This window comes from Serpula lacrymans, assembly GCF_000218685.1.
Source record: "Serpula lacrymans var. lacrymans S7.9 unplaced genomic scaffold SERLAscaffold_6, whole genome shotgun sequence".
Lineage (NCBI taxonomy): Eukaryota > Fungi > Basidiomycota > Agaricomycetes > Boletales > Serpulaceae > Serpula > Serpula lacrymans.
The window spans coordinates 792,590-860,526 of NW_006763295.1; the positions used below are offsets into that span (position 1 = coordinate 792,590).

At 46.3% G+C, this 67,937-nt stretch overlaps 19 protein-coding genes across 19 annotated transcripts; 11 read left to right on the top strand and 8 right to left on the bottom strand.

Annotated features, from left to right (window-relative positions):
• Positions 1-522: 522 nt before the first annotated feature.
• SERLADRAFT_437100 (uncharacterized protein) lies at positions 523-2,735 on the top strand (the record flags this gene model as incomplete). The annotated part of the gene is made up of 10 exons (XM_007317409.1): positions 523-546; positions 597-941; positions 994-1,210; positions 1,276-1,382; positions 1,433-1,467; positions 1,522-1,754; positions 1,808-1,817; positions 1,876-1,900; positions 1,954-1,980; positions 2,037-2,735. 10 exons carry the CDS (start codon positions 523-525, stop codon positions 2,733-2,735), a joined length of 1,722 nt encoding a protein of 573 aa, XP_007317471.1.
• Positions 2,736-3,689: 954 nt separating this feature from the next.
• SERLADRAFT_448325 (uncharacterized protein) lies at positions 3,690-5,966 on the top strand (the record flags this gene model as incomplete). The annotated part of the gene is made up of 8 exons (XM_007317410.1): positions 3,690-4,279; positions 4,343-4,357; positions 4,420-4,721; positions 4,784-5,167; positions 5,232-5,444; positions 5,502-5,540; positions 5,596-5,699; positions 5,760-5,966. 8 exons carry the CDS (start codon positions 3,955-3,957, stop codon positions 5,866-5,868), a joined length of 1,491 nt encoding a protein of 496 aa, XP_007317472.1.
• Positions 5,967-6,064: 98 nt separating this feature from the next.
• SERLADRAFT_465368 (uncharacterized protein) lies at positions 6,065-8,581 on the top strand (the record flags this gene model as incomplete). The annotated part of the gene is made up of 4 exons (XM_007317411.1): positions 6,065-6,235; positions 6,295-6,571; positions 6,622-7,252; positions 7,305-8,581. 4 exons carry the CDS (start codon positions 6,172-6,174, stop codon positions 7,335-7,337), a joined length of 1,005 nt encoding a protein of 334 aa, XP_007317473.1.
• A 214-nt stretch (positions 8,582-8,795) lies between these two features.
• Positions 8,796-10,651, bottom strand: SERLADRAFT_465370 (uncharacterized protein; the record flags this gene model as incomplete). The annotated part of the gene is given in 8 exon segments (XM_007317412.1): positions 8,796-9,123; positions 9,140-9,159; positions 9,210-9,291; positions 9,345-9,475; positions 9,530-9,583; positions 9,640-9,868; positions 9,925-10,394; positions 10,454-10,651. 8 exon segments carry the CDS (start codon positions 10,629-10,631, stop codon positions 9,082-9,084), a joined length of 1,206 nt encoding a protein of 401 aa, XP_007317474.1.
• A 1,584-nt stretch (positions 10,652-12,235) lies between these two features.
• On the top strand, positions 12,236-15,149 carry SERLADRAFT_465372 (uncharacterized protein; the record flags this gene model as incomplete). The annotated part of the gene is made up of 13 exons (XM_007317413.1): positions 12,236-12,343; positions 12,394-12,444; positions 12,611-12,643; positions 12,698-12,947; positions 12,998-13,099; positions 13,157-13,327; positions 13,381-13,419; positions 13,472-13,624; positions 13,675-14,016; positions 14,067-14,211; positions 14,265-14,632; positions 14,693-14,949; positions 15,139-15,149. The coding sequence occupies 9 exons, from the start codon at positions 12,320-12,322 to the stop codon at positions 13,971-13,973; spliced, it is 1,122 nt and encodes a 373-aa protein (XP_007317475.1).
• A 13-nt stretch (positions 15,150-15,162) lies between these two features.
• On the bottom strand, positions 15,163-16,280 carry SERLADRAFT_407776 (uncharacterized protein; the record flags this gene model as incomplete). The annotated part of the gene is made up of 3 exons (XM_007317414.1): positions 15,163-15,189; positions 15,255-15,929; positions 15,993-16,280. The coding sequence occupies 3 exons, from the start codon at positions 16,278-16,280 to the stop codon at positions 15,163-15,165; spliced, it is 990 nt and encodes a 329-aa protein (XP_007317476.1).
• Positions 16,281-16,582: 302 nt separating this feature from the next.
• On the bottom strand, positions 16,583-20,157 carry SERLADRAFT_465378 (uncharacterized protein; the record flags this gene model as incomplete). Its single annotated transcript, XM_007317415.1, has 11 exons — positions 16,583-17,049; positions 17,104-17,195; positions 17,245-17,645; positions 17,700-17,796; positions 17,852-18,625; positions 18,682-19,030; positions 19,087-19,265; positions 19,313-19,418; positions 19,476-19,705; positions 19,760-19,875; positions 19,940-20,157. The coding sequence occupies 7 exons, from the start codon at positions 20,102-20,104 to the stop codon at positions 18,418-18,420; spliced, it is 1,353 nt and encodes a 450-aa protein (XP_007317477.1).
• A 196-nt stretch (positions 20,158-20,353) lies between these two features.
• Positions 20,354-22,406, bottom strand: SERLADRAFT_437108 (uncharacterized protein; the record flags this gene model as incomplete). The annotated part of the gene is made up of 2 exons (XM_007317416.1): positions 20,354-21,739; positions 21,798-22,406. The coding sequence occupies 2 exons, from the start codon at positions 22,404-22,406 to the stop codon at positions 20,354-20,356; spliced, it is 1,995 nt and encodes a 664-aa protein (XP_007317478.1).
• Positions 22,407-22,553: 147 nt separating this feature from the next.
• SERLADRAFT_465389 (uncharacterized protein) lies at positions 22,554-24,932 on the top strand (the record flags this gene model as incomplete). The annotated part of the gene is made up of 8 exons (XM_007317417.1): positions 22,554-22,900; positions 22,952-23,034; positions 23,092-23,141; positions 23,198-23,292; positions 23,345-23,787; positions 23,843-24,034; positions 24,097-24,112; positions 24,173-24,932. 8 exons carry the CDS (start codon positions 22,706-22,708, stop codon positions 24,758-24,760), a joined length of 1,662 nt encoding a protein of 553 aa, XP_007317479.1.
• A 182-nt stretch (positions 24,933-25,114) lies between these two features.
• SERLADRAFT_387157 (uncharacterized protein) lies at positions 25,115-25,605 on the bottom strand (the record flags this gene model as incomplete). Its single annotated transcript, XM_007317418.1, has 4 exons — positions 25,115-25,145; positions 25,200-25,247; positions 25,313-25,340; positions 25,392-25,605. The coding sequence occupies 4 exons, from the start codon at positions 25,603-25,605 to the stop codon at positions 25,115-25,117; spliced, it is 321 nt and encodes a 106-aa protein (XP_007317480.1).
• A 233-nt stretch (positions 25,606-25,838) lies between these two features.
• SERLADRAFT_465396 (uncharacterized protein) lies at positions 25,839-27,899 on the top strand (the record flags this gene model as incomplete). The annotated part of the gene is made up of 8 exons (XM_007317419.1): positions 25,839-26,053; positions 26,104-26,151; positions 26,214-26,386; positions 26,449-26,455; positions 26,508-26,627; positions 26,683-26,763; positions 26,825-27,181; positions 27,256-27,899. The coding sequence occupies 8 exons, from the start codon at positions 25,921-25,923 to the stop codon at positions 27,582-27,584; spliced, it is 1,248 nt and encodes a 415-aa protein (XP_007317481.1).
• A 1,326-nt stretch (positions 27,900-29,225) lies between these two features.
• On the bottom strand, positions 29,226-31,140 carry SERLADRAFT_465397 (uncharacterized protein; the record flags this gene model as incomplete). The annotated part of the gene is made up of 4 exons (XM_007317420.1): positions 29,226-29,752; positions 29,809-30,318; positions 30,373-30,501; positions 30,569-31,140. 4 exons carry the CDS (start codon positions 31,074-31,076, stop codon positions 29,370-29,372), a joined length of 1,530 nt encoding a protein of 509 aa, XP_007317482.1.
• Positions 31,141-31,250: 110 nt separating this feature from the next.
• Positions 31,251-33,184, bottom strand: SERLADRAFT_465400 (uncharacterized protein; the record flags this gene model as incomplete). The annotated part of the gene is made up of 8 exons (XM_007317421.1): positions 31,251-31,772; positions 31,830-31,981; positions 32,034-32,106; positions 32,161-32,338; positions 32,390-32,427; positions 32,486-32,604; positions 32,660-32,932; positions 32,983-33,184. 8 exons carry the CDS (start codon positions 33,151-33,153, stop codon positions 31,601-31,603), a joined length of 1,176 nt encoding a protein of 391 aa, XP_007317483.1.
• A 677-nt stretch (positions 33,185-33,861) lies between these two features.
• SERLADRAFT_465403 (uncharacterized protein) lies at positions 33,862-35,403 on the top strand (the record flags this gene model as incomplete). Its single annotated transcript, XM_007317422.1, has 3 exons — positions 33,862-34,837; positions 34,897-35,123; positions 35,182-35,403. Coding segments are annotated over 3 exons (1,182 nt in total), but the record flags the coding sequence as incomplete, so codon positions are not given.
• A 17,185-nt stretch (positions 35,404-52,588) lies between these two features.
• On the top strand, positions 52,589-54,234 carry SERLADRAFT_465407 (uncharacterized protein; the record flags this gene model as incomplete). Its single annotated transcript, XM_007317423.1, has 6 exons — positions 52,589-53,093; positions 53,191-53,289; positions 53,364-53,376; positions 53,434-53,640; positions 53,696-53,749; positions 53,800-54,234. The coding sequence occupies 6 exons, from the start codon at positions 52,741-52,743 to the stop codon at positions 54,046-54,048; spliced, it is 975 nt and encodes a 324-aa protein (XP_007317485.1).
• A 123-nt stretch (positions 54,235-54,357) lies between these two features.
• SERLADRAFT_465410 (uncharacterized protein) lies at positions 54,358-55,053 on the bottom strand (the record flags this gene model as incomplete). Its single annotated transcript, XM_007317424.1, has 1 exon — positions 54,358-55,053. The coding sequence occupies one exon, from the start codon at positions 55,011-55,013 to the stop codon at positions 54,624-54,626; it is 390 nt and encodes a 129-aa protein (XP_007317486.1).
• Positions 55,054-60,968: 5,915 nt separating this feature from the next.
• Positions 60,969-62,686, top strand: SERLADRAFT_361085 (uncharacterized protein; the record flags this gene model as incomplete). Its single annotated transcript, XM_007317425.1, has 8 exons — positions 60,969-61,138; positions 61,201-61,277; positions 61,337-61,606; positions 61,665-61,748; positions 61,805-61,969; positions 62,025-62,173; positions 62,231-62,379; positions 62,442-62,686. 8 exons carry the CDS (start codon positions 61,081-61,083, stop codon positions 62,519-62,521), a joined length of 1,032 nt encoding a protein of 343 aa, XP_007317487.1.
• A 167-nt stretch (positions 62,687-62,853) lies between these two features.
• SERLADRAFT_414986 (uncharacterized protein) lies at positions 62,854-64,229 on the top strand (the record flags this gene model as incomplete). The annotated part of the gene is made up of 2 exons (XM_007317426.1): positions 62,854-63,972; positions 64,027-64,229. The coding sequence occupies one exon, from the start codon at positions 63,001-63,003 to the stop codon at positions 63,958-63,960; it is 960 nt and encodes a 319-aa protein (XP_007317488.1).
• A 600-nt stretch (positions 64,230-64,829) lies between these two features.
• On the top strand, positions 64,830-67,075 carry SERLADRAFT_361086 (glycoside hydrolase family 5 protein; the record flags this gene model as incomplete). Its single annotated transcript, XM_007317427.1, has 15 exons — positions 64,830-65,165; positions 65,224-65,315; positions 65,372-65,473; positions 65,529-65,629; positions 65,684-65,735; positions 65,793-65,895; positions 65,948-66,023; positions 66,086-66,116; positions 66,171-66,320; positions 66,376-66,444; positions 66,500-66,506; positions 66,570-66,592; positions 66,658-66,831; positions 66,888-66,939; positions 67,001-67,075. 15 exons carry the CDS (start codon positions 65,118-65,120, stop codon positions 67,073-67,075), a joined length of 1,155 nt encoding a protein of 384 aa, XP_007317489.1.
• Positions 67,076-67,937: the final 862 nt, after the last annotated feature.

A 67,937-nucleotide genomic window follows, 5' to 3' on the forward strand; every position in this document is an offset into this window, starting at 1 on the left:
GAAATCACGGGATTTTTGGGTCCAGTTCGGATCTCCCTCAGGCTCTTACAATACTTAGACTTATAGTCATAGTATCTGTATGCGCCGCAGTGATATAGAAGCTCTCCAGGTGCCGTAACATGTCAAGCACATGACCTTAGGCTGTAGCTATTTACAGTCAAACATAATACTTCTTCAGGTGGACACGACAGCCCATCGGCATATCGCAGACACGGCTCTGACTCCCTACGACGATGTTGGGCAAATACTCAACATGCTATGCCGGGCCCTGGCGTCATTGACAATACAGACATGGCATGGGCAAACCCATTGAAGCTGCCGGCGAGACGCGTCCTGGCATCATGGGCACTCCTGCGGCTTTAAGACGAGTCATAGTGATGTCTTAACATTTCCGCTGGTAAAGAAGTGTACAAAAAAGGGCTACAGTTCAGCAACAAGAGTTTTCGTATAAAAGACCATCGTCCTGTTGGCAGAAACTTAACCCATTCTGCGGTTACCACCTCTTAATATCGCACTCGTACCATGACTACCATTCCAGTCTTAGTAGTGAGTTTTATGCCTCGCGCATATATCCATGCGCTTATCCTTCTGTTCAGGTCGGTGCTGGCCCTTCAGGCCTTGTGGCAGCTCTGACGCTCCTTCGCAATGGTATTCCTGTCCGTATCATAGACAAGGAATCGAAATATCGTGTAGGTCAGCGCGGTGGAGGCATCCACGTACGATCTACATTCTTTCATTCTGCCATATATGCTTGGCTAATAGCCACTGTCCGTCATCTCCAGCCCCGTTCGCAAGAACTTTTCAGATTTCTCGGTGTCCCCGAAGTTGATCAGATGTTAAAGCCATTTTTGCCGATGCAAACTTATAAACCGGGCACTGTTGAGCCTCTCGCAAGTTTCCCGATGTTTCCATATACCGAGCCAACAGCGGCTATCCCTTATGTATGCGCCTTTTCTTGGCTAACACTTTACGTTGTCACTGATTACCTTCAAGTACAATCCTGCTGCCTTAGGCCAAGAGACACTCGAGCGCATCCTACGTTCTCATATACAAAAGCTATCATGCACTGTTGAACTTGGCACAGAGCTCCGTTCCATCGAGCAATATTCTGACCATGTTGTGGCGCATGTCGTGAGGAAATTGGATAATGGCAAGGAGGTCTTCGAGGTTATCCAAGCCAACTGGCTTATTGGATCAGATGGAGCTAGAGGTGCGTTACTATCTTCTATTCTAAGTGTTTGGTAATGATGATAGCAATGATCATGATGGATGTAGGTGCTGTTCGCAAGCAGCTGGGATTAACATTCTTGGGAGAATCATACTATGATAAGCATTGGTTGACAGGAGACATACGTTTGCATGGACCAGGGATCGACAGAGAGGTGTGTATATTTGTCCATGAACCTGTTCTCAAATTGATTCTCTGGCATAGCATTGGCACATCTTTGGGGATTTCAAAGCTGATGCGTATGTGGTCCTGTCATATAACAGATTTCATTGTACTAAAAAAATATTTTTCAGTGTCGTGTTACGTCCTACAGACGAAATTGCACCGGATGGCTTCCAGTTTGTGGTTTCAGGTCGAAACATCGACATACCTAAGTTAGCTTCCAGCGAGGAAGAGCTTTTGAAGGTGTTCTCGTCTTTGATCAAAACCGATTTGACTATTGAAAAGGTGATGTGGAGCTCTGAGTACAGGCCGAATGTCCGGATGGTGAATAAGCTTAGGGAGGGCAGAGTCTTTGTCGCAGGAGGTCTGTCTTAGTCGTACATACCATTCACCTTGATATTTAATCCTTGTTTCCAGATGCAGCACAGTCAGTATTCTGTCTCCTTTTCATCACCGCTACGTGCTAATGTAGTTCTATGGTATAGTATACACCCCCCTTCAGGTGGACAGGTACCGTAACGTCGGTTTATAGTACTCATTATATTTTGTTGACCTTGGTCTAGGGGCTCAATTCGAGCGTGCAAGACTCTGTGAGTACATTGACCGTATGGTCATGCTGATACTGACGGCTATTTTCATTACGCAGTTCAACCTGTGCTGGAAGATCGCGCTGGTCGAGAAGAACATTTCACCTGTCTCCATCCTCGATACGTACAACACAGAGCGCATTCCTGTTATCGCAGAGATGCTTAATTTGACGAATGTGCTTTTTAACAAAGGCAAAGATGTCCAAACGGCTGCAGCGCGCTTCCAACGTGGAGAACAGGTATACATGCTTGGTGTGAACTGCCGTGGGAGCCCCATTGTGTTTGACGAGTTCGTGACGGATGCGAAACCCGCTGATTCTTATAGGCTTATTCAAGATGGATGTCTTCAGGCAGGAGATAGGGCCCCTGATGCCCCTGGCCTTGTAGATATCATGTACCCGGGTGGTACAACGACCACACGCCTATTCGACATCTTCCAGCCGATTTATCACACAGTTCTCGTCTTCACAGCAGATTATACCACGGTCGCACAGATCGTCTCTGCTCTTGGGTTGTACGATTCCAACGTTATTCGAACCGTCGTAGTCCTTCCTGCAAACGCGGTTACCACCGATGAGTCCGTGTCCACCCCTGCGAATTTAACGTTGATGGATCAAAATTGCCACGCGTATGCTGGATATGTGGTTGGGGATAAGCAGACAAGGGTTGTTATTGTGAGGCCGGATGGTGTTGTTGGTGCAATAGTGCGGGGGGAGGAAGGATTGAAAAAATATTTCAACGGTATTTTTGTAGCTTGATAATACGTCTGTATGTCCTATGCGAGGTCCCTCCTATGGGTAAGATTCACACAATAACCAATAATTGGAACATGTTGATTGGAAGACAACAATCTAATAACACAACAAGAAATGAGTGCATGATAAACACCAGTGTGTTGAGTCAAAAAGTGATAGAATCATTGGCAAATATTTGGTGTAATGTACTGTAGATGACAATGGTAACTCAGTCTGATTTATTAGAAGACTGAGGCCTGTGGTTTCATTTGAACAGAGACTCCAAGCAGAGGCAGAACGTGAAGTCTGCTCAAGCATCACTGAGATCTGAGGGGGGTCGATCGTACTTTTAGGACAGGGTGCCTGACACGCTTGCCTCGTCATGATCGTGTCCCCGCATGGCACAACGACTGCGGGCCTAAATGATACATCACGGCCGAATGCGTCTTTTTGTCTTTACGCCTGACTATGCCAGTGTTACACCGCTGTCATCCCCACTGGTGAAGATACGGTTCAGTCGTCAAAGCATTGTTCACACTGTTGTGGTTCCCTCGCTATCACTAATGAGTCCATGTTCTTGTCCGCGGATATTTAGCGGAGGAGAAGCAGGAAAGTGTTGTTGTGAAGCCGGATGGAGATAAACTTGATAAAGCTTGATGAAGGACTGAAGAAGCATTGAGACGGGATTATTATAGCCTCAAGCATGCATGCGAAACATAATAATTGATGACATGTACGACTCATGTACGACAACAAACCAGATATCATTTTGCGGGGTTACCTGATCAGCTGAATATTGAATTCATAAAGGACGATCGCAAATCATGCTCGCGGTAGATTCGGATTCGGATTCGGAGAGTCGCACATACTCGACTCGGCGCCGACGTGACAAAGAGCGCCGTGGCACAAGGCTCCAAGGTTAATTCTCGTTCATTTGGTTGTCGGTGTCCACCTGGGCTTGACAAAACCAGCGTTCGGTGAGTATAATTTTCTATTCCAAGTAATCAATAATATATAAGAATAAAGTTTTAGCGCTATAGTTTTGTATTTCTTACAGGACATGTGGCCTCTCTTGCCGCCGCATCGATATCGGCCGTAAAAGCTGTTGTGAGTTCTCTGTTCTCGTATTTGATCGGTTTCCAATCATTTACATACATATCCTGACCCACCAATTTTTCGGTCATCCCTTAATCTTGATATACACACCCCGCACTGTGATGTATTTCTCCTGTCTTTTACCTCGATGCAAATCCTCCCGATTCTCCTTAACCAGTCTGATCACCACCAGTCTCTTTTGTCTGCGCCTCCCACAATACCATTATGCCCGGCGCGTCTCCCTTCTACTAACCCCACTGCTTCGTTTTGGCTCGACTCTGCGCCCGATGTAAACCCTCTGGCAAGAGAGGGAAGTGAAGGACCTCTCACCACTGATGCTGACATTTGCATTATCGGTTCTGGAATTACCGGTGTCGGTACCGCATATCACCTAGCAGAGGCAGTTCAGTATTTAGAATTCGCGGGTTATCATGGGCCGCTCAAAATCGTGATACTCGAAGCGCGAGACTTTTGTAAGTGTATACGAGTGCTGGAGTAATCGTAAGCCTAACTGGCGTCCTTCATTAACGAAACAGGCTCTGGGGCCACTGGTGCGTAAAGTAGGCATTCCTATACCCGTGCTTGATACTGATTTGCTGTTGAAATGATGCAGGCAGAAATGGTGGGCACCTCACTCCAGTAGCATTCCGCAACTTCCACAACGTAGCTGCACAATATGGCACCGACGAAGCCATTCGATCTGTTGCCTTGGAAGAACACACAGCAGCAACTCTGGTATCAATCATCCACGAGCATAACCTCGAAGACGAGGTAGATCTCGTCGAAGGTGGCAACCTGAGGCTGCTGTTCACAGAAAAAGAAGTCGCAAACGCGAAGCGTGGCTTGAGTGCTGCTGATCAGGCAGGTGTTAGTTTCGAAGGTATAGAATGGATGGATAAGAAAGACGTGCAAGCTGTATGTGTTCTTCGTGCCCGATCTTTTGTTCTCTCTTTAAATATGTATATATGAATCCCCAGAGGTTTGGACCGTCATATCCTGCAATCCGCATCCCCGGACATAATGTCTGGCCCCTAAAGCTCGTTACAAAACTCTATCAACTGGCTCAAGCGCGTTCAAGCCCAAATTTCGCCCTTGCACTGCATACCCATACGCCAGTGACTGGAATTTCGTGCGTATCTGCTGCCGATATTACGTGTCAGTCACGTAGATACATTCTGGAAACCCCTCGTGGACATATCGCTTGTTCTCGAATCGTTCATGCTACAAACGGCTATGCATCACATCTCCTTCCGTTTCTCACCGGCCCGAAGGGGATCATTCCAGTTCGTGGTCAAGTTGTTGCACTCCGTGCAGTGGCCAATGCGAAAACCATAGGAAATAATGGCTGGGGCGCAAACGAGGTACGGTCGATCCATCTTATAAAGAATATATGTGTAGGATTGACATTGACGTACGATCTGGTAGGGATTTGAATACTGGTTTCCCCGCCCTGTGGCAGCTGCTACAGAGTCACCTTTGGTCATTCTAGGTGGCGGTCGCGAGACAGCAGAATCGTTTGAACATTACGAGGACGACGACTCTGTGCTAGATCCGGCTGTGGGGCGTGTTCTGCGTGATTTTCTGCCTGCAGTGTTTCAAGGTAAATATAGGGCGGGCAGGGAACCTGAGATGGAATGGGTGAGTCTGGACTCAATTGTCGTTTATCGCCTGGCCTGTGACTAGCTTGGAAAATAGTCTGGAATCATGGGGTATACGAAGATAGGAGATCCATTGGTGAGTCTTGAAGAGAGATAAATAGGCATTGTTATGTCGCTGACTTTAGATGTAGGTGGGCCCCGTGATAGATCTTTCGAACCCTGGTTCAAACGCATACCCTGGCCAATACATAGCAGCAGGCTACTCGGGGCATGGGATGCCCCGCGCCTTTGCTTGGTGAGCTCCAATAAATCACCAAAGAACTGCGTAACTTACTTTACTTGCGAAAAATTCTAGTGGCGAAGTCATTTCACAGATGATAGTGTCTGAGCTGGTTGAAAAGGAGTGGACAAGTCCAACATGGTTGCCCGTGAGATACCTCACATGGAATCGTGTTGAGACATGACGGGCATATCAAGGGTGGATCAAAAATCAAAAACTACTTTGTAGCATTATAGAATTGTATTCTTGCATAGCTTTGCTTATACCTCGTTGATATGATTTCAAGTCAAGTCGTTTCGGGCAACGCTCGGCCTAAGTCACGGTACTTGGTGGCTGTGTGATTTCAGTCATGGCGTGTCGGCGCGGCATGACAAATCTCTGAGAGTAAGTTATCCTCGACGGCCGACCAACGAATTATCGTTTTCTTGCCTTGACCATTACTTAGGTCACTCCTTTGTCGTCGTCCTCGTCGTCCCCATCGACGGGAATGGAGCCATTCCATGCAAAATTATTGGCTGCAGCTACGGGGTCCACCATGACCGCCCTGACAAGTGTGTATTTTAAATCTTAAAGACATCGCTGAACTAAATGGCTTTCGTGTGCTCAATAGTGACCCCGTTTGACGTCGTAAAGACTCGGATACAGACTCAACCTCCAGAGCCATTATTTCCACGTCCACCACCATACACATGTTGTCAGCCATCCCACATACCCTGCGTTCGAAATATGTCCTCTTATGCTCGTCCTCTTATTGAAAGTGAGGTCGTGTGTGTGATGGACCATGGCGTGTTTAGAACAGAACGAATCAATGGCTTCCTTGATGCTGTAAGACACATATGGCGCGCGGAGGGCGTGCCAGGACTGTGGAAAGGTGCAGGGACATCACTGTGAGTTTTCATATTCCATGATCCGGATATTCTGTATTCACGTCATGCAGTCTAATAGGTGTACCATCATCAACTCTGTATATGCTCACATATGACCATCTCCTCCGTTCCGTCGTCCCCTCTTTTATTTCATCACCCACTCTTGTCCCTCTCACCGCTGGCATTCTCGCTCGTGCATCTATCACATCCTTGGTATCCCCTCTAGAACTCATCCGGACTAATTTACAATCAACCCCTAAATATATCGACCGACCACATACACTCCCTTCTGTACTTCGCTCAGTTCGCACTCAAGTTCGCACTCACGGGGTTCGCTTCCTCTGGCGAGGCCTAGGACCAACGTTATGGCGTGACGTCCCATTCAGTGGAGTTTACTGGGCTGGGTACGAGAGTTGGAAACGATTCTTCGATTCCAAGGGCTATGCAGGCCCATGGGTTGCTTTTATCAGTGGCGCGGTTAGTGGGACCACTGCGTCGTTGTTGACATCACCGTTCGATGTATTGAAAACGAGGCGACAAGCATTGATTATGTCCGGGACGACGTCGGGGAGGGTAACATCTACATTACCGTTGTGTGCTTTGATACTACGGACAGAAGGTATTAGTGCATTGTATGCTGGGATGGTTCCTCGGACGGCGAAGATTGCACCGGCTTGTGGAATCATGATTGCATGCTTTGAGGTATGGTATTCTTTCCACCTCGCCAGTTGCGATGCTGATCGCCGTGACACAGGGCGTTGGAAAATTCTTGCAAAAGAAGGATTGAACATCACGATAGACTCATCACTCACTTCATATTTGTATGCTGGGTTTCTTCTATTATATTCCATCAGTAGCACAGCATTCATAGACGTCAATTCTCATGGTATCTACTCCACATATCCTCCTATGTTATCAATGTAGTGAAAGTCCCAGTATATTATTACCCTAGGCGATTCATCTGCTTCTTCGCACTGCTTAGCTTCCCACCAACACGGTCTACATCGTTGTTCAGATCATCTAACAGCTCGATCTGTGTAGCTAATTCGGAATTGATAGCTTCGCCGAGATGTCTCTGCCTTTGTAGCATTGTCGTCAACTGTGCGAGCTGATTGTCCTGCTGTGTCATTTGCACTTGCTGCAACTGCAACACCCCAGTATCGTCCAATGGTCGTGTTTGCTCTGTCTCTTGAGCAGCAGCACCAAACACTCTAGTCACTTGACGACTTGGTGGGCCGAGAAGGGCAGCACGGTCAGACTCAGGTGCAGGAAACGTCTTGCCTGAACCCGAGTCAACCGTGAGTCCCCTAGACATCTGCCGCGAAACGGTGACCATCTTCCCAAGCTTCTCGCAGTCATCCTGTATGCGAGCCACCATGTCAGTACGACGCTGCAACTCGCCCTCCGCCATCCCATGCATTGCAAGTGCCTGCAACCCCTGTGTGAGCGTCCGCACTCGCGACAGAATCTCGGCCAGCTTCTTCTTTGCCTGAACCCCCGCCGTGTGTGATGCACCAATGTCACCACGGTCAGAGAGTGCGTCGCGCTTGTTGATTTCCGCACGCACGTCGCGTAGACGGTTCTGTAGTTCATGATGTTCGTCTAACCACGATGATGAAGAGAACTGTCCATTCCCAGAACTGCTCTCTCCGCCTCCCTCAGCATGACGACCGACTGGCACGCCAATAAACTCGCGAAAAGCGATGCTGTCTCGCCACTTGTCTTCTTTGGCGCTGATGATGGCACGAAGGTACAATTCAAGACCCTCTCTACGCTCTTCTATGATTTTCTGCTCGCGCGAGAACGTACGAATAATAGAAAAGGAGTGCTTTGGCGGAAGAGCAGCTGGTGGAGAGCCTGTCGATTTGGTGAGTTCAGTGTGTAATTCCGCGAACTCAGAGTATCGTCTCCACATTTGCCATGAGCGGACATGGGCTTGGATTTCTATGCGGTAGACAGTGTGTGGTTTGGGTTCTGGGCGTGTTTCATGTCCTCTGATGTGGATTGCTTGAATGGCAGCCATTTGTCTACAAAGAGCTGCACCCGAACGCTGCCCGAAAGTTGCGTCCCAGCCATGAGGCCTAGCGGCAGAAGCCGTAAACAATATACGTACGCGAAATGCCGCCCGCCTTATCTTATCTTGAGAGAACTTAAACATTGAGGCTCACACATTGCACAATTAATGCATCATTAATCATTCACCATAGCCCTGTGCATCGCACCCGTTAGGAGGACAAATTTGCTATCGTAGAACGCCCTTGAACTTTACTATTTGTGACACCCATGCAGATAAGCTTTATCATTGTTGTACAGAGCGTTACGCACACGAAAAGATAACAATAGGGGATATGCAGAACGAAGATCACAATAAGAGACAATAAGAGATAGTGGGTACTAGTTACACCAATGGATCACACTAGCGTAAAATCAACATGAACACGAACAGCAACTTGAACGAAGGGGATTGCAAACGACTGTGGCATATGAAGATAAATATGTGAAAGCGATAACGTACTAGTGTGTGTAATCCATTAATATATGTAGCCAGAACGATGAGATACGAAGAGAAAATCAAAGCCTGCAGACCGATAGATGAGGAGAAGCAATTCCTTTGAAGAGGAGTCAGTGACCTAGAAATCAGCCATGAATGCAAACATACCATGTAAAAACAGTCTCTTTCTCTGGGAATCATATACTACGGACGTGGTACCCGAGGCAATTTCACCTGAATCTTCGAACACCTGAATCGCAATGTCAGCCAAGTTAAGATTCCTGTCCAAGAGTAATAACATACCTTGTCTACTTGGTACCTCTCACCATAGAATGAACTAGGTCCTGAGTTGATAGTGATCCGGAAAGCTGATGAAGCCACTTTGTATGAGAGATCGGAAAATTTAGTAAGTAGGCCAATGGCATCCGAAAGTCCTGCAGCGATATGATGAGTTTGGACTGTGTCAGCTGCAAAACAACAAAACATACCAGCAACCCATACGGCACCATCATCATCCAAGGCAAGATTGTCTAGCGCCGTGCCTATCAAGTCAAATGTCAGTATATGTTCCAGACAAAATGCTGAACAACTTGTTCACCTGTTTTGATGACCTCTGTCAAAACGAGTGTGTTGTCCCACTGTCTCTCCAAGACATTGACATCACCCAGTCCACAGTCTGCGACATAAAATGTGTCGTTCATACTCTTACCCCGGGTGATGCCATTACTACTGTGTAAGCCTGTGATGGCGTATTTGCATCCTTGATCAGCGTGGCAGAAGCCAACGGACGAGTCGGGCGTCAAAAGGAGTGTGCTAACGAGTCTTCTCTATTGCCGTCATGGTAAGTTAAGCGCGTCTTAAGGCACGGGAACTTGGAACCCACCAGCCCCGTCTTCAAACCATGGTCATTTGTAAAGTAGAAGCTGTTCCCGTCGGAGGAACCAACGACATCGTTCGGAGTGATGATGATCTGGTCTGCATAGGTTTGCACATGTGTGAGCACATCACTTCCGAGGCGAGTCTTGAAAACTTCAATGACAGAATCGGCCCCGAGCTTCTTTGCATCGCCATAGGCCGGTGGTCGGTGATTCACGAGATAAACATAGAGCAATGACGGATCAACAGATGAAGGGACGACGTCCATGCCATGTACGTGTATGCCGCGCGTCGAGTTGAAACCAGCCAACTTCAAACGGGTAATACCATGCGTTGAGGGATCATATGTCGCGACATAATCTTGCCCTGACACGCCAGTCGCGTCCAAACGATTGAGAGCCGGTGTCCAAGAAACACGAGTTTCGAGAGCTGAGCATGCGAGGTATATTTTACCTGTGGGCTGATGGAGCACGACCTCTGTAGAGAGCCATGGATGGTCAACATATAATATCAAAGTATACAAAGATAGTACGAACTTTCACATGCTTGCAGTTCTGGCACCATCGAGCAATTGCGGTTCCCGACAGACTCAATGACACGTCCAAGGCCTCCAGCAAGCAGTAACGGCCGTATTTGAAGGTAAAGACCGCCAACAATGGCGGCCAAGAGGACGGCGATGCTGAGAAGAACACGGGGCAACTGAGGAAGGGCCATGAGTCTGCGTTTTGGGTACCTTGATTGTGACCGCACCTGCATTTATATGTTGCTGATACGAATGTTGGTAATTTTCTTTTTTTTGTTTCGACTCATACGGTTATAGTTAACGTTCAAAAAAATGCTCAGCAGACGTCCGTAGCCGGCTCTTTAATCCTTATGTATCGGAACTCCATTTGTTGTTGCCGCATCTAACGATTCAGATTAGCCGCGATCACTGCTAATGCTTCCGCTGCAGAATGAGCGCATCCTGGTCTATACTTATGTTCTTCTATCGCTCCCACATATTTATGTGCGTACCACATTCTTAACATATTACATTATCTCCTTCAAGATACGACCACAAAGCTTCTGTGGTTTTCAGAACTTCCACACTCACGCGCTGTACATCCGTCGGCGCGAAATCGTACCTGTCAATCCGTAACACACTTGGCCGTTCTCCCATGACATGCAAGCCCTCCGTTCCGGTCCACCATACGCGCCTGAAGGGATCGTAGCCGCATTACAATTATAATCACAACGTTTTGATAATTTACGGCATGGTCATAAGGAAAAAGAGCGGACAATGTTGAGGTACTGTCGTTCCCCTTTTCGGATTATACTGGGGGTTCGGACGACTGTCCTACTTTAGATCACACTCTCAGTGAATTCTACGGCCTCAAAAACGCTCCTCAAAGTCTTGCCAGCTCGAAAACAAAGTAGTTATCCGCATTTTTCATCTGTCACGCAGAAATCACGCCTGTTGTGCCAGTTTGCAGGTATCAGGAAATGTGACAATGTGACGTCTGAATACTCAGTACTGATCCGAAATGGTGTGGAACGACAGTACTCCGAACGAAGTTAGGCCGATGCGGACAACGTTGTCAGCGTATTAGAGCTTTCTGACCTGCAGGACGTCGACCTGGGCGGTGCTGGCAGGCAGTTTCTTGACATGGGACTGCCAAATCCTAGCCTAGGTCTTGATCGGGTAACTCCGGCCATCACTTGGCTTGGTACACCCCTGGACAAAGACAATAGTGCATGCTGTTTCTATAAGCTGAGACGCCGCTGGCTATCCATTCCATTATGAGCACTCTGATACCATTCTTCATGTCACGGATCTATACTTGGGAGATGATCGTACTTTCAGCACCAACGAGAAGAATAGCCGGGTTTTGCTTTTGGACATGACAGACAGTGCGAATTAGATAAGTCTCCTGTTAGAAACGTCACGAAGTCAGGGTTTCTGTAGTCTCCTATAAGCAGACCATCGGGTTCCTGTATGGCCGCATCCCTGAATTGGCAAACCTTGCCTCGTGTCACAGTTGCTCAGCTATGGGGCGTCCACCGTTAATCCTACCACACCACACAAGACCGTTGAGTTGCGACGATGAATGGATTGGTAATAATCTCAGAACGATTTATAGTATGACACAGGAGATGAAGTCCATTATCTCCAAGGACGTAAATGCGCGAATATTGCCATGAAAATGGAGGAGCAGCGTCCGATAAAGTACAGTTACACGCCAATTAAGCAATTAAGTAGACGGGTGCATGTATGCAAGAGAACAAACAAACAAAAATATGGCGGATATACTTATACACGACCAGGTTTGTATTGCAATACCTTCCACAGGTAACAGCACAAACCATCATCAGGACATCGTTCGTTTAGTATATCCCAAAATTCTGCTTGCCATTTTGCCATCATGATGGACTTGGATCTTCTGCAAGTTCGTGGACCATTTTCTCGGTTTCGCACATAACAAACTTGCCCGTATAGGTATCGGCGCCAAGCTTGGCGTATATATGCTTAGGGGGTTTTGTTGTTTTGGTGGGTTTCATTGCCATTACATTTCTATCACTACCGAGATCGATACCGCTTTGTGGTTTGGGTCGGTGTCAGTCTAGTAGAGTCGCAAACATTGTTGTTGCGCCACATTTGTGTCTCTCTGTTCACGTTTACGGGATGACTGAATGCATCTGTGCCGTTTATACAGCTTTCTATGATGACTATTTTTATCAAAGACAAGGCAAGGATCTTATCATCGCTGGGTTTGGGCGATAATCTACATGTTATTTCTCAGCTTTACATCAATGAAGTACTTCTTGGTACTGGCTTTGGGATACTAATCGGACCTCACGTGGCGGGTATATTCGATCCTCGTTCTTGGGGCTCGGACTCTAGAATCACGCTGGAGGTTATGCGCGTCGTCCTTGCAACAGGTTTATTCACAATCGGCGTTGAGTTGCCCAAGAGCTACATGTGGGACCATATGAAGGGTCTCTTGGTCATGGTTGTCCCGACTATGGCGTTTGGTTGGGTTCTTATAGCTTGTGAGTCTTGGGACGTGTAATCCACCACACCCTCACTGATCATCGTACAGTAATCATATACTATCTGTTTCCTAGCATCAATTACATATCTTCGCTGTGCATAGCTGCTTGCCTCACACCGACAGATCCTATAATCTGTGCCGCTATTGTGTGTGAGTTCACTAATAGCTTGCATATCTGGGTATTGTAAACTAAACATATGCATATAGCCGGAACGTTTGCGAAAAAGAACGTTAAAGAAAAGCTCCGCCACATCTTATCAGCAGAGTCTGCCGCAAATGATGGTCTGGCCTATCCATTCCTTAGTATCTCCATATATCTTACCGTGGAAGCCTCCACTCGCGTTGCTATCGGTAAATGGTTTCTTGTCGGCTGGCTATGTAAGATCTAAATCTCATATCACATTTGGCGTACTCTGACATTTCCAAAACAGATCAGGTCATTCTGGGAACAGTAATAGGTGCTGTCATAGGTGTGTAAACGAACATTTCTCATTTGTATTACTCCTGAACGCATTTACCCAGGCCTTATATTCTCCAGAATCATGAAATTATCTCATGCAAAGGGCTTGATTGGCCGTGAGTCATACGTTGTTCAATACATCGCTTTGGTTATTTTCACCATCGGTGTCGCCAGTACAATCGGTAGTGACGATCTTTTGGCCGCCTTTGCAGCAGGTAAAAGGTATCCTCTGCTTTCAGCAATTCATTACTCATGTTTATTGTAGGCTGCGCCATATCCTGGGATGGTCACTTCAGTTTACAAACTGAAAATGAAATATTCGCCTCAGTGATCGACTTTGTGCTGAATTGTGCCTGCTTCATATACATCGGTGCTTGGTTGCCGTTTGCGGCTTTCCACTCACCTGAACTTGACATTACGATTGGCCGCTTGGTTACTTTGGTCATTGCCATCCTGTTTCTCCGGCGCATTCCCCCTCTACTATTATTGTATAAATTCGTGCCAGAAATCACTACATGGAAGGAGGCTCTTTTCTGCGGACACTTTGGTATAACGTGGTATTGACATTTACCGTTTGCGTCGCTGACTTTAGTGTTTCACAGGTCCGGTAAGTAAAATTTGTGCAATGTATTTGACAGGTTCCTCACCGAAATGTAGTTGGGTGTCGGGGCCGTTTTTATATCGACCATGGCCTTGACACGCCTCCCCACTCCCGAAAGTCCCCCAGCAAACCAAGCCCAGTTCCTTGCTGCGACTTTACAGACTATCGTCGCGTTTGTTGTCCTTGGCTCCATCATCGTTCGTAAGTTGCAATTTTTAAAAATTCGACAGTAAAACCTCTTAAACGTGATGCAGATGGCTTGTCTATCCCATTCATATCCTTTGGACGTACAGTCCCTTCTCGTGTCCAGTCTATGACTATTACCTGGACAATGAGTACACATGCTCCTCGCGAGTGGCTATCTTCTATTCGCCGCTTTGGGAGTCCATTACCACCGTACATTCAGTCTGAGGCAATTTCTGACGTCGACCCAGAGCAAGCTGTAATGAGTTCAAACAACCCCAATGGAGTGGAGATACATGGACCGAGTATATCAGAAGTCATGAGTCAGACTTCGACAGTCACTATGCCGGGGGCGCCAGGTGCGGCTGAGTCTATTGATATTCTACCTCCCGGGCCTTTGGGAGAGGTTTTAAACCGGCTTTCTGGCGACGTTTCCGAGGTACTTAAGCTCGTCGTCTATCTGGTATTAATGGATTTAACTGAGGGAGTATCGTAACAGGTCAAGAATATCCGCGGTGATTGTGAGGAAACTCTCGTTCGAGAACAAGAAACCAAGGGAGATGACGTTCGAGTTCACGCAACTGATGCTAAAAGTGTCCGCTTCCCTGACGCTCAATAACATTGGCTGTGCGTCCTCACCGGACTTCTCTCGCTACCTCTACTTCGACGTTCTTCATGTTACCGGAACTTTACGATCATATATGTTCATACCCGTGCGTTTCGTGCAATAAAAGCTATCATGTCCAAATACACCCTGTCGCTTGATAACGAACGGTCTAGGCAAAGGCTTGAACAATAGGGTATGTATGTGCGAAATGTCCGAGGGCCAGAGAAGTCTAACTACATATAGAATGTCCTGAATGTAATTGTATTATCAGGTTGAAATGATGAGGAGAAGTGTGTAGTGAATGTATCAGTGTACTCATACGCCTATAATCCATGTATAAAAAAGGCCGAAAAATGATTGCTTTACTCAAAGGGGTTTGTTCGACCAGCCTGTAGATATTGATATTGAACGTTAGATACGTTCGACATGGAATGTAAATGCAGTGCGGACTGACCTGGTTTTCCCCACCTCGATCTGGTCCTTCGCTGCATCCACATAGCCAATCATGCCACCATCTCACCTCCTTATTCTCATTCACTGGTTCAGCAGGCGGTCGTAGTGCAGGGGCGGGTATTGGCTTGGGTAGAGTATCGTTTGGTGTGTCTGCATGGGGAGGTGGCGTTCGAGGAGTAGGTAATCCCAGAGCTGTAGCGGGAGGATGTCGCAAAGAAGATGAGGCACGTATCGTAGCAGGTTCTGAAGATCCAGAACTTGGGTCAAAGGGGGCTTCAGAGTTTGCGGTAAGAGGGGGTGTTGATGATTCGGTCATGACTATCATTTGTTGGTCGGAGTCGGTAAAAGGGGATATGGAATCGGCGGGATGGGCAAAAGGGTTTTTGGAGGAGTGTGTTGGGTGGTCGGGTATTGGACTGGTCGAGGGGGTGAAGATTACAGAAGGACTTCCGTCAATGTCATTAAGGGGTACTGCATCGACAGAGTCCTGGGATTGAAGAGCTTGATGATTACCGAGCCCACTGCTCGAGGCCCGTTGAGGCTTCCTCCCCCTTAATAACAGGCTAGCTCTCTGGGTGACGTCTGTCAATAGTGAACCTCCGCTTCCTGTAACGAGTGTTGATTCTCGAGCTGCTTTCCGCCTTTGTCGTTCAGCCAGCTCCCACCGTTTCAGATTCTGACAAGAGAAAGTATAGTATGGTTACAGCGTGCTTAGCAAAGAAACACCCATGGTACGCACCTGTTCCACTCTACGCGTTTCCTCGGCTTCATCGTTCGTAGGTGGATATACTTCAGTTGCAGCCCCTCTCTGATGCCCCTCTTCGCTGTCGTATGAATGGTCCGACACCGATTCCTTTGCTTTTCCTTTACTACTGCTCGCCGGTGAGTGTTCCTGAGAGGCATATGGTTCGTATTCAAATTCACCCCATACGTGAGCTCGTGAAAGGTCTTCTTCGCTCGTTGGCGACGGCGGCGTGGACGACGACGTCTGTAGGGATGTTTTTTCTGGAGGTGCCAGCGAGGCCATGCGTCCTATTCTCGTCGCCGTCGTCGACAAGGGTGTGGAAGTGTGTTACAAATGGCAGCGAGTAAGGCTCGAACGCGTGGTTCCGCAGGGTTTCCCGATTGATCGTTTTTAACACAAGTGTCTAGCCGCGCTTGTGTGAGTTGCAAACCCAGTCACTAGCAATACTGTAAAATATAGTCGAGTATATGGCTCCAACGTTGGCCACAACGTTCCTGAACCACAGATGCGTTGGAGTGGGACATTCCCACCTTACCGGTTGTATCTGAATCATCGGTCTAGACTGAGTAACTGGGATCGAGTATGGTACAGATTAACCGGTTTATTATTATTAGTAGCTCAGCCGAAAGCACTGTCAAGCTTTACACACGTAACACTTGTGATATTATCTGCACTCGAGGACACAGCCTAGTTCTAAGTATAAGAAGATGATTGGAAGATAGAAAGCCATGAAACCGAGTCCCGTTAGTCCGTGGTTTTAGGAAAAAGCGTCTGCGAATGTCATATAAAGAGTCCTTCATGCTTAGAGCCTGTGCATCTTCTCCCCACCTTCCCGCATCAAAAGACCTTCATCGTAATCGCCATCGTCAGAGAAATATTGACGAAGACCACTTGCTTTGTTCGTGGAGTGCTGCAGCATAGGCATGGTCGATTCCTCCGAATTGGCACGACTGTACGTTGAATTGCGGTTGCTGTGACTATTACTGGGAAGAGACAAGATCGAGGCGCGGGCAGTCTCGCGCATTTGCATGATGTTCTGTCGGAATGCGTTCTACAAAAAAGGAGTCAGCATAGGAGCCACCGGAAGGAAATTCGCAAGGATTACCTGTTCACGCCAGTATTGAAGACGTTTTTCACGCTCGGAATCACGTTGACGGCGATGGAGGAAGAAGAGAATTGTCAACGTGGCAATCATACCTAAAATTGATCGAGGATTTGGTTCTTTCAAGCACAGAGATGCACGTACCTCCAAATATCGCAATGCAAACGACGACATACAGCCAGACACCAAAGTGGTGTGGCGAATCGGCACTATCTCCACATACACCCGTGCTCAGACAGTTGAATGACGCGCATCTGCTTGGATGTCAATGGACTGCGAAAGTACTCGCGAAAAAGGGGCTCACTGTTTGTCGGCTTCGCAGGTTTCACCCAGTTGCATACTCTGCATGCACACCAATTGCTGCGAATCACAGTAAAGGCCAACATGACAGTTACCACTGCATACGTAACTTGTCAACAGGCTATTGGACAAAAAGAAATATGACGTACCGAGAAACGATGTCAAGGAATTCATTCGCGCCTGCATACGCGATATATGCCGTGTTCTCCACCGTGCAGTTGAGACCAACGGTAACATTGGCCCACCTACGAAAGAACATCAACATATATATTTCCTCTAGGAGGCTTTGGAGTACATACATGCAAGCATTGTTCAAGCAGACAGATCCATTGAAGTTGCGGCCGAAATTGGACGTATCACTGAGCTCCTGAAAGTTGGGAGGTGGTTCGCATTGATCTAGAGGGACAACGCAGTTGAGTGCGGTCATAAAATGTGCAGCAAACCATCCTACCATCACGGTCGAACTGGCAAGGGCTACCAACAGGGAGCCAAGGTTGGCAAGCATCGCCCTCGTCGGGGCAGAACTGGCCAGCTGGACATTTAGGAGGAAGAGTAGAATTTTGGGCATAACCAAATGGATATTGGTCTTTTCTGCATCCTTTGAGCTCGCAGATGCCAGCCGAAGAACAATACGTTTCTGCATCGCAGTCAGTGTAGAACTGATAGGTGCCGACTTCAAGACGGTTGTCTGATGCAGAACAATTGCCGCCTTTGCTGACGCTGCCGGCGGTGACGAGGATAGACCAAGAAGAAAAAAGGAGTGTAAAGGGCAGCAACAGCATTTTGAAAACTGGCTGGTGTTGATTAGGGTACAACGACGGACTGGTCTAAGTTATTTGGGCGATGGAGGGCTCGCATCCGAAGGCGGTATTTAAAAGTGGGCCCAATACAGAAATTTATGTGCTTGGCTCCATTATTCGGTCGCGGACTTTACTCCATTTTTTGTCATTTTTATTGCATTCACTATGTAAAATGTGTGATAGTATAAAGTATATAAGTCGAGACTACCAATGAGCATCACTTGCCACAGCCAGGGCAGCAATGGACGACGTCGTGCACAAACACATCGCAGTCTCCACAGAAATCATTGTGGCACTCAGGGCACCGGTAGCGATTTAGGGGGCTCATACCTTCGGTCGACGTTGAAGTGAGTGCAGTCGTCGGGAATATACGAGCACATGCGTGACAAGCCAGCCCAGCATCGGGTGTATCAGCAAGTGACCCACTGAATATTCGTATGTTAATGAAGAGAGCTACCCAAGATAACTTAAGGGGACATACATCGCATCGTACGGCTTGACAGGGAATAAATGGTGGTAGCTTCGTGCCAGATGAGGCGAGCTAACAATCATCAGGCCGCAGATGTCGCAGTCAGTCGGAACATCGCAGACTTTCGCCATACAACGGGGGCAGAGGAAGCCTTCGCTCTTCATTTCCGAATGGCAGACACACAAGCTGGCTGGAGACGTATCTGGCAATCGAGTAGGAAAGCCCATCATCATCAAATCAGCCGCTGGGTTTGTTGCGCCTGATCCTGCAGCACGGGTCATAGCACGCTGCGCCGGTGGGGGGACAAGCTCGAACAAGAGGTCTTTGAAGTGACCTTCGTTCAAGGCGACCCCAAATTGACCTACCTTGACAAACCAATAAAGCGACACGTTCGGAAAGGTAAGGACGCCTACCCACCGCCTGTTTTGTCACACAGTTCCCTGCATATCTTCATCTCGGCGGCAAGCGCAACAACAGAGATGCGAATTTTGTTTTTGACGCATGCATCCAGCGTATCGTGAATGTTGCCAGGATCACAAGTAGTCAAAGAGCCGAATATAACGAGTATCTCTCGAGATGAGTGTGTAGGGAGATGGCTAGATATATGAGGATTAAACTCAAATGCGAATATTGGGCAGAGTACCTCATGCTACTACGCGCCATATCGACGGCATTTTGAAGGCTTGGTTCGCCCGTGGGTTCTAGTCTATGTCTATCGGCAATTGATTTTAGGACATCTTGAGGATTTCCTGCAAATTAGAAATTAGAATTCACTTTATGCGATGCGCTCAGATAACTTAATTCACCTGACATCTCTCCTATCCGCTCACCAATACCAGCTCTCATACCTACCACGCCAATTTGACCCAAGGGATTTTGATCAAACCATTCAGTGATAAACTCTCTGGCATACTCTAAAGTAAGATCAAATCTCGTTGGCCTCATGTCACGATCCATCATAGACGTCGATAAGTCTAGTAGGAGAATAAGGTGTCGAATAATCGTGCGACGAATTGCGGCTGCAGGTGCCAGTAATCTAAAAGCACAAGTTAACGTTCACGCTCAAGTTGTGGCATCCGACGCGACGTACCTTCGACGCCTACCCCTTGCTATCCAGTCCTCTACTGCGCCCTGCAAGCTTCCAGCTTCATCTTCTTGTACTGTATCCCACGAACGCGTGTACGAAGCTTCCCAAGTGTACGCTTGCTAGATATAAAGAAGAAAATCATAAGTGTTAACAAAACACGAAGTGAAAGACAAATAGGCTTACATCCTTCGCTTTACTCTTGCCTTTGTCTTTCTTCTTTTTATCGACAGCCTTGCCTTTCCCTTTGTTCTTTCCGCGCAGGTGGTAGTCTCCGTCTCCATCCCCCAAGAGAGAGATATCGGAATCTGAATCTACATTCATATAGTTCCCATCTCGTTGAGACGGCATGTGGAGCGTAGATTGAAGCCTTCCCAGTGGTGAAGGAAAGGAAAAAGGACGTCAAGGGTGGCAGATGACTCAACCACCAGACTTAATGGGTGGGACCCGGGGCACCTCAAAACTATTAGTAACAACTCGTCTTTGAATACAGTACAGTACAATGTAAAGTGTTATCTAGCGTAGCATCTACTTTATTGGTGCCTAATCGTAAATCAACACTGGTATTACCCCTTCCAAGGTCAAACAACCAGGTATCCTTCACATACTCACTTCATTTCCTTCAATAACATCGCTCCATACTGTCTCGGTCCAGTCTATACAATCTTTCATCTGCCCAAACACCTCGCCAACCGCTCTCGCAAGGACAGGATCCTCGAAGCCCTTCACAGCTACCATCTCAGGAGCCTTCTGGGCATCGGCTCCATTAACACCCACGTCTTCGAGGTTTAGTATTAATCTCGGCCGTTTGCCTGCCCGTTCTCCCTCTCGGCCTGTTTGCATGCGCTCAGGTACCCTAGACGATTCTGCCACTACTTCATCCCGACATTGGACAAGTCGCGCAGCTAGTGCATTCAATAACCGTTTCTGCAAGAGGACGAAGACGGGATCGTGAGGTTTCAGCGTACGATCCACGGCAGCCCGTAGACGGGATTCCTCGCCTGTGTCGAGTGATGTCGCATCAAGAGTGGATGCGTATCTTCTGGCGCGGACAACCTCGTCTGCAAGATTGACTAGTTTCGTATCGCCTGTACCTTCCTCTTCATCGACTTCTGCTTTGAGCATGGACCAGACCCGCTCCATGAAGTCCGCACCTGGGCTATTTCCCTGGACAGAATTTGCTCTTGAATTTGGTAGAGGCAAACGAGTTAGAGAACGTAATGAAGCGGCGATTACTAGAGCTTGCAGGTAATTCTGAAGGGAGAGCAGTGTGGGCGTAGTAAAGAAGAATATTGGAGGTAACGAATTTGGGTTTGCGGGCGTAGGCTGTTCGTCTTCTGTTGAACCGTTGGAAAGGGAAGAATTTGATACTTTCTTCGTAGGTAGCGTACACGAGACAGGTGATGTCCCTCCCAGAGACTGTACAAGGCGAACAACCCATTTATGGCGATCTTCAGGAACATGAACGGGTTGTTGTATATTATCAAGCCAGGTTGTCCAGTGTTCTGAGATTCGATCTGGATTCCAGATATCGAGAATGATACTACGCTCCTGTGTTTTAGCTTGTTGAATAACAGTAGAACGCAGTTGCTGTTCAGTCATGTTCCCTAGTACGAACTGTGATAAGTCGTCTTTCATGACATCAGCAAGTTGCAGTATCGATTTCACGGTTTCTGCTACTAGTGTGGCCAGAGCGACTGGTGGCGAGGACCTCGGTGGAGGGTCATCCAGCGCGCGGCTGAGAGTATCAAGATGCGAATCCCGCACAGGAGCACACCGTTGTCGAAGACTTGCCAGTACTTCCCGTAGATGCATTATGGCGGAATGTAGCGGTGATGAGGTGGGTGACAAGGGGGCGGTCATCGTAACCAGAACTGGATGGTGAGGCGGTAGAAGAGGCGATAATGCCACTTGTAAATCACTGTACAGCAGTTTGAGACGGGGCAGTTGAGAAGACGGCTCAGGATTCGACAGAGATTCTAAAGCCTGTGTAGCGTGCCTCAGAACCCACCAGATGGGAAATAGCTGAGCGTGACAATCGCACCTCATCCCAGAAAGCTTTGTGTACCATGTCCTCTACTTTGGTGCGTAGGCCTGACAGGGAATCATCTTGACTGTCGCCTTGCGCATGAGTGCGAGACATCATAGACAACAACGATTTCCCAGGAGGTAGTACCTTTGACGGGTCTGTAGCAACGAGATGTAGAAAGTAAACATGGTTGAGGAGTTCGACTAACTCGAGAGGAAGAACAACGGGATCAACTGAAGATGATAAAAGTGGAAATCTGGTCGTCATCACAGATGGAATCGGCATGGCTTCCGTAGATCCTGAATTGTGGTTTGACCGCTGAGACGAAGCGGATGGATAGCTGCCATTGACGGCATCTTCTGGATTGGACGAATCAGCGGTAAGAAAAATACGCAAGTTCTCCAAAAGTTGGGCATTTTCGTCCGTATCCTCCCAGATAGCCCTGGCCTTTAGCACTTCAAAGTCTCTTGTCAAAAGGTCCCAACTTGGAGAAGCTGCCCTGCGAGCGGGCCTAGATGGAGATTCCTGCTGCAAGTTAATCAGAGAAGAGAGTAAATCTTGCAACGTTGCATTATCGGAATTCTGTTCCAGCTTTTCCTGCAGCTTAGATATTACGGGATCCATTACAGTTGTGAGCAAGCTTAAGGATGCTGAGAGTGGCAGCTCGCCTGAGGGTTTGGTTTGTGTCAGCCACGGAGCGATGCTGATTACGGCATCTGTGGTTTTGCCCGTTGGCGCCACCCGACGGTTTTAGCGTGACGACGTTTTGGCAGTTGGCGCTGGATTACACGGTTTCCACTGAGACTGCATTCACGACTTTCTTTCTCCTTTGCAACACTGGTCATTTCGAAGGAATATCAAACAATCTTGGGTTATAACTGCTCCATTTAAATTTCTAGACTTTCTGGACCCGTCGTTCTTACATGGACGCGTCCACAAGCACAGCGCTCGACCCTACACCGTCAGCCATACTACAAGCCGCTGCAGATTCCACACAGAGTGATACAGTACCAGCGCATCATGGTAGTCCAGTAGTGGCCTTCATAATAGGTCTCGCTATCATTCTTCTTGCTTCGATCCTTAATGCTGCTGGCTTGAATCTCACGAAATTGGATCATGTGGGTCATCCTCGTGGTCCATGCCTTTTCTATATAACCTTGTTCATACAGGTGCGCACCAGCGCTATTCCTAAGGCCTCACGTAGAAGAGATTGGCTACGACCGCTATGGCTCTTGGGCATGTTACTGTATATGTGAGTGACCTATCAATGATGGTGCAACTTCCGATCGAACTTATATCCTGCGCACAGCCTATCACAGTTAATTGGAAGCACGCTTGCTCTTGACTACATGCGAGCTGGTTTGTACTCCCCATCTACTGCATTCCCTTTGTCTAACAGAGTCTTCATTCTTTAGAATATGTTGCTCCACTTGGATCTACATCTCTCATCTTCAACTTCCTTTTTGCACGATTTCTCATAGGCACACCAGTTACTCATACAGATATTTATGTGAGTCACTCCTTCGTTGGCCTCTCTTCTGTTCTACTCACATCAACTTCAGGGTACCCTAATCGTAGTACTCGGCGTGATTGGTATAGTTGCATTCGGTGCTATAAACAGCGGACTTTCCGACGAGACCAATGTCGACCACCTGACAAGCCTTTGGCGGCGTGGGGGATGGCTCAGTTTCTTCTTCTGCATGGCCTTTGCACTGATATTTGTGCTGATATTCACATCATCACTTGATGCCGTACTCGCCTCTCGATCCGATCTCAGCTCTCAGCCTTTTTCAGGCCTAAGCGCTCGGAGATCGTTTCCTCCTGCTTCTACTTTTCTGGGCAAATTGAAGACGGTCTGGGATAGAACCATGCTATGGGTGAAGGAGAAACTAGAGGCTTGGACGGCGCCAAAGGACGAAAAGCAACTTGCATGGACGCTTGGCATCGGTTGGGCATGCTGCGGAGGTGGTCTTGCTGGTGGTTGTTTAGTTTTCGCCAAAGCCACGTGGGTCCCATCATCTCGACTTATTTCATACTTATGCTTACTTCTTTTAACTTAGCGTCAAGCTGTTGACTGGGAGCCTGTCCCATGAAAACCCGGGAAACCAGTTTGGTCATGCCGCTCCCATATTCACTATCGTCCTCCTCGTCATCACCGCTGTCCTTCAGATCATCTGTCTCAATCGCGGTCTGAAGGTTTACGACTCCACTTTGGTTGTTCCCGTTTTCTACGGTGTCTATACCGCTACGGGGTGAGTCCTTTTTAATTTCTTCTTTTCCCATACTCATTTGTTGGTTTGTTATTCTACATCAGATTCCTCGATTCCCTGGTAAGCCTTTTCTCAGTCCATATCATTTCATCCGCTAAACAATATTTTATGTTGAACTAGATATTCAACAATCAAGTTGATGCATATAAACCATGGATCCTTTTTCTCATCTTCGTTTCCATGATGATCCTTATCTCGGGTGTTGTTCTGTTGACACACAAGAAACCGGAGCGATCTAATCGTACGTCAGGTGGTCCAGTGCTTGCTTCTGTTCCCGCTCGTAAGAAGGCAAAAGCTGTGACCAAAGCAGACAGAAAAGCAGGGCATGACGAGGAAAATGAAGACGACGACGACGACGACGACGAAGGACGCGCTCTGAGATCTGGGGAGGAAGGTGAGACTGACGAACAGGGTGATCTATGGCAAGTGGGGGACGCGAGTGACGACGAGGAAGACAGCCATCCTATGCGGTCGCAAACTCATCTCCCGAGAGGCGTCACTGGTACAAGTTCAAGTAGGACTGGAGAGGAAGGGCTGAACTTGATACAGAGCAATGACGCTGACTCGCACGGAGACCACGAGCTTCGTCGGTCTACATCTTCAGATGCTACGATTACCCGACATCATGCTAGTGGATCACGAGAGGCCTTCCGGGATGATCCTGACGAGTTTGGAGACTGGAATGATGGTGGAAAGAAGTTCCATTGATGATTTATATACCCCAGGGACCTACATGAAAAATGGGATGATTACTATTGTACAATCGCACACGTCAATAATCTCCTTCGTTGTTTTTTGGGAGCACTAACTCACACATACACACACACAAGTTATACTTTGCAATCTTATATTGATATATGATATATTTAATGTTGTCGAACCCGCGCTCGGACAGACTAAGGTATAGAGTGACAATATCAAACTTGATGTATGCCCCTAAAATTTTATAGAGGACGTACAGTATTCGTGCCATGTTTGATGGTAAGATTAGGATCATGGACAATATATGCAGATGAGAGTTTTGAAAGTAGTTTGGGTCACAGCTTGAGGAAAGGGATATAATTAATGAATTTCGTTGGTTGTTGGACATAACCTAGGAAAGCTGATGAGCTGCTTTGACTCTCACCCACGTTGAAGCCAATCTTACCTTGAGCTTGAAGGTTTGTACTGGTGGCACATTTCTAAGTTACATCCCCTCTGCTCGTGAAGCCATAGAATGGTTGGTTCATGACCATATTATCATTGAGTCTAGGCACTCACCTACTTGCACGTTTCTTCGCATATCTTGCTACAAAATAGGTGAGTTAGCACGTAGAAGACAGAAGCACTATTGCCTCACCAGCTCGGTTCTGTTCGCTGATGGCAGCATCCCTCCAAAATTTACAAAGCTCTTCCTCTGACAGCCGTTCTGTCCATATGAGCGTCTTGTCGACCTCTCTCAGCGCCCTGTCCATGTCCTTGAGTTCCCTGTCAATGCCCAGAATAAGTCGCCTCTCTTCTTCATCCTCTGGTATTCTTTCTTGTTTGAGCAGCGAGGTTATCCAGGACGACATGTTTCACTGGCAGTTGCTAACAGAAGCACATACGGTTGGATACAAAGAAAGACGTTGGTGAAACTTAAGGAAGGAAAGGATTACAACTGTACAATTAATTTAGCGATGAGCGGTATAAACCGGACGTTCGCTCCCTATGCTGCCAGTAAAGCCCAAGGGCAGTGAGAGCTGCTTCAAGCTAACTTACTAAGAGCGTGTATGGAACAAGCAACTGGCGCGTGCCACAGTCCCACAGGTTTACTAGTAGCTTCCATCTGTATACTCCTTCATTCTGAACTCCCTCGGTGAGCCCAAGGCTTAATCAACACCTCCAAAATGTCCTATGAACAGGATAAGGACATTGACGAACTTATGGACGACTTGGAGTCAGAAGATCCTAATGTGTTTCGCATTCACGACCAACTTTCTCCACCTTCAGCCAAAAGTTATTCAACGAAAGACTTGCATGGTGAGCTTTTCTTACGTCTTCTCGCCTGGATGTTTCTCAAGCACCTATAGTTCTCGTCCATCAAAGTGTAATTAACCTCAACCCTTCATATCAAAGAGGTAAGCTTCTCAATTCGTCCATGTCTATCAATGTTCCTTTTCCTTATCTTGCATTTTCAAAGACATTGTGTGGCCGGAATCCAAACAGATTGGACTCATTGATTCTATCTTTCGCAACTTCTACATCCCTCCCCTTGTATTTGCTGTCCACATAGATGATGACGGAGAAGAGGTCAGAACATGTGTGGATGGCAAGCAGCGGTTGACATCAATACAGAAATTCCTTGACGGGCAAGTGAGTATCACACCAACCATCCCTCTTCGATATCACTGTATACTTACTTTGAGTGAATGCAGATACCTCGTGCGTGCGTTCCCGCTATGCCCCCTATCGCCATCTTACCCGTTCCGTCTAGACCGCGACTTTAAAACCAAGAAAAATTTCTGGTATACTCTTGGCAGGGTAGGCAAAGCAACACAGACGGAAATTCCAGAGCCTTGGAAGCATGTGTTTTGTAATAAGCAGATTACGTGTGGTAAGTTGGATTTAACGCCCATAATATAGGGCTCGATAAAACATTGTAACTCCAGTGGAATACCATGGACTGCCACCTGGAACTGAGCGAGATATATTCCAAAGGGTTCAATTAGGGATGTCCCTTACTGCTGCCGGTCCGCTTATCTCTTACACTTATGTCTCCAATCACACTAACTATGGTTTTGTGCGCATTAGAAAAACTACAGGCCATCGCTTCGCCTTGGGCTGAGTGGATAGCTGCTCTCGATGGTCGACATGTTGATGGTGACGATGGCCTAGCATCAGTTTTAACGTGGGATATCAAACGTGGTCGGGATTTCCAATGCATCGCGCAGTTTGTTTATTGCTGCGACGGTCTTCCGGACCATCTCTTACCAACAGCTCAAAAGCTAGAGAAATGGCTTGTTCGTGTTGATAGTCCTCCACATACCTTCAAGCAACAAATCAGTGATGTGTTATCCGAGTTTTGGCATATAGCGAAAACGCCTGCGTTAAACGCTGCTTTCGTCAAGGTCGACAAACGCGTCGCTCCGGTGGAGTTTGTTTTCATTGGTACGCCTTACTTGTGTTTTTTTTTCAGCCCACCGTTTCCCTCTTACTAGTGCGAACATTATTTATGTGTATAGGTGTTTTGCTCTATGTAATGCGAAATCATACTCATGAAGATCGGGCAAAAGCGTTACTCCACATGCGCTTGCATGTCAGAGATCAATTCCGGGATATTCGCAACAACACCGTAACGGGGAAGGTTTTGTGGGACTATATCACCTCTGTCACAGCACCTGGAGGGCTAAAAGAGTTGGGTGGTATTGGTTCTGAAGGGTCTAGTAGCACGAAGAAGGGAAGGAAACGCAAGAATGAGGACGACGTGTATGACGCAGATGAAGACTATCGGCCGAGTCCAATAAGAAGTTTCGGTCCGCCTACGAAGACGCGCTCAAGGGCAAAAAAGTAAAATATAGCATGTGCGATACAGCAGTCGGGTGTAGTTTATGATAAACATTGTTCAATATTTATGTTCCTCAATAGTTCCTTGTTCATGTATAGTTCATACTTGTGTCGTGCTAGCCGTTGTAACTCGTGCGCGCTGTGTACCATATTCCTTGCGGATCTGTTATTGCTCTTCCGAATTTGAGTAACAGCTTGTCTCTTTCTTTCGAGTTGACAGCGATGTCGGAGAGGAAGGGGGTTATTTCGTCGCTTTTCCAACGCGGTCGTGTGAGGAACAAATCAGCAAACCGGGCAGTGGGATCGACAGGTAGAGCAGACGAAGGGAAGTAACTCAGCATCTGGACTGGAGGGCCACTGGTGAGGAAGATATTTGTAAGGTAATTACCCTAATATGATATGATATGGCTTAGCGATGACAATCAAAAGAGACGATGTGAATGAAATAAACCATACCAGGAGTAAAGACAACTGGACATTTGTTTCGAAAGAATCACCAACCATGTTCTTCCACTTGCTGATAAAGTCACGCTCGGAAATTGGCTCGTCCTGGGTGGCAGGTTCAGCATTCATTGACCCTCGAGGCTTAAAACTGGACGTACTTTGTGATTGCGAAGGATGCCCAACCCGATCTCTCTAATTATCGCATCCACATTCATAGTCCAAATGCCTTCGTTGATATCTCCAAACCAAGACATGATTTGCGTCGAAACCTGTCTTGGTATCTCGTGTTCATCTGCCAGCGTCGACACCAGCTCCTCTACCGGAGCTTTCTGGTGTGATAAGCTCAACGATATGAGATAGTTGATTAATAGCTCCAGTATTGTGCTGAGATGAGCTGAAGCTAATGGGCGTAATTGGCCTAAATGGAAGACAAGGTAAGCACTACGCAGACCTTAAGGGAACTTGGACGTGCTATACCATCAATAACAAGGACCCGTCTTTGTATCAATCCTTGATCCAATTCGTGATCACTCGCTTGAATATCCTCCCGAGCTTGGTCGTGACTGTACCTTGGTCTCTTTGACTGTGGAGAGGGATAGTGTGACTACTAAGTCCTGTCACATTGATCGGATGATGGTGGGTAAAGCTTACTCGTCTCTCCTCATCCATATCCTCGTCCCCTTCATCATACTCCATTCCTCTTAGCATACCAGATAACTTATGAATCCTCGGAACCGTAGGCACCAGCTCCACAATCTCATGCAACTGGTCGCGTATTTCGACGCTGCCATCCGTTTGTGCCGGCGTGGTGACTAGTACCGTGTTGGACAAAACCACGGATCGCAAGGTGTATGTTTTATCTGCAGTGCAGAGAACGGCATCCTCGTTTGGTTGTCCTTTTATTGTCAAGCTAGGTCTTTGTGAGTTTGCTAATAACGAAAGAGCTGTCTGGTTTTGTTTTCACCTTGGAGGTGCTGTCAGTGGACTTTCCACCGCTGCTTCGATCAGTTTGCAAAGTTCTGGAGGGAGTTCCAGTAATCTGAATGAGCCTGTTTCTGAACAAGACGAGGCTGAAAAATTGAGGTTTATCCCATCAGCCATGATGATACTTATAGGAGGCGAAGTTACTAGTGACAGAACTTGAAATCAAAACGCGAGCCTTCGACGCGCCTGTCACAGATCATGTGAGCAGAACTTGAGTTTGAGCAAATCACGACCGACGACCATTGACATTCATGCAAAGATTCTACAGATACAGAACCAAGAACACAATAAATTACTTACGGTGAGATGCGGTACACTACAGAGTACGATACGGAAAAAAGAGACCACCAACACATCACCGAGTCTAGTCCTCATGTACAGGATGGAATTTCACCCGTACTTCCGAAATTTCTTTACGCGCTTCCTTCAGCGCTCGAGTAATTTTCTCCTCCAACTCGGAGGTTGCATGCACATGGAGTGTTTCAGGGACATCTGCTGTGAGATCTACATAGATCAAAGACCCTGCGCGCCTGGCGCGTAAATGACGAATTGCAAGCAATCTAGGGTTATCGTAATGGTCACCATTAGACGTCGAGGGAATTGGCGACGAGGGGGAAACTAGAGGTTCTAGTGTTTGGATTAATGCTGTGTGTGATTGAGATGATATCCCTGCATCTGTAAGTTCACGAAAGGCCCCTCCAAAGAGGCCCAAACCCTGCCACAGGATTACCACTGATACAAGTATGCCTGTTTCAACTACGTCAGTCCTTCTAGGTAGGGCTGCATAGAATGAAAATATTCACCACCAATGGGGTCTAAGGGCAAAGCTGGGAAATACCATGTGCCTAAAATCGCCATCAAGGCAACTACACTAGAATATGCATCGCTCCTATGATGTACGGCATTGGCATATAACACGGGGCTGCTTTCTTCATCCGCGACCTTCTTTGTGATTCGGTATAGCCATTCCTTAGCCAGAACACTAACAGCAGCAAACCAAGCGGCATTCGGATCAAGCACGTCGACATGGCTATGTGAGTGCCCTATAACAGGCACTTGCTGCGCTGCTGAAGTAGCTTGTTGCAGAAGATCGTGGAGCATGCCTGGAGAGAGAGTATTGACGCCGTGGCTTAATGCCTCAATTAGAAGGTTATATGAATGGAAACCGATTCCCAGAGCACCGCCAATGAGGAGGAGTGAGACCGTTGTGGTGCCCAGAGTTTCGAATTTGGCGAAACCATATGGATAAAGCTCTGAGGGTGGTTTCCGTGATAGTTTCCAACAGAAAAGTGTGACAAAGTCACCCAAGAGGTCTACGAGAAATGGAGTAAATACTTGGTATCGTGATGAAAGGCCTTTAAACGAACCACTCAAGGAGTGACCGGCATCTGCTAGTAAAGATGCTGAATGCATGTACCAACCAGCGGTACCTTTCGCCCCCGTTAGAATGACATTAGCAAATAAGCCAACGAGAGTAATATGGCTCCCTCTATCTCCTAGCACACAAGCCGTCAAACTGCATAGTGAGCAGAGATGTAATCTCCTAAAGTGGACGTTACACACCGTTACCCTGCAATGCTGCTACTATACCTTCTGCATCATGGCTATGGCCGTCGTCATGAGAGTGTGAATGGCCGAATATTGAGTGTGAGTGTGAATGCGAATGGCCTGCTTTTTCGGTATGCTCGTGATCCTTACGATGACCATTGGTGGGCTTTTCGTCTTCCGACTTGCTCTTTGTCGAATGTACACGCCTTTGAGACATCCCTGGGTTCAAAACTCTAACCAAGGAGGGTGACCTGGCAAGCACCTTTAGTGGTGCCTTACTACTAGAACTGTTAAAGCTGCCCAACGGCGAATGTGCTTCAAGAAACGGAGATGAAGCGAAGATCTGGGGTGCACTGCGAGATATTCGGCGTAAAGATATCCTTGATGGTCCACAAGAGAAACGGCTAGAACTGGATACAGATAATTGTGGGGTCGATGTCGCCAAGCTGTTTCTAATAACCGCCGCCACGTAGCGCACACGTAGCGCACGGCGACTACACGCTGTGCACCCGCCAGCAAACATGGCTGTTATAAACAAGTGTCAAACCTGGATGCCTAGTGGCAGTATTATCGTCGTGCAAGTCTGTGGAATACTATGGTGGATCTCGTTCCGGCTATGGAGGCAAGAGGCAAGTCTGACAGATGACTTCAGCATATCGGCCTATATCCCGTTCATGCCCTCGCCAATTCAAGTTATACTAACACGATCATATGTTGCTAGTAATACACATTAGACGCTGTCATGTATTAGAAGAACACCTTATTGGATCCGTTTGACACCTTTGAAAGCGGCCGCCAGGACGCGCAGACAAGGCATCGTCCAGATTCAAGCTTCAGCTTGGACACGAGACAGGCTGGCAACGTGCAAGCTACTAGCTGACGCCCCACAAATAACATATCAGGACAATCTGCAACTTCGTAGCTATCGCCGCAGAAGCAACCGACCTGTCGAACTCGCATGATAGTACAGCCTACATCATGATAACAGGGAAGGAATACAGCACAAGTCTGTTGCAATACAAACGAGATTAAAATTCGATTATCGGCTCACAGCTGGAGGCTCTTCGCTGTATAGATACCTTCCAATAGCCTCTCTACTTCCTCTATAGGCGGTTCATTCTCCTGTTCACCGATTGCACCCTTGGCAATTTTGGGAAGATCTTCTTTAGGGACCTTGTTTTCTTGTAGGTTGGTTTGCAATCCAAGGCGCAGGACAAGGCTATGTGTGCAAAAATCAATAAGCAAGGCACGATGTACATCAAGACAGATTACCCACTCATCTATCTTCGTGGCCAATTTGTGAGCATCTCCCTCCACGGACCCTGTAGTAGGCTCTCGTAGGTAAAACAACGCATCAGCTAGACACTTCTTCCCCTCCTGGTTCGCGTACTTGGCTTTGAGAGCGACAACAGAAGCAAGTGTCAAACACTGTAATGGTTGATTATAACTTGATGGTTGTTCGAAAACGGAGAGAACTCACAGACGTGATTCCATGGGGGATACTGTACGTTGCTCCCAATTTATGGCCCAAAGCATGGGACAAACCCAAGGCACTGTGGTGTCGATATCAGATCCTATTCATATCTAGTGTCAAATGCATGACTAGCCTGTATTTCTCCAGCTTCATAGGCCATAAACTCATCCATGAGGCAACCTGAAGCCTTTGGCGTACATTCAGATCTTGAGGATTTGCCTTCGATTTGGGCAAATATTCAAAAAGATCAGCTATAGCAGAGTAACAAAGATATTTGACCGGCAGAGGAACCACTGGTCTGTAGAGATTTTCTAGGAGAGATGGGTTAGTAAAATCGGGTAATCCCATTATGGTAAACATACCGACGGCATGATCCAAAGCACGTATGCCTGTAGATAGCCTGCATATTCCGAGTTCCGCTCAACAGGTAATTCAAAGAACAAAGATAAGAAGCTGACCAAAGTCTTTCAGGAGTAGATAACGTGAGTTCGGCATCCAAAATTATGCCAGCGGGAGCTAGCTCGGGAGCGTTGACCGACACTTTTTGACCTCGCTCATCCGTATATCCACCTCCAATCTAAAGACTGTTGTTCTACATTATCATTCATTATATGCGCCCTGACAGAACATACCGTATATTCTGCAGCGCTTAGTGTTGTGGGGATGGCTATTTGACGCAGGAAGGGGCCATTACTTTCCTTTTGGAGACTGTAGATAATGTTCTTGGAGGCGTCGACTGGTGAGCCACCACCAACAGAGACTATGAGATCTGCTCCTGCTTCTTTGAATGCCTGTATTCCCCTTCGGATACCAGCGATCGGAGTATGCTGCCCTATCTCAAAAAATGTTGCACCATAGGCACCTTGTTCTATGAGTATAGCTTCAACTCGCCGCACGATATCTGTCTGATATTTTGTCTGCACTTTTATCTCGAATAAGAAACACTAATGCTCACCTTCTCGTGCAGAGTTTTTCCGGTGACGATGAGAACTTTATGGCCCCCTAAGACTTTCAATAACTCGGGCAGAGCTTTCCTGAGTGATCCGGGCCCATAGTATACACCTTTAAGAGTGTCTGTCCAGCCATAGAAGCCGTGCAAGTAATCCTGTTGTTGGTTTGAAGACATGTTGGTGAAAGCGAAATTCCAAAGTGAGGGCGTTGAACTCCTTCAAGGGATCGGATATATAAATATGTATATTTGGTCCCGAGCGCGTGAACACTCATGCCACTAGTATGGCATCATACCATCATCATGGTCAACCTATACAAAAACTGCCATATTTGAAGCTTTGGAAGAGTCTAAAGCCTGGGTTCAAGACGGTGATCGTGTAGAAGGAAAGAGTTTGTTTGTGCGGGAATGTGTGACACAAGCGAAGGTCGCTCTTGTTTGCATGGCGTTGGCAGACACTCGGACTATTCACATCCTTCTTGACGTCTTTCCCAGGACCAGTTTCTTAGTCCAAGTTCAAGGTGCGTACTAATACTTTGCATTATAACTGTGCGAAGCTTATATACACATTCGATTCACTCATGTTAGACTGCAATCATTGATATTATCATGTCACTGTTCAACACCCTGACCGTCGTTCAGAATGTTCCTACTGAAATATGGTCAGAATGTTGGAACGAGCAGTATTGTAACAGGAATGACCTTCATCAGCTCTCTCGGACGTGCTGGTTGTTTCGTCACATCTGTTTGCCTTTACTGTTCAGGCGGCTTCAACACCACCCACCTATTAAATCGAGAGAAGCGGAGCTTTGGATGTTCTCCAAGCGTATGCTGGAGAAATCGATTGAGCGCTTTGAGGTTTTGACAAGAGATCCTTCTTTATACCAACTACGTTCTTGGGTCGAAAGCTGGGAGCTCTTTGGTGAACTTTTAGCGTACACGTACCGCATACGTGAAACCAAAAACCGACTATTAAATGATCTCTCCCAATGTGGACAATCAACTTTCTTTGCAGTTCTTCCTGCTTACCACAACCTCAAATTGCTGAAACTGCACCAAGTTCGTATTGATGATGCATCGTGCACAGCGCTGGAACATCTACCGGCCCTCGAGACACTCATCACCCATATGTGCAGGTGCTCCCTGGAGCATAGTACTCGAACTCCCCTTCCCTTGAAGACCTTCCATGTCAACATGCTATTCGGATCCCAGTCTATCTTGCAGATTTCTCCAGAAGCTTTGACTAGTCTCTCCGTCACCTCCAACATGGAAAGATATTTCACTCATTTTACTGCACTTGGTCCTTTGAATAACCTCACGCACTTAAACACTTTTGTACTGGAAGACTGGAGCGAAAGCTTTTTACAGCTCCTCCTTCACTGTCCTCAGTTGACATCACTTGTCGTTACAATCTTTTCCAGTGCCACGACTCAGACCCTCTCCCAAATTCTGCCTCCGACTGCCATCCCTCTACTCTCCTCATATAGTGGGCCGATGGAGTCTGTAGTATTGTTCATTCAGGGTCGCCCTGTGCGGCATATCACCATAACCGATGAAGATGAAGATGCCTTTCCTCCCAAAACTTTGAATAGTACATTGGCACAAATTTCTCTTTTGAGCCCAAGTCTGCAAAGTCTGGCCATTCCTTCGTGCCCCATAGGACCAGATATACTGTTTACCGTGACATCCATTTTTGGAGCTAGCCTACTGAAGCTAGAGATCAAATATATCAAACGGACACCTCCAGAGTATGATATCTCACATTCTGAGGAGCTTCGTGCTATGCGAGCCAGAATGGGCACATTACAGCTTCCACCGGTTAGAAACATGGCAGTCCCAAGTGACTCTGACTCTGAAAATGGTTTGCGATATCTATGTATGCTGCTCCATAAGCTCTTCCACTCATCCGTGTTATTGCAGAGTCCACAGAAGACTCTGAAGATGATAGTGACTTCACTATGTCTGATGAAGAAATCAAAATGCGGGAAATAACAGAAATATCTCACAGGATGTGTCCGAAAAAGCTTTTGAAACTCGACTCTGGAATACCACTACGATTCCAGGTGCAGAACTGGGACAAAGCATATTTGCCTCTGATCTCTGCGGACAACAATGGCTTCCCCACAAATGACTCTTGTAGCGCTGAGGTACCACAATGGTTTACTTCAGCTCTTTACACGAGACACTGACAGATTGAACCTATAGGGCTTAATGGATAGTATTGTCCTTGGACATGTACCTCTACCCTCTGCACTTACAAACCTTCGATTTGTGTATGTGCACAACCCGCGTAGCATAGAAAGCCGGTTGGATTACTTGGAACAACAATCCTATGTCCGAAGACTTTCCCTACTTTATCCAGATCTGAAAGAGATGGTCATATTTGATAGTAAATGTGTTTGGGAGTTAAATGACAATCTTTGGAGAGATATATATCAGTAAACCCACATGATACTACAAAGCTCTGGATAATAATGACTCATACAAAGATATCATTGCCTAGACTATCTAAATAGGATTTGAAGTTATGGAAAACATTTGGTATATCTGATTAATGTAGCGGATTATGAATCTTACACTGGTATTGTCATATCTGTCAGGCAACAAGAAAACCAAGCTATATAACAATACCAAACAACCACCTAAGTCTCTGTTAAGTGGTAGAATGGAGCGTTTCATAATGAAGAGTATGTGTTTAATGCGCAAATCCAAGCTAATATTGAAATGAAGAGGATACCTGCAGTGACTTCCCACCCAATGGCTAGGGGAGTGACTGGGAATGGATGAGAGAACCAAGACATTAATACAATTGATGAAAAATTAATTCCTTACATTCATCACGAAAACGGTTGAACTCTGGTACTTCCTGGTGGTGATTGGCAAACATCACCATACAGATACCCATATGAGATAGGTTGAAAATGAGTTGGCAGACCTTGGCAGGCTCAGCGGCAGGTTGCTTGGTACTGCCCAAGCATGTTACAATTGACGTACCAGTACCTACTTACACTTCACCTTTTTTCGTACTTTTACTTTTATTTTTCCAAGTCACATGACCAGTCACGTGACTATTTACTTTACTTTTCATTTTCGGACTTTCATAATCACATGACCAATCATGTGACACAACTGTTCAATTGAGAACTTCTGGGAAGTGTCTAGCCACTTGCTGAGAGCTAACAGGGACAGAACTAGAGTCCAGTATGAGTAACTATATTATCAGAGAGTACAGAATGTGTACAGTACCTAGAGTCCAGTATGAGTAACTAAAGAATAGGAATACTGGACTCTGCAATACTAGTCCGAAGTTTTGTAAACAAAGGTAAACAAATCAGCCACAAAGGCGAAATTATAGAATGCTCAGTGAATACTGAACAATACAGCAAAAAGAATAAAGAGGAAAGTGATTTAGAAAGAAGGGAAAATAGATAGCACAACTAGGTGCAGAATCACCAAAACTAACAACAACACCTTACCAGTGTCTAGACTCAGCATGTGACCGGTCACATGCTAGACATCGGACTTTAAACTTTATTTACAACTGTACAGTACCTCATGTATTCTAGTAGCAATACATGGGGAAGGACTCAGCGAGTCCTCCTGTTGTCTAGCACAACAAACCCGTTGAAACCTGAGGGGTGATCCCTCCTTCTCTTCTCTCTTATGCTTGTCTGAGTTGTGCACCAGAGTAAGAAACTCTTGGTCGTTACAAAGCGTGTATTTTTTGGAGATTGTAAGGACCATTTTATTATTTTCTTATCTTCTCTATGTCTTGGTTCTCGAACACTTTTCCCATTACACCTCTGGCTCTAGGGCTGGAGGTATTGTTTGCTACTGTACTTCTCATAGCCCTCACAGGCTTTCTCAACCATCACTACCACTTTATATCACAGATCAGAGACTGGGTATCACTCCAAGCTAGCGAGCACAATGGGTAGGGACTGGTAGTAGGCATCTCGCCAACCAGCTCCAAGCCCCATCAGTGCCTGGATATACTAATAGATGCTTTAGTCAGGATCGTACCTCATCATGAGGATACAGTTCCTGAACATACGTGACAACACCTATTATTAGTACAACTCTCTCACCTGCTGATTAATCATTCAAAGTCGTACAATAGTTATTCCTTTTTCTTATTGGTTGATTTATTCCTCAGACCACTTTTTGTTTATTCCCCTTTTGGTCTGAGGGACGGACAGTTAGCTATATAAGCCCTACACATCTCATGTATAGTTCTTTAGCTTTCTATTACTTGATTTACCTGTTTTACTCCTCAACCGAAATCCTTGAGTTTACTCCCAAGTCCTCTACTTGCTATATTTACTAGCATCTGTTGACCTCAAGCTCATTTGAACCTCTTACTCCCTGCAAGTGCAGTCGGAGACGGGTATTGATTTTGTTATAGTTTAAACATTGTCATGCACCAAAGTTGATTGGTAGCATGGACAGGTGTCAATAACGAAGTGAATATTCAAAAAGACTCGCCTTTGTGCCACACAGGCACAGTGCCACGTGGAATAGTAATTAATATTGCCTTTTTTGAACTTGTGGCTAACCAGCACCACCTCTATTAGGCAATCCAGTCACACTCACCTTTGCTTTCCATTCGGTACTTTCGGCATTTCGGCATTTCGGCAAATTTTCACGTCGCCACTGGCTACACATTGCATTGCGCCCTCGTTTTTGTCATTTCCTTCACTTCCCTTCCTTTGCCTAGCCCCACCATGGGTCCCTTACTCTCGTTTTTATTCTCACCCGACGGTCGTTTCTGGATCCCCATTTTAGTTCACCTCCTCGTCACCTCCACCCTCCTCCTCCTCATCTTCTTTGCTCCCCCACCATTTCTGATGTCACCACTTCCTATCCGCTTCTGTCGCCAATCCGTCGACTACCACATGCCACTGCTGATATCAGCAAAGCCCCGGCGGCCGGTTCAAATAGGGAAACAGGTCCATCTTCATGACGTCGATCTACCATCATATACTATCAAAACATCGGTTGCTTGTCTTGCCTGGTTGGAGCGTGGGTGGGTAATTTTTGAGCTGGAGAAGGTTCATCCCCTTGCGTCACCCATGTTCATCGCTGTCCCATTCACTTGGGTACACTTATCTTTTGTCCATCGTCTTCGCTACAGCTACACCTATCACACGCTGCCTGGGACTCACTTGTTCCAAATTGGAACTACTCCTCTCCCTCCCTTGTTTGATCAGGTGGTCCAACACAACCAGTCCATTGGTAAGGCCATGGAACTGTTGGATTTGGAATAGGTGGTGGACCGGTGGCTCCAGTTTCTTTTTCTTCAGCAGAACATTCATTTACAGTGCAATTATTTTTGATTTTTGAATCATTTTTATGGACACATATTTTTTAGAATGCCTGACTGACAATAAAGGAACTGTGTTGATACTGATAGTGTTTTGCCTTGCCTTTTTTTTACTGCATCTTCCCATGACATCATGATTTTCCTGCTCTCTTTTTGCTATTGGACTTTACTTTATGGCTATACAAACCTGTGACATTACTCACAGCATTCATTGTTCTATCCCTTTCTTTTCCTTTTTTTGACAATCTTATCCTGTACTACCTACGCAGGATTTGTCAGCATACATTCCTTCCTTCATATTCTTTCTCATTCTTTTTGCACAGCTATACTGTGCATAGCCTACTTTTCTTTTACTATATAAACCCCTGTATTTTACCTTGTAAAAAAAAACAAGTACTCGATTCCAGACTTCTTCTCTAATCTTAAGTCCACTTCTTACTGCTACTTGTGATCCAGTGTGGTCACAACACTTCCCACTGCTTCCACTGTTAATTGCTGTCATCATCACTCCCCACTTTTGAAGTCATTGTTATCCCTTTCGATTAGAGTCCTTCTGAGCACTACAGTTTGTGCGTCAGGAGCCTGCTATCACTGGGAACCTCGTCACCTTGTCATCCTCGTCGTTCTCAAACCTACCTTATGCTACAATTAGCAAGGTAGTGCTCATCTATACTCGTCACTAAGCCCCTATCTTCTATAAATTCAACTATCCCTCCTCCTCAAAACCCACACTCATACATCTCTGGGTTTTACTTTGAAGGATCTTCATACATACCACCCCACGAACAACCAGAGCACCCACTGTTCTAGGAGGCAAAGCCCATAAACAAGTTCCGTGGAATCTGGGAGGATTGTGTGTTAGTTTGTTTTTGTGTGTGGTTTTCTAACAGCTGTTCTCATCATCGACAATGTTGCCTCACAGAGATATGGTATGAACTGGTATGTATATGTAGGAGCAGCAGGGTTGACTGGTATGGGAGTATTAAAGAATATGGCTTGGATGGGGCTCGGGCACGAGTTGGCAGACCATGGCAGGCTCAGCGGCAGGTTGCTTAGAATCAGCCAAGCATGTATTTTTTGGACACATGTTATGGACCGGTATGGACTGATATGTATATATGGGAGTAGCCAGGTTGTCTGGTATGAGAACATTGAATAATATGGCTTGGATGGGGCTTGAGACTGAGTCTGCCATTGAGTCAACAATGTAGTACGTGACTCAGACATGAAGCAAAGCTAAAATCACATATATTGTTTATTAACTGTTACGCTTGGGATGTGCAAGCCTGGTAACACTGGGTTTCTGATATGCAAGTGGTTTCTGATAAGCTCGTCGTGGACAAGTTTGAGACGTATTCTGATAATGAGGGTTTTAACTGATGAATACCAAGTTACACTGTTGAAGCGTACAATCGTATTTGAGATAGTAACTACAATACAGGTCTGTATATATAGTGTCTACTTTAGGGTAGGTGTTTGTGTTAAACAAACGAGGACGGGTGATACCGAAATAGGCAATGTGTGTGGGAAGGTATATGTAGGTAGCGGAGTGTAGCTACTTGTGAAGGAAAATAAAGTCTATGCTTAAGTACAGTTTGTAACAGTGTCGTTAATATCAAAGTGTAAATCTGTGGATGATATCCATCTTTGGGCCTTATCTGGGGTCCCATCAAAGTCATCAATCTTTTCAATCATCGTAGGTTTAGATGCTGCAGTATTAGATATGGTGTGTGTTGGTGGAACTGGAGATGGATTGGGCGCTGGGGGAAGTATCCGTGGTGTGGGAGGTGATATTGGTTCACCTTCTGCCACGTATTCCTCAAAGTCATTTCTGTTGTAGATGTCTGCTGCAGTTACTGGGGGATCCTGTTGTGTTTTGGGTATTAGTTGTGGGTGGCTTCCTGCGTAAAGCTGTAGCCAAAGTGTTCTGGTGTTGTAGAATGTGTCCGCCTGTTCTCTGGTGTGGAGTTGAGTGACGTCAGGTTGGGGAAAGGGAGGTGGTGCTGCTGTCCTTCCTTGTCTGGACGATGTTTGGGGTGTTGCTGTCTGTGGATTGTCCGAGCTTCTTCCTGCTCTCTGAGATCTGGTTGTTGGTTGTTGCAACATCTTGTCGACTTTTTCTTCCCAAACCTAAATAGGTGGGATTTCTGGGTGGCTTGTCGAGCCTCTGACAACTTTTTGTCACTATCTTCAGGATAAAAATGGAGGTGGGGTCATACTCTTGGATTACACATCTCCTAGTAACAGTAAGCGTTCTTTAAGGAAACATGCCATTGAGCTATATCATAGTATGTATAAGAACAAACCTGCGAGATCAAAGATGCCAAGTTGTTGACACAGTAGTTGTGACCGAGTGCGCCTTTGTAAGAAGTTGTTTCAACACTGCACATCTTCTGTAATCTGGTGTTCAAGTTTCCCATTTTCTTGACACTGGGTACATCATCAATGTCATTAATCCTCAGTAACCAGAGGAACAGATCTAGCTGGCAGTGGGAAAAGACTGAACGGGGAAGGTGCATCAGTATATCTAGTGTACATGTCTAATTTGTATTGCGCACTGAGTATAAGAGTATGGACAAAACGGAAATGCTCACAATTTTGTCCTTCCATGGATAACACTTTCTTGAGAGCGAGCTGACTTCAGTATGTCGAGCACGCTTGCGTGAGTATGATGGTATGTCGCTGGTTTCATCAACTGCCCAAAAATGGGGTATTAATTACTATAGAAAGAATTGATTTGGTTATATACTTACTCGTAACAGTCGGCTCAGGACATAATTCTTCTCGAGAGACATCAGACAGTTCTGCATCTTCGACAGATGAGGTTGACATGGCATCAAACTGATCTAAAAGTGTTTGTGCAATATCCATCACTACGCAAGACTGAGGTGAAGGCTGTAAGTTGGTATGGTGAGCAGTGTCTGATAGGCCCCAATCAAAGTCCTGGAATTAAGCAGGTGATGGACTACGTGATGGTATGACTTGAGTTGGCAGCTGTTGTTTCGCTGAATGTGTTCTGGTTAAAGGATGTTAGCAGGTTGTGAATAGCGCTATTTACTAGTTGAAATTCTTGAGGTAGTGGAGGTGCTGGGTGAGAGTTGGGTGTGGACAGACTCGGAATGGCCACTTGATTGCGTTGGTATTCTGTCCGTACTTGATACGCAATTGTATTTTCATGTGGTGCAAGGTGCCAACTGAAGCGAGGGCGCCGGTCATTGCATATGATACATTGGTACTGAGCATGTCCATCATCACATTCAGGTAATAATTCCCATATACCTGTTCAAGCCATGAAATGCAGTAAAAATGTCCGCAGCTGAACTGTAACTTACCAGGGTCAATGGACTGCAACAACATTTCTAATATCCCACAGGTTTATAGGTGTTGCTGGTCAGTCTGGGGGGTTATATGTGTAACAACCAAGAGTTAGTTACTCTGGCGCACACAAGAACACACTATAAAGGTAGTGAATGGGGAGTGGTTACCCCTTAAGCTGCAGAGAGTTTGTTGGTATACAACAGGAGGACTCGCTGAGGAGTCTCCTTGATCTATTGGGGTATTCATACTAATACAGAGTGTTTGTACCTATGTACTGTACAGTTAATAAAAGCAGTGGCTGATGATGTCAGAGGGCGCAGCCCGTGTGACCAGCTCCACTGTGTGAGAGAGTTTGTGTCTAAAAGAAGAATAAAGGCTGCGCTGCGCGAGAAGGTGGAGTTAGAACAAAAAAGGAAAGTGCCGTATGGCATGGAGTGTGAACTATAGTAAAATGGTTAAAGCAGAGAATGAAAATTAAAGGAAAGGTCCGAAAATTGTGTTATCGTAACAATATGTGAGCAAGTCGGAGGTGAAATTGAGGACGAGATTGTAAGGACCATTTTATTATTTTCTTATCTTCGCTATGTCTTGGTTCTCGAACGCTTTTCCCGTTACACCTCTGGCTCTAGGGCTAGAGGTATCATTTGCCGTTTTACTTCTCATAGCCCTCACAGGCTTTCTTAACCATCGTTACCATTTTATATCACAGATCAGAGACTGGGTATTGCTCCCAGCCAGCCAGCACACTGAGTAAGGACTGGTAATAGGCATCTTGCCAACCAGCTCCAAGCCCCAGTAAAGCCTGGATACACTAATAAACGCCTTGTTCAGGATCGTACCTTATCATAAGGATACAGTTCCTGAACATGTGTGACAAACCTTTATTATTAGTACAAATCTCTCACCGCTGATTAATCAAGTTAAAAGTCGTACGATAATTGTTCTCTCTTTTTCTTATTGGCCGATTGATTCCTCAGACCACTTTTTGTATATTCTCCTTTCGGTCTGAGGAACGAACAGTTCACTATATAAAGCCTTACCTATTCATGTATGGCTCCTTAGTTTTCTATTACTGAATTTACCCGCTTTACTCCTCAATAAGAACCTTTGAAGCTTACCTCTCAAAGTCCTCTACTCGCTATATTTACTAGCGTCTGTCGACCTCAAGCTCATCGAACCCCTTACTCCCTGCAAGTGCAGAAGGAGACAGGTTTCGTTTTTGTTATAGTTTATCGTTGCCTCACAGAGATGAGCAAGAATGAGTATAGTGAGAGGTGACGAGAGTGATCTTCTCTCAAAACTGACTATGGTATCGGTTTGAAGATAAGATCACTCTGTCATATATGGGGCATGCAAATAAGGCTGAGCTGGGATCAGATGATAATGGAGCATGGCACAAAAAGAGTCAAACGCTGTGTGTTCATTTCAGGAAATGGGATTTATTGGCATCAAGATTTAGGATAAGTGTTTACAAAGTGTTAGACACAGCACATCCGGAAGTTTCCTGGCGGAGTCCCTTTGAAGCTCTGGCCATGTACCTGCTCTGCTGCTAACCAAAAACCACGTGAGCAAAACTAAGTGAAAAAATGTGCTCCCATGTGTGCTGCATGCGACTTTTGGGACCACTGTCCCCTTCGTTATAGACGAGGTCCAGCCCGTGGCTCTGCCACTGGTGCAATGTTTTTGCTATATGATAAATAATAATAATAATAATACTGTTAAGTGATCAAAATGTTAAGTCAGTGAACTTATGCTGTCTGTAATGTATGTTAAGTCTTTGAATCCTATGATGCATGTTTGACTTGCAGTTCTGTCATTGAATGTCCTTATAAGCCTGCCCTAAACTTGCACAGTATGCTGAATCAAGCAGATGGTTCATTGAATCTTTACAAACATCAACATATATTGTAATGTAAAAAGTCTATGGTATTACATTGATAAATTGATGAGAAATAAAAAAAGAGACTCCAGAAATGGTAAAGGATGAAAATATGATCTGAGAATAAAACACTTTAGTAAAAAGGGTGAGAATTGGGGAAAAATCTACTTGCTAGTCACAGATAAAGCCAGTCAGAATTTCGGGATACACCACATTGACGGTACGTCTGTCATTTGAACCATGTGGAAATAGCACTTTTATTCTCTCTCCTGAAGTGCAGCGAGACAATGCAACATAAAGTTGCCCATGTGAAAACACTGGAACACGTAAATCCAGCCCAACCTGTGTCACTGATTGACCTTGAGACTTGTTGATGATCATGGCAAAGGCAACACAGACAGGGAATTGATGGCGTGATAGCTTGATGGACAATTCTTCTGATGAAGGTTCCAATGTGAGGTGTGAAATAAAAGCTATCTTTCCTGCATGTTTTCCTCCCAAGACACGGCACTTCAATACTCTTCTCTTCATCTTTATCAAAATCAAAATCATGCGTGTTCCATTACAGAGTCCATTTAGGGGATCAATATTGCGGAGGAGCATAAGTGGACATCCAGCTTTAAGTTTGAGGTGCACTTCAGGAAGGCCAGATACTTGCAAAGAGTTCAAGAATTCCACAGGATAATGTTCATGCCCCTCTCCAACCACTTTATCAATTGACAGAGCTACTAACTCTTCTCCAGGGAATTTTGTGAGGATTGCTGAATTAAGGTTGCTAACGGCATCATTTTTTGCGGAGAGGATAGTGCGGTAGAGGAAATAATGGTCATCTTTGTCTCCATTTGCAATTCCAGGATGGTGTTGACTAATGAGTCTATGGTGTTTTCTGGCATAAGCATGTTGGCGGTGTCATGCACCAAAGTTGATTGGTAGCATGGACAGGTGTCAATAACGAAGTGAATATTCAAAAAGACTCGCCTTTGCGCCACACAGGCACAGTGCCACGTGGAATAGTAATTAATATTGCCTTTTTCGAACTTGTGGCTAATCAGCACCACCTCTATTAGGCAATCCAGTCACGCTCACCTTTGCTTTTTCATTCGGTACTTTCGGCATTTCGGCATTTCGGCAAATTTTCACGTCGCCACTGGCTACACATTGCATTGCGCCCTCGTTTTTGTCATTTCCTTCACTTCCCTTCCTTTGCCTAGCCCCACCATGGGTCCCTTACTCTCGTTTTTATTCTCACCCGACGGTCGTTTCTGGATCCCCATTTTAGTTCACCTCCTCATCACCTCCACCCTCCTCCTCCTCATCTTCTTTGCTCCTCCACCATTTCTGATGTCACCACTTCCTATCCGCTTCCGTCGCCGATCCGTCGACTACCACGTGCCACTGCTGATATCAGCAAAGCCCCGGCGGCCGGTTCAAATAGGGCAACAGGTCCATCTTTATGACGTCGATCTACCATTATATACTATCAAAACATCGGTTGCTCGTCTTGCCTGGTTGGAGCGTGGGTGGGTAGTTTTTGAGCTGGAGAAGGTTCATCCCCTTGCGTCACCCATGTTCATCGCTGTCCCATTCACTTGGGTACACTTATCTTTTGTCCATCGTCTTCACTACAGCTACACCTACCACACGCTGCCTGGGTATAACGACTGAGTTGCACTACTGGAAGAAACCAGGCAACTCAACGTCAATCTCTAGCAAGTAGTTGAACAAGTGTATAAAGACGAAATCAAAAGCTAGGGTATGTACATCGTTGAGTGTCTACTTATATATGTAAGAACTCATGTCAGCCATGAGGCGCTGACTGATAGACATGAGGATGTATCGTGTTTAGCTTGGTAAGATGATTTGTAAGTGATCATGTGACTTGGGGTCACGTGATGAGATAAGAAGATAAGATAAGGAAAGCTACGTGATAAGATAAGGAGAAATGAGTGTTTCTACTTCAGAGTTGGACATGAAGGGTGAAGTATTAGATGTAAAAGAAGAGGATCGTGACATTACCCCCCCTTTAGGACTTTCGTCCCGAAAGGTTGGTTCAAGTTTGCCATTTTCCCAGTTAAATATCCTGTTTTTATGGGAAAATTCTGTGAGGTTTTCGAACGGTTGATAATGAAGTAAGAAATTGATTCGGCGTGGAGCGGATGGGAAATGATCATGGAAGTCTTTGACTAGTTCTGGCGAGTTTTTGACATTTCGCTCAGGTTCCCATGTTCGTTCTTCTTTTCCATATCCTTTCCAATGTACCAAATATTCTAACTTGCCACATTTCAATCGTGAGTCAAGTAGTTGTTCTACTTCGTATTCTCTTTGTCCGTCAACTTCAGCGGGGGGTGGAGGTTTTGGTTTCTTTTGACCAGGAAAGGTTGGTTCTTTATAGGGATGGAGGATTTTTTCATTGAATACTGGATATACATTTTGGTACAATGCCTTCGAATCCACCTGTTTTCTGGTCTTTTCCTGCTGCTTCGGCAAGCTGTTGTGCAGTTGTGCCGTGAGCGCGGATGTGATGCATGACGTCAGGAATGGATGTGTCTTCAACGTTTAAGAAATTGAATCGGATAATTCTATCCCCCTCTTCAAGATTGACCTCCGGGCAATACGTTTCTAGATCTTCTTCAGGATCAAAGAATCTTACCATCATGTTGCAGTCTGATGGACATCTATTGAAGTCTAATTTTGACATGTTCCAGTCTATCGTGGGATTGTGTTTCTTTAACCATTCATGGCCTAAGAACATCCTGCCAGTTCCAAGATTGGTAACGGCTAGTTGGAGTCTTTCGGCGTGGTCGTTAATCTCCACTAATATCTCTACGAATTCTTTAATACTGCCGTCTCGGTTTAGAGTACCGTCAGCATTGTAGACTGGGATTGGTCTAGGGATTCTATGCCTTTCATATCCCTGTTCTTCAACGAATTTGTTATCTATGCAACTTCCGGTACAGCCACTGTCTAGTAATGCCTCAATCGTCGTTGATTGATGGGATGCAAGGTTTGTCAGTCTGCAGGTGATGTTCATCTGGTTTCCTTGAGTGCCTCTAATGAATTGCTTAGGCTTCTTCAATTCTTCCAGTGCTAATACCGTTTCGTGAATTGGTAAAGCATTCAGTTCTTTTATCAATTCTGCATTGACTTCTAATCCTCTTTTTCTGTGGGTCCAACTACTGAGAATACCAATAGATCTTTCTTCCTTTTGGTCTCGTAGTCTTTCCGCTATCCAAGTAGCTGTCCATGGTGTTTTTTGATTCTTTTTATCTAGGTTTTTATTAGAGGTGTTCCTGACCTCTTTAGAGCTTGTCGAAGCATCAGTTTCGGTTACGCTACCCAATTGAGTCGTAACATTCTGTGCTTCAGTTGTCTCTTTCGTAGTTGCTGCGCTTTTCGTGGTCCTTTCCCCTTTAGGTACCTCGTGCGCCGCTTTCTGTGCTGCGCCTTTCTCTTTCGAGTGCGCCGCTTCCTTTTTGGGAATCTTTTCAACCCGTTTCCCTTTCAGGTTCTCCTTTTTTATAGATTGTTCCTTTCGTTTCAGATCTTGTGCATCTTTGAATAAAGCAATATCATTTTCATCGTTACTGGTACATGTGGCATCAAGATCTTCAACAGGTAAGAAAGCATATCTATTTACAAAGTTCTTTGGCACAGTCTGGCGAGGAGTCGCAGCTGGCCTTCTTAAAAACCCTGGAGCAAGTTAGCTCGTTCTTCCTCCGGCATTGCTTCTAACATTGCTCGGAGATCGAACTTTGGTTTTTGTGGTATCTGTCCGTTCAGATGGTCTCTGGCTCTATGGCCCTTTTCTCCGCACTTGAAGCAGCGTCCTTCATTTCGGAACTTCTGCTTGTCCAGTTCCATCTCTTTTCCAGCTCCGGTGTATAGTGTACCCGTGCCGTCTTTCTTCGCTTCCACCGTCTCGGTCTTCCTCTCCGAAGCACCCTTATCTTGGTATCTTCCATTGGGTCCCCGGTTCCCTGTACCGGAGCTGCCGCTGGTTGATCCCTTCAACATCCGCTCGTTCTCTACTTGATCTCGCCACAATTGGTCGTTTGTGACGATCCTCGTCTTCCACTCTGTATATGTCGTGGGAATGTTTCCGCTATAAATGATCTGCTTTATCAGTGGACCATTTATGTTATTCCTGATTAGTGTGATCAGGAATTGTTCGCTCCTTTTGACATCATAGCTGGCCTGCCTCCTCAACTCTTCGAATTTTACAAAGAACTCTTGGGCCGTCAGAGTTCCTTGTTTCTTGTATATAATTTCGTATCTTGCTCTCTCTTCTTCGTGCGTGTCAGTGAAATGGTCTTTGAGGGTCCTCTCAAAGTGAGCCCAGCTCTCTAAGAGGGTGATTTCCCCTGCATCCGACCTTTCTTCTGCAATCTTCCTCCTCTCTACCCACTCTGTTCTTAGGGCTGCTGCTGCCCCTATACTCATATAGGATAAGGCGAAGCTTATCCGGTTCCTTTCTCGGGAGAAGTATGCCGAGTTGGCATTGAAATGGAGTTCTAATGACTCCGAGAAGCTTCGAAACTTCTTCTTGTCTCCGTCGTAAGGTTCCGGCTTTGCTAATGCCGTTTTCCTAAACTCTGCTTCTTGTGCGCGTGGCAGGCCCATCCCTGAAGGCTGCCTCCTTTCGCTCTCTGCGAGCCTTCTGCGCAAGTCTCTTACTTCTTCGTCTTTTGATGAGAATCTCTCTTCCCATAATTCGTTGTTGTCTGCGATTGCGTTGTTGACCGCCGCCAAGATGATGTTCTGCAGGTTCTGCATCTGCTGCTGGTTGGTTGCCGGCGATGGTACGCGCGGCTGAATATGCGGTAACGCGTCCCGCAAATCTGACATGTCGGTGCTCTCGGCCATGTCCGGATTCTCTCGATATGTGTCGTAAGACATTCAGGGATGGTGATGGTGATGGTGATGGTGTTAGGAAATATAGGGCTGGGGTGACTCGTTCTTGTTTTATGGTCGGCCCGGGATAGGGCAGAATCGGGATCTGATACGAGTATAGTGGTGCAAAGGGCATTCAAAAAAGGTTCCCCAGATGACAAATCTGGATCAACACTTCTTTAATGAAGATCCCTTTCTCTGTCTAGTTCCTTCTGCTTATGGGTTCCTCTTCTGTCCCCACTAAGCGTGTACGTAAACTATCTAATATAGTACCATTCTAATATAGTACAGTGTTCTAATTGTATCGTAATCGAGGTCCGAACGGTTGTCTCGATGATGGCCCGCGTTAACCGCTGTCAGCCCTCTTCCTACTGGCGGAGGCAAGTGCCCGGCCCGGTAAGAAGTATAAAGAAGTTTATGTAACTAATAGAACCTTAGCGACTCCACGTCACTAGGTTCTCTAAGTACTGGATTGTGGGGGCGGATGATAGGAGATAGAGGGATGGTTTCGAAAGATGAGTTAGATGGCGATGATTGGATGAATGTGATTATAGTGGATGGGCGAGTGATAGGTGATGTGATTTGAGAGAGGGGTGTGGTGAGGCGAAAGTATAGTTTGAGTAGAACGAAAAATAGGATGATGATGACGGGGGTTAGGATGATGATTAGAGTAGCCTTTGTTTCTGTCATCAACTAGGTGCTCTTTACCAGCTTTTGATTATATAACGACTGAGTTGCACTACTGGAAGAAACCAGGCAACTCAACGTCAATCTCTAGCAAGTAGTTGAACAAGTGTATAAAGACGAAATCAAAAGCTAGGGTATGTACATCGTTGAGTGTCTACTTATATATGTAAGAACTCATGTCAGCCATGAGGCGCTGACTGATAGACATGAGGATGTATCGTGTTTAGCTTGGTAAGATGATTTGTAAGTGATCATGTGACTTGGGGTCACGTGATGAGATAAGAAGATAAGATAAGGAAAGCTACGTGATAAGATAAGGAGAAATGAGTGTTTCTACTTCAGAGTTGGACATGAAGGGTGAAGTATTAGATGTAAAAGAAGAGGATCGTGACACTGGGACTCACTTGTTCCAAATTGGAACTACTCCTCTCCCTCCCTCGTTTGATCAGGTGGTCCAACACAACCAGTCCATTGGTAAGGCCATGGAACTGTTGGATTTGGACTAGGTGGTGGACCGGTGGCTCCAGTTTCTTTTTTTTCAGCAGAACATTCATTTACAGTGCAATTATTTTTGATTTTTGAATCATTTTTATGAACACATATTTTTTTAGAATGTCTGACTGACAATAAAGGAACTGTGTTGATACTGATAGTGTTTTGCCTTGCCCTTTTTTTACTGCATCTTCCCATGACATCATGATTTTCCTGCTCTCTTTTTGCTATTGGACTTTACTTTATGGCTGTACAAACGTGTGACATTACTCACAGCATTTATTGTTCTATCCCTTTCTTTTCCTTTTTTTGACAATCTTATCCTGTACTACCTACACAGGATTTGTCAGCGTACATTCCTTCCTTCATGTTCTTTCTCATTCTTTTTGCACAGCTATACTGTGCATAGCCTACTTTTCTTTTACTATATAAACCCCTGTATTTTACCTTGTAAAAAAAAACAAGTACTCGATTCCAGACTTCTTCTCTAATCTTAAGTCCACTTCTTACTGCTACTTGTGATCCAGTGTGGTCACAACACTTCCCACTGCTTCCACTGTTAATTGCTGTCATCATCACTCCCCACTTTTGAAGTCATTGTTATCCCTTTCGATTAGAGTCCTTCTGAGCACTACAGTTTGTGCGTCAGGAGCCTGCTATCACTGGGAACCTCGTCACCTTGTCATCCTCGTCGTTCTCAAACCTACCTTATGCTACAATTAGCAAGGTAGTGCTCATCTATACTCGTCACTAAGCCCCTATCTTCTATAAATTCAACTATCCCTCCTCCTCAAAACCCACACTCATACATCTCTGGGTTTTACTTTGAAGGATCTTCATACATACCACCCCACGAACAACCAGAGCACCCACTGTTCTAGGAGGCAAAGCCCATAAACAAGTTCCGTGGAATCTGGGAGGATTGTTTGTTAGTTTGTTTTTGTGTGTGGTTTTCTAACAGCAGTTCTCATCATCGACAGCGGGAAGCTCAATAGTTCCATCTCCTGCAATTCCACAACCACCACCAACATCCAGGAGCCAGCTAGCAAAGGCTTCACTTTCTGGAGTACGGTCCAGGCGCATGTTCTGTGTGAGATAGCAGACATGGATATTTGTCCACAGTCGTGACTTTCTAAGAGAGGCAGAAATAATGTGTTGCCTTGACCCTCTTGGAACAACAGGTGTTGTTTGGTGGAAGTCCCCTCCAAAGACCATTATAATGCCTCCAAATGGAAGCTGATTATCCAAAATGCCCCGCAATGTACAATCCAATGCTTCAATCCCATAACAGTGTTGCATTGGTGCTTCATCCCAGACTATAACTCCAGTATGTCTAAAAACCTCATGGAGGTCAGAGTTTTTTGGAATCCTGCATGTGGATGTTTCATGTACATGAATAGGGATTCCAAAGTGTGAATGAGCTGTGCAGCCACCCTCCAAGAGCAGGGATTCAATTTCAGAGGATGCTACACATAGAGCAACATTATGATTATCTCTTGCTCAAGCAGCAGCGGCAATTGTATTACAGAGATATGTTTTTCTCTTACCTTCAGCACTGTGAATAAAGCAAGTTATTCCCCTATTATGATAGATTGACTGTATGATGGTATCAAAAGCATTCCACTGCTCTTGACTGAGCTACTCCACACTATCTTTTGAGGAATAATAACAAGTTAAGTGATCAAATTTTATTTAGTCAGAAGTCAGTGAACTTGTGCTGTCTGTCCTTATAAACGTGAGAATTTTCAATGTGGCCACAACTTTCACTACACTCGTTACTACTGCACTACCTACCCTCTCCTGCTAACCGAAAACCACATGAGCAAAACTAAGCGAAAAAATGTGCTCCCACGTGTGCCGCACGCAACTTTTGGGACCACTGTTACAGTGGTCATTTGGTTACGGTTGAAATTTTAAACACCGCGGAACACGGCATCTTAGTATATTCAACAGCCACTTTTATACCTCTAATTTGCCCATGCAGTGTGACCCTGATTGTTGTGAGTATCAATATTATTATAAAATGTGCTTTGCAAGTACAGGGAAAATTGGTGAAGACAAAATGTCACGAATATGGAAAGGAAAATAGTTACTACATAAAATTTGTACGGCAAAGTTCACAGGCAGGCCAGGGATTGAGTGCAAGGGGGTACAAGGCATATGTCAGCTGGAAATATTAGGTAAGTAGAAAGTCACGCTTACCTACTTTGCATGCTCAGTCAACCTCGAGTGGCCAGAGTAAAAAAAAAAATTGGGTTTTAGCTGATCTGTGGAATGAGCGTTGTGATGGAATGGATCCAGAATAGTGGCTGCAGCGTTGGACGAGATTGAGCACCCAGTGAGCGGTAGTAAGGAAAAAACCTCGCCGTGTGTGATGGTGTGACCTGTAACTAATAACATGGCCACAGATCCGCATAACTGTGCAGGTACTAAAACTTCTATGGCTGTCGCACTATAGTCAACTAACCAAGCCCTGTCATTCAGCCCTGATAATCTGGCCATACAATGTTGCTAATTTGGTGGTCATATAATGGTATAGCAACCCTGGTGCCGTGGATAAAACGTGAGTTTTTATTTTATTCTTGTTTTATGACTTTATCACTTGTTGCCACAGTTGCCACCCACGTTTTACGGGCAGTCACATATTGTAAGTTATTATATTATCCGTGTTTACTGATTCATCCAGATATTCTCGCTTTTGCACAGGCATTATCATCTCTTGTTTCCTGCTCGTTGATTACTTTTCTGTTTTTTCAATGCAAATATAACAAATACAGGCTACCACATATGAGAATAAGCACAATATACTACATTCATTTTTACAGATATGGTCATGCCCTTAGGAATATTCAAAGAGACCTATCGAAATTGTCGGTCGTTGAAAGAAATCCGATGCCGTCGCCGGCATTCCAAACGACCACCGTCCACCGTCCCCTTCGTTATAGATAGGGCCCGATGTCCTCTGCGTGCTTACATAATACAAAGTTTGTCCTAGACCTTGCAATTGACCAACTTGTGAGAACGACGGTCCGAGGTGTGGAAGTGCAGTAACTGAAGCGCAAACAGTCAAAAACTTCATAGCTGGGGAGTTTGAGTAACATCTCCTTTATTTGAATAGATTCCATATCTGAATTGGCATTTTCGTTCCATAACGGAGACGATTTCTACATCCACAATGGCTCTCCCACCTCCTGTGACTCGAACTATAGCTCTGAAATGTCTACGAAGACATATACATCGCCATGGCGGTATGCGCGTTGTCGTTCCTAAGATAACACGTCTATTCAGCTCGTCGGACTGTGCTCAAGCTAGTAAAGACCGTGACGCTGAAAGTTCGCGCTACTCAGACCGTCAAAGCTCGCCTCTTCGCGAGTTCAATGCCTCTCCCTCGTTCCAATACACAAGGTCTCCCAATCCATCATGGAAACTAGGACAAAGCCATACTTTGCAACACGAAAATCAGAAGGAATGGAAGTCGGACGAGATGCAGGGATGGAAGACTTGGCAAATGGATGAGACCCCATCACGGTACGTGTTCTCATTCGCGTCATAAGCATTACTGGTCACGATACAAAACAAAAAATGCTAGGCCCATTTGTCGAGACTAACTACTTACTTTATATAGGGATATTTATCGACTCTTGACAAGTGCAGTCGTGCCTCGCCCGATCGCTTTTGTGTCTACCCTCTCAGCAAATGGCGTCCCTAACTTGGCACCGTTCAGGTGAGGATATCTCTTTTATGGGTTAAAAAAGGCGAGCTAACCATGTTTATGCCGCATCTGCAAACCCTGTGCAGCTATTTTTCGATGGTTAAGATCTATCTTATTCTTCCATCTCAGTGGCCTTACGTATTCTAACTTGCGCAGGTCGCACATAACCCACCGTTAATCAGCGTTTCATTCTCGCTCTCTCCAAAAAGGCCAAAAGACACTCGGGAAAATATTTTAGCGACCAAGGAGTTCACTGTTAGCATAATTAACGAGGCTTTCGTAGAGGCGGCCAATGCGACGTCCGTAGAAGCCCCCGCTGATATTGACGAGTGGCAGTTAAGCGGCCTGACCATGGCGAAAAGTGTAAGGCCCAACTCATTATTAACACGCTTTTGACATCGAGGCACACTTTTCATAGACAGACGTCAATCCCCCGTGGGTCAGGGAGAGTGCTGTAGGCCTTGAATGCGAGGTAGGTTAATGGTCATAATACATTGTTTCAGTAATCATACCACCTTCTAGCTCTTTCATACGTATGACATCTGCCCACCAAGCTCGGATGAAATCACCCATACGCTTGTGCTGGGCCTCATCAAGAGAGCGCATGTCAGATCTTCTGTGATGAAGGATGACGGTACTGTCGACCCCCTAAAGCTCCGTGCCGTCTCACGTTTAGGCGGTAACACGTATGCACGGATAGGGGAGGGTTTTGAGGTTCCTCGACCGTCTTGGAAAGTCATGCGCCACGAAATCGAAGCTCAAGATCACTGAAGAACGTTGCATAGACTTGCCGCACACAAGTTATCACGGGCATCGTGTTGATATCGCTATCTCCGCACGAGTAGCAATGGAGACCATAATGCTATGGGCCATGTTATTGACTGCATGATATCATTTCCGCGTGTTCCATTATGGCTGATAATGATATAGTTTAATGGAGTGCGTTAGAACTGCAGTATAATTCTCACTCGTGATCGGCGGCCAGGGATTCATCATCACGCTAGTGGCATTGACGAGACGTTAGATGTAGGATAACGTACCAACATCATACAACAAGCACGGCAGGTGTAATTCCCCATGGGCGAAATCACAGGCTTTCCCTGAAAGTACATTCGATTAGCTAAGGTCTATCAGCTGAGAGGCTGCTGATAGTCGACTGTCAAGCCACGGTCTTTGTTCCGATTCCAGGCATTAACGCTTCGTAGAAGTGAGCTGGAAGCGACGAAAGGCCACACAAGCACAAATCGAAATCATATGAGCGAATCGGTTCCCCGCGAAAAGGCATGTTCTTCACTAAAGGGTACGGCAGAGCAAAAGAGGCAAAGGGTTTCCGTACAGAAATAGCGCTAGCACAGATGCATGCCACGACAAAAATCTGAAGTAATAAAAGGAAGCACGTTGTTCATTGAAGGCCCATATCTGCACCGGAAAAGTGAGATGAAAGCCACGATATGTGCTGCGCGTTGTCCGCGTCTCTTATCGATTGGATGTAGACCCATAGCGGTCCAATGTTTCCAGGGAGAAGGGAGGTCAGAAGATGGACCATGCAGGCTTCCATTGGGGGGGAAGGAGAGAAACATGCAGCACAAGAGGGCATTCTGCAGGTGACAGAGATTGGTAACCAAAGATGTTGAGCCTGTAGTAGTAGGTCCGTGCAAGCAGGCCAATATTACGATATGATAGGCTTGAAACGTCGGTGTAAGGTGATGGCAATGCAGGCTGATAACAAGTGACATGAACAGCACTTGGACATTCCTCGAGGCAGGAATGAGGCCCAGGAGCCACAGAAAATACAGCCATGGGTCCTTATATTGCGACCACGGAGGTCGGGATACCGCCCGGGTCCTTTCCCGCCACGTGTGCGTGCTCCGCCACATAACCTCTTTCGCGCAGTTGGCCCTCTAAGCCTTTCTCTCATCCTCTGCAGTGCTCTCTCCTTTGTCGTCCGTATGCTCTTTTCTCCCCCACCATTGCCTTCTAATCCTTTTGTTGCAGCCTCCTGATTTTCGTAATCTAATCTCGGCCAACGGGCCCTGTTCTAAGGTGTTAGCGGTGGATACTACCAACAAATCAAGTGAGTTGTTGTTCTTTTTGTTCATTTCTTACGTCCTCATCCGAAATTCCTCTTTATAACTTCAGCGTCCCGGCAGAGACCCCAACAGTGCCATGGACGAATCCACTTCAGCTGCGGAACAACGCGCTTTTGCAGTTGCAAAACTCAAGCGCGCTGCATCGTTACCACGGATGAAAGATGGGAGACGCCCACCCATGCATGTAGAAGCCGTCAGCGAAGGTGAAAAAACCCAGCCCGAGGATAAGCAGGAGTCAGATACTCCACCTACCGGCGATATCACAACAGATGTACCCCAAGAGGAGAAGCGAGGAACGACACCAGAACCAGCTAATCGCACAAAGCGTCGTTCGCGCTCTCGCTCTAGGTCCAGAGGTTCCAAAGATTTTAAGGGCAAGATGAAGCCTCCACAATCTCCTAGTGTGACTCCTCTGATACCAAGCAACGATTCATCTCCCGAAGATTCACCTCCACCACCGCCTCCTGCCTTGTTTCCTCCAACCACGCCAGTGATCTCACCAATCCCATCTCATTTCACGGAAATGCAACAAGCATCTCGGCTCCTTATGTCTCCTGCTCTTCTCTCTCCAGAATCGCCCTTGTTATACCCTGGGACCTCACCACCCACACCTATGCTACCTACTTTAGAAGCCTTGCAAAAAGGTCTATTCCGTTCTAATAGCGCTGCGGCTCGTATGATGGCAATGCAAAAGCTTACAAGAGGCAATGATGTCTACGATAATTCCTTCCCTTCGCCTTCCCCAACTCCTCCGCCATTACCGGGAAAACTAGGGAGGAACAACACCGTCTCTGGTGGGGAGCGATCGGCTGCGAGGAAGTTTCTTCTACAGCGACTGGGCGAAAGGATCAAAGAAGCCGACGGAGAACAGACTAGTGGTGGAGAAGAGAAAGATCCAGTTGTGCCTGTGAAGCGTAGACGACGCCGATCTGGTCGGAACTCGTCCGGTGCTGGTGGATCTACAACAACCGAAGAGTCTGGGTTTGGGTCTACGTCTGCCACTACACCGATCTCTCCTCCTGTGCCTCTGCCCTCCGCGCGGGACATTTCAGAACCACCGCGAACGGCATCTACAACACCCATTCAAACTGTTAATGTTCCTAGCCTAAATTTGAACGAGACGCTAGCAGGTAGTCGAGAAGCTACGCCCGTCAGAATCTTTGGGTTTAATCATTTTGATCAAGAACCTCCACGAAAAAGGCGGAGTATTCTTATAGAAGATCCTGACGAAGAGGAAAGAGATCGAGTGCCTCCTCAACACACTTATCTTGGCCTGCCTGGCACTCCAAATCGTCCATCTCCAAGTATTTCACCCCGTATTCCTCATTCTTCAGATGCTCCTTCATACGCATCTACTGATTCTGCATCACCGTCGGCCATCGGCGTCCCAGTTTATTTGTCGGTCACACAAAAAACACCTTCCAAGCAGGACCCGTTCCCCATCAGTCCCTTCACTACACCATTGAAGGAGAAACCATCTCGTGACGAAGATGAGGAGGAAGTACTATATGAGGCAGAATATCAAGAAAATTTGAGACGGTCACCTTATCATGATGTGTTCGCTCGAGAAATAAGCTGGATAGCAGAGCCTGGTGAGTTGTTCTGTCTATACATTGAATAGTTTTGCCTTAATGGCTTTCATCAGTTCCGGAGTCACGTATGCCTATCCATGACGATGACTATACGGATGAAGATGCTGAGGAAGAAGAACAGGATGAGCTACCTCCCGAATCTCCGAAAGAGGAATTTCTTCTTGAAACGGAAGATTCTTCTACTCGCGCATCCTCTGATTCTAAGGAACTAGTTGTTGAATTGGAGACGTCTCCTGAGCCTACGCCTTCCTTTACATCCCCTACGCCCTCTTCACTGGTCCCTCCATCCCATACAACGTCAACCACTCGTGCTAGCGATGATTCTGGTTCTCCCAAAGTTTATCCACAGCGCTTATCCGTGGCATCCCGTATTCAAAGTGACCGATCACCGCTTAACACCGATTTTGAGTGGGATGATTCGCGAGGCACAGCTACAGAAACTTCTTCAAAGCGTACTGGCGACGGGTCCTCCACCACTACATGGGGACGGCTGAAAGACGCGCTCACGCGAAGTAACTCTGGTGCTGGTCGGCGTTCGCGCACGAACAGCATCGTCACTAGGGAGAGACGCGATCATACTGATTCGAGCGTCAGTCGCGAGAGTGGTGCCAGTCTGACTAGTCCCAAAGCAACCGAGACTGATAGCGTAGGGACATTCACATACCCGCAGAACCAGCAACAAGTCATGCAGTCGTCATCAGCTTCGACCTCTATGTTATCTTTAGCGCCGCAGACTCCACCCAGAGGCGGTGTCTCTCCCATTCCTCCTGCGTCCTCTGCGGATCTTCTGAAGTACAAGGATGCGAAATTGTTCCCGTTCCCTGGTATGAAGAAGCTTGAGGAACAGAGAAATCGCGCAAGAGGGATGTCCTTATCTTCATCGACCCCCGACATAGTATTTTCGCTTCACGGAAATGATAGCGAATCTCAAGCGCTCCCCTCCAGCTCATCTAGCAATACACCTTCTCACTCACCGGAGATGGCGAGAGATCGGAAGCTTTCTCACCAGGCTTCGGATACTCGCCTGCTGGCGAAATTCAAGAACATGAGTTCTCCTCCTATCTCTGCCGCTCCTTCCAGTTCCTCTCATCAGGACTATTTCAACGCTCCCCCCCTTTCTCCGTCGGGTTCAGTCATATTAAAACCACTTCCCACGAATCGAGAGGGTGTGAGGAAGTGGTTAAATGCAAAGAAACTCTTTTCGCAAGGCTCGTCTTCTCCCAGCCCAACGACGCCACCTGTTGTGGAAGTCCGTCAACCTGCGAGCAAGAAGCCTTCGCTATCTGATCTCTTCCGACGGAAGGAGAATGACTTGACAACAGAGTGGGAGGAGGTTGCTATCAGCGACAAGTCACGTACACCAACGAGCGCAAGCGGCAGTACTGTTCTGGGTAAATTTGGGACCGAAGTCCGAGAACTTACAACTACTCCGACAGTAAATGGAACGGCACCGGCCCATGAAGACCTGCAGAAGACTCCGCGGGCAAGCAAAGTTGCACCATCTAGCAGTAGCGCTATGAATGGGAACGGGAATGGAAATGGGATGCAATTTTCCTTGTACAACGCTTCTCCCGCATTACCTTCTCCTCCAGAACCACCTTCATCGGCTACACCCGATCCCCTCTCGTCATTATCGGATTACCCCGCTCGTTCAACATCTGAATCATCGTCGAACACTTCTTCGCAGTATTCTCACTATCCATCTCAAGGCCTGATTGTGTTGGAAAGAATAGATGATATGCTTGGACGTGGGTCGAGGAGTCCCATGTGGGCATCAGCTATCGATGATCCACCTCGCAAGCTGTTGTTATCATCTCCAGTACTCCAAGTTGTCAACTCCAACACTGTCAAAGATCGTTTCCTCTTTCTCTTCAACGACATCCTAGTAATAGCCAAGCCAATCATACAGGATCAAGATGGACTTCTTGATATGGCCAAGCCCAATCCTCTAGACAGGAAGTTTGTCGTAAAGAATGTGGTGCTCCTTCGCCACCTCTGTTTCAGTGCTGATCGTGAAGAGCCTCAGGCAAAGACGGCATCCTATGCTAACACGCCACGAAATCCCATTATTCGGTCTTTCATCCACCAGTTCTCCACCGATCCCGATCATGCGATTTCTACTCTTTTCGCAAAGTCAGGTTGTCGTGATGATCCAGCAGCGCTCGGCCAGTTGTTGTTCAGGACGTTGGAAGTAGATCGGTCGCGATTGGGCGATTATCTTTCCCGGCGTACTTCGAAGGTCGTGCTGAAATACTATGTGGATGCCTTCGGCTTCACTGGCTTAAGGTTGGACAAGGCTCTGCGCGTGTTTTTGCTTTCCATCAACATGCCGACGAGAAGTTCGCACGGAAATAGTCCTCTGGAGCAGTTGCTGGAAGCATTGGCTAGTCGGTGGTATGAGGCCAATGTTGGACATGTTGCTTACGACAAAGATCTTGCTGTTCGTTTCGTTCGAGCTATCGTGCAGCTTAATGATGTTCTTCATGGCGACATATCGCCAGAGCCTGGTCCAACTGGTTATGCGAAAAGGAATGTTACCGCAAGTGACTTTTTAGAGGCCTTCCGGCGTTATGATCCTCGTGGTCTGGTGTCTGACGACCTACTCGGTGACATATATGATTCGATTCGTAAAGAGAAGCTCTTCCAGGCTAGAAACCCATCTACTGGAGGATCCCCAGATATTGCGATCACTATCAAACGATCACTTCCTCCTCGTTTAACCTATCGAGTCCAATCAGAGCCCATCATTCTTAAAATACCTCAGGTTGACCCAAATTTGACGATCCAGCTTTTCGGCCAGGATATCACGTTTGAACCCCCAGTCTTGACTTTTGTCAAGTCCACTGAAGCTTCCTTCCGCGTCACTGGTACTTCCTTTGGGCCCAAGAACATCATTATGCTGCGCTCGGGGCCAAACGCAAACATGTATTCTGGTCTTCCTTTGAGCTGCTCGTTGGTGGTCGAGCGTGCCTTCATGCGCAATACTTTCCAAGTAGCTTTCTCTGACCACAACGCAGCTAAACGGAAATACATGTTCAGTGTTGATGATCCTGTGATTCGTCATGAATGGACCGTATCCTTGAAACGGGAGGTTGAAGCATCCACGAATGCTGCGTCTGCCTCGAGTATGGCTAATCGTTCGTCTGCTTTGACTTTCCGCTTCCATCAGGCTGCCAGTCATATAGCGTTCAAGGTGTTGCAAGACACTCTTATTAACCCTGATGGGTTTGCTATTGGCGGATCTAGTACATTGATTGGCAAAGCTCTCCACCGTCGAGCACCCTCGGTACCTCATCACAACCGAGATAACTCGCGAGGATCTATAGACCCGAACCGCAATGGAACGCTCATTCCTATACACAACCGCTCTAAATCACGAAGTAAGATGTATCATCGTTTGGGCCCAGGGAAGTTAGAGCCAGACAACAATCACAACGGGGATGCCACCTTCAATTCACGTGCTAGTAAGGATAATGACGAGCATGGGGAAGACTCGGCTTCGCCTGAGGAAGGTCGACTATGGTCAGGCAGGGATTTGGAGATGTACTGCCAACAAAATAGTTCCATCGCACTCGTATTGGCATATCTACAGATAGGAGCCCCAGATCATGCAAACGAGTCATCATAATTTTATATATCTCTCTCCGGTTATTACCGATTTTTGTAAGTGTATTCCTCTCATTGGGCTACGCCTGCAAACTAACGACTAGTGTAGTTTTTACTACCCGCACCGACCGCTCTCCTTTAAGCTCTGCATCCACATCCCGTTTGTATGTGTAATCAAATTTTACTGTAATTATTCACGGACATCGTTATGTCGTCCACTGTCGTTAGCGCATCTGATTGACATCTACTTTCGCTGCAATTTATGTTTTTTTCCTGGATTTGTTTTACTTAGAGTGTTTTTGAAGTTTTTGATTCTATACATAAAATGATGCTTATTTGTCAATCAGGTTGCGTGAGGGGGTTGACTGTATTTGGTTTGTGGCATATTACAATCACGACTCCCGAGAGGCTGTCCATCCCCATCATGCTCCTTGTTAGCGTAAATGTCCCAGGTATACCGCTTTAAAATCACCATCCCTTAGCGCTGGTTTCTGTCGACATCCCCAAGGCAGACCATGGCTCGAGTCTATGCAGGCGTAAATGATCAGTTAGGAAGTTCTTGGTATGACTACAGTGAGTAGTTTTTACTCTTTTACATTGTTATCATGTCCTGATCTCTGAATATACTTCTACAGACAGTTTTCGCATTGAATGGAGCCCTCCAGAGCGCTATGAAATTGTTCGTCGCATTGGAGGAGGAAAATACTCCGAGGTGGGTCTTGTTGACTTGTGCATGTATATATTGGAGCCCTTGCCCACACACTGCCGCAGGTTTTCCAGGGAGTTGATATGGTGAATTTGGAGACGTGTGTTATCAAAGTTTTGAAGCCAGTCGCTGCTAAAAAGATTAAACGGGAGGTCAAGATTCTTCGCAATCTGACTGGCGGCCCCAATGTCGTCGCTCTCCTCGACGTCGTTCGTGATGCTTCCTCCAAGTTCCACAGTCTAATCATGGAACATGTGAACAACACCGAGTGGAAACTTTTGTATCCCATCCTTACCGACACAGATATCAAATACTATACTTTCCAGCTGCTTAAGGTATTTACTACGTTCTATCAGTTATATCTGAGTATTCCGTTGAAATGTCATCCATCAGGCACTTGATTTTGTTCATTCACGGGGAATCATGCATCGAGACGTAAAACCCGGAAACGTCATGATTGACCATCAACATAGAAAAGTTTGTTATATCCCTACCGAGACGAGGGAACACATTTGACACATCATAACTTGTAGCTCAGGTTGATCGATTGGGGGCTGGCCGAGTTTTATCACTCTGGAACAGCATACCATATTCGCGTGGGCTCGCGGTATTACAAAGCACCCGAATTGCTGGTGGGATACAAACAATACGATTATAGTCTTGATTTGTGGAGCGTTGGGTGCATGTTTGCATCGATGGTGAGCCGTGGTATAACGGGCTTCATATGTACTATTTTTACACTCCCCTTGCTAGATTTTTCGCAAGGAACATTTCTTTCGCGGTTCCGACAACGATGACCAACTGCTGAAGATTATGAAGGTCCTAGGCACGGACTGTTTTGACGCTTATCTGCGCACCTACAACATAGATTTCGAGTCAGAGATAGAAAGTCTTCTCCAAGTGTAAGTCCTGAAGGAGCTTGATTCACCCATCTTCTGAATTTTACCCTTCCTTTCCAGTTATCCAAAACAACCATGGTCACGTTTCACGACGACGGAAAACCAACAATTTATTTCGACGGAGGCGTTAGATTTACTTGATAAATTACTTCGTTATGACCATCAGAAGAGGCCAACGGCGCGGGAAGCCCAAGGCCATACTTATTTCAGTGAGCAGCTGCACCTCCGCTTACCTTTTCGAGTCCTCACCATACGTTTAATTATTTTTTAGATCTCGTTAGACTTGAGGCAACTTCGACCAAAGGGGATTCGGGGGGGTATATGAGTGATTCTGGGTTCTGTTCGATGTAATATTAGGGTGAGGAGTTGGTGCGGAGTGCTATTCGGCAGATAGAATCAGTGTTTTGCTAGGTTCATTGTAGATATTTCTTGGGTGCCTTGGTGCTTTCTTTATCTTTACTACAGGACTTCTTGTTGTACAAAGTTTCAGCGAACTTGTATTTGTTTTTGGCCAAACCACATGATAAGCGGATGAAAGATCAATCTCAGGTTATTGCCTGAACTGAGATCAATCAAGGTTCAGTAAAAACGTGTTCAAACCGATGGCGCAGGCATGTTTTGCAACGAGGCTTCCGCTACGTATTCAAATGTGCGATAGGTCCGAGTCCTTACAACTTCTTGATTCAGGTTTCGCTTCGTGTTTATCGTGCTAGGACAAGGTGGTGATACACGCAGAAGCCTCTTGAGCATATATTGGGATGCATCTTCGTCCCAGCAGCCCTCACTCATCTGCATCTTGCGAATACTCTGCTGTCAGCGCTGGTTAGACTATGATTCAAGTGGGATCCACTATGCAGACGATATCTTTCATTGACGATTTCCACCACCAAATTCCTCATACTCCCCGGTACCATCGTGAACACATTGTTCGCTCGAAAACAGCGGATCCGTCTTATCACCCAGCGCGACCCAGCGCTGTTCGCCGCCCATCCTCTCCACACGAAAACAATGACGGACCTCCTTGGGCACACATGGCGCAGACGTACGCTTGGGTGGCTGACCAGGAGCATACTAGACTGGATAAACAGAATAGGAAGACGGAGCAGTGGGTTACAGAGCAGATTTTCCTAGCCAATCGCACAAACCACGGACGATCGCCGAAACCTTCAGAAAATGGAGAGCTTCGTTGGAAGATGATAGATGAGCTTATGTATGACTATGAGGTTGAGGCACAGAGATGGATGAAACAAGAGGAGTCGAGACGGAAAGCTGCAGAGAGAGAGCAAGAGAAGGCCAGGATTGTTCAAGACGAGATAAAGCGTATCCAGACTCGGGTTCGACAGCGAACGCAGAGTGAAAAACAGAAGATCGCAGACGAGAGACAAAGAGAATATGAGGCCACCAAGCTTAGAGAGCGCAAAGAGCGAGTGAGGGCAGAACGAGCCAAGGTCAATGCGTGGACCACATATGAATCGCGGTGGACTGCTCTGCCTGCATCTTCCGAGCCCCTGACTTTTGGAGCAATTCCATGGCCACTTTTCTCACCTCCCGCTACTGCGACGGATATCATACCTGCGAACATTATCGCCTTTGTTCTTTCGCCAGTACACTCGCAGAGTCAATCACGGAGAGAGAGAGCCCGAAGTGCCTTACTACGTTGGCACCCAGATCGCTTTCGTCGAATACTGGCCAGAGTTACCGCAGCAGACAAGGGTGCTGTTGAGGAGGGCGTGGGCATCGTTACTAGGTGCTTGAATGAACTGATGGCGAAAGACGTCAAGGCTCCTTAAACTGTTTAAACTGTGAGTTTTGTGCCTTTGTCCGGTAACAATTTGCTAACGGAGTTGCCTGGTCAGCATGATTAATTAGGGTTATGCCCGAGCTTTCAAGCCATGCTTTATTTATTGACGACGAAGGACGAGTGTGCGCCGGAGCCCATTCCGTCGCACTGATATGCAGAGGAGCGCAGGAAGCGGCTCATGCAGAAGCGAGATAGCATTCACTGTATTTTGTAAGATCAAGAGATATTTCAATGTATATGAGACATTTTAGCATGTTTATGTTCCCTCTGAATACGCAGACTGCAGAGAAATAGCCGTGTCTCGCAAGCATCGTGAATGTACGGCGGGTACAGGGTCAGCCAGGAATACGCCGGCGAAGACGGCGTTCATGATAGACCCAAAGCACAAGATTGCTCCGTACGAGATTGCCATGCAGGCGAAGGACAGACTTACCTTATTTCCGCGTCTGCCACGAAAGAAATAGCAACGTGGTCTACGTCATTCAGTTTGTGAAGATGGGAAAAAAACCATATGCCACGAGGGATGAAGTCTTTCTCCGCAAGTACCGCCCAGGGAAAGAATGTCACGGCAATTCATCTGGCACAATATCCCTAGCGTTCGTTGTTGCCAGTCCCTGTTACATCTGAAGATCCATTCAAGTTGCTTATCGTTTTGACTGAAAAGTGGACGTCAATTCACTACAAATATGAGTGATGCATGCCTGACCCCTTTCCTTGTGGTTCCTTGCACAAAAATATCACTAGAAGTGCATCTGAATTCTACACAAGCTGATGCAATGAAGTCTGAGAGCTTTGCCATCTGGTGAGAATAAACCCAGGATTCGAACCTGGTTTGCGTTGCGCGTGGTTTTTGCCTCGTGACCACTCAGCTTGTCCGCGGGCCGCCATCACTGCAACGACGGCAGCAAGGGATTTTATTTGGACCGCAGGGATTCTTGCTAACAGCTCTCAGCTGCAACCATAACTATGTCCAAACGGTGAAAACTCGCTTTTATGCCGTGCTAATTTCGTTCAGCGAAGAAAGACCGAACATGGATATTGGGAATAATCATTCTTCCTCTGTGATCGTCGTCGTTTTGTTATAAGGTCCATGGCAAGACGAAGTTCAGTTCTCGAACTTGGTCAGTTACCAACCAGGAAATCAAAATGACACTCTGTGCTAGTTTGGTTACTTTGGCTTTGGCCGCCGCGTCGGTGACTAGTTCTCAGTTATTCTTAAATTTCAATATCACGATGCTAATGCTTTTCGAAGTACGCCAACCCGGTTTCTAGAGCCAACACTGGCTATGTCCAAGCCTCTGGTCAAGGTTTCACCCTCAACGGTGAACCTTATACTGTGTTCGGGTGAGTTTATGAAACACCTGAAGTAACTCGACCATCAGGTCTAATGGAGATTGAAGTTCAAACTCTTATTGGGTTGGTTTGACCGAACTCGACACCACGGACATGGACACCACCTTTGCTAATATCGCAGCTACAGGCGGAACTACTGTCCGAACCTGGTAAGTAGTTTTCAGCAGTCACGCTATAGCATAGGAAGGCCCACATGTCATTCAGGGGTTTCAACGACGTCACTACAGCCAGTGGTGATTACTACCAACTCTGGGATGGTAGTACTGCAACCATTAACTATGGCGCTACTGGATTGGAGAACTTTGGTGACTAATTTTCCAAGAATAACGGCTTTCAGTTCAATCTCATGCCGTATACAGACAACGTCGTTGCTGCTGCTGCGAAATACAACATTCGCCTCATCGTGACTCTGTACGTTCATCTTCATTGATGTCCCAGTTCAAACTGCATCTCAATCTCGATATTAAGGACTAACAACTGGGACAACTACGGTGGAATGGACGTATATGTCGACCAGATCCTTGGCGAGGGTCAGCCGCACGATTACTTCTACACCAACTCTGAAGTTATTGTATGTGCCTATACCCCCTGAGAAACATCTTGATACTCACAGAGTCTGTTAGGCCGCATACCAAAACTACGTCAAGGCCTTTGTCAGCCGCTATCTTACTGAACCAACCATCTTCGGTTGGGAGCTTGGTAAGCTTTCACTTGACATATCTTTATTCGATTTTGCTTACGTTCGTCGTGTTTCCTGGTAGCCAATGAACCGCGATGCACGGGTTCGACGAAGTGAGTTCGAAAATATCCCTAACGCAGCTTTTTTTGCTGATGGGAGTTTATTAGCGCAACTTCTGGAACTTGCACCACTACCACTATCACCGAATGGATCAAGACTATGTCGGCTTATATCAAATCAATCGACACTAACCATTTGGTTGGCCTTGGCGATGAGGGCTGGTTCAACGATGCCAACAGCACTGATTATGCTTACGAGTACGTACTTGAAACTTATTGAAGTTACGGATGGCTGACTTGGGCGAAAATGAAGTGGCTCTCAAGGTATCGACTTCAATGCCAACCTTGCCGTCGATACCATTGACTTTGGTACCTTCCACGTGTGTATTCATTTTCTTTTTACGGGGGTGAAATATAATCTGACGTTATTGATAGTTGTATCCCGTATGTTTACCTCGTACGCTTTTTTTCAGTCGTGCTATGCTGACATGTTCCGATCATATTTAGTTCACATGGGGAGAAGACACTGAGTACGTCAAACTCCTCCATACTATTCCACGTTGATAGAAGTACTGACATCTACATTCCTCTTTAGCCCAATTGAGTTCGGTACTGAGTGGATTGAGAACCACAGAGACTCACAGGCGACCTACAACAAACCCGTGCTCATGGAAGAATTCGGTGTCTTCGTCGACCAGAACCAGACTGAGACTTACGAGAACTGGTACTCCACCGTCATCGATGGTGGCCTAGCTGGTGTCCTGATCTGGTAAGTCTCGTCGCTCTTTCAGAAATGGCGTGTTTGTGACATGCGTGTACCTCCAGGCAAGCTGGGTCGAACTTGACCAATGGTGCAACTCCCGACGACGGGTTTGCGGTGCGTATTTTCGCGGGGTTGGTGTATGAAGGTCATCTGATTGGTCGTGCTTGTAATACAGATTTACCCTAACACCACTATCTACTACATGGAGCAGGACTATTCTGCGCAACTCAAGGCCAGAAATGATGCTTAAGGGTGGGTCAAGCGAATCAAGTGCAGTTGGTCGTACGACGGGTGTATTTTCATCATGTCTCAGCAGCCATGTACTATACAGATTTTTGTCCACGTAGTAATCATACCCATACACTTTGAACACTGCCTTTGCTGTCCTGCACTAGTTTTAGGAAAAAGTCCGCCTGGTCAGTGTTATGGTTTTGTATCACACGCATGTCGACTATGAGCTCGTGTACATGGCTTGATTCTCTTCCACATTGAAGACTTCGCAGAACCTAGGATAATTACAATATATATGAAATATAATAGTACATAAAACTATATTTTGCAGCTACAAGTAATATGGTATGCTTTTGACAGGCTTTCAAGACCAGCGAGGAGCATATTGCAGGATGATCAATACCGGTAGACCCCTCCTCCCCCATAACCTGCACCTCCATAGCCTGCACCCCCATAACCCGCACCCCCATACCCTGGGTAGGCTCCTATGCTACTACCTGCAAAACCTCCGCCAGCGGGACCAAGACCGTAGCCACTTCTCGGTCCCATCATACCTCCTCCCATTCCTCCATTAACAGCTCCACCCGTCAAACCTCCAACTGCACCCCGCGCTAGCCCTCCCACCAACCCTCCCGCAGCACCTCCTATAGCACCAGCTGCGCCACCAACTGCTCCAGCCACGGCTCCCCCTATATTCCGCGCAGTCGAACCTGAGTCAACGCTCTTCGCCCGACGATGGTGGTGTCCAGTTGACGAGGATGAGCGATGCCGGTGGTGATGATGGTGGCGACGGGGAAGCATGATGGTGTTGGTCGTTCCTTGTGGATAGGCGCCTGCGCCGTAAGGCGAGACACCACCACCTGCATATATTGGAGAAGCGC